This window comes from Molothrus aeneus, chromosome 8 (genome assembly GCF_037042795.1).
Source record: "Molothrus aeneus isolate 106 chromosome 8, BPBGC_Maene_1.0, whole genome shotgun sequence".
NCBI classification, from domain to species: domain Eukaryota; kingdom Metazoa; phylum Chordata; class Aves; order Passeriformes; family Icteridae; genus Molothrus; species Molothrus aeneus.
In genome coordinates this window covers 6950050-7022138 of record NC_089653.1, presented here as the reverse complement: position 1 = coordinate 7022138, position 72089 = coordinate 6950050, and the positions used below count along the sequence as shown (strand labels likewise).

Below are 72089 nucleotides of genomic sequence, written 5' to 3'. Positions count from 1 at the left end.
AAGTCTGTTTCACAAAAAGCAAAGTATTGCCTATTAAGCCTCCTCAAGTATTGTTATTCACAAGAGTCAGCAAAGCCATGGAAAATTTATTTTCACATCATCACCACTCTTTATTTGTTTTTATCTCTCACCTCCTCCTTCATGCTTTCCATTGATTACTGCATGCTCTTGTTTCTGATTCAGGCATATTGGAACCTGTATGAAAAGGTGGCACTGCAAAACTTTATTACCTGTCCATAAAACTGATGATGATCAAGAATTATGAAATTTTGCTTCTGATTTATTGCAGGAATTTCCCCATTTAAGTTCTCACCACAAAGAAAATCCTGTGCATTTATTATGATGCTTATGTTATTTTCTGTTTGTTCTAAGGCTTTCTCTAAACTTGTGTATAAAGATATATGTGGCATTTATGCTTTAGAGAGGCAGAGATTTTTGGTAGAGAGTATTAGATCTTCAACAGTATTTGAAATAAATATGTTAGTATTTAATTTAACCTATGAAACAGCACCTGGTTCCTGTTCCTGAAGTAATAGGAGCACTTAACTTGGATTACATTTAGACTTTTGTTTAAAAGGGTTGTAAACTAGGTAATGGAGATATTTTATGATTAGCTATCCTTACACAACATTTATGAAGTCAGACTTGTTTTCCAAGACAGTTTCAGTGTTAATCTTTAACAACTCTTGTAATTCGGATAATATAGTAATAGAAATTTAATGTTAGCCAATAGAATAAAAGCACAAAAGCACTGAGGATATTTTAAAGTACATAACTGATATTTATAAATGAATATTAGGAATTATCTAGTTTGAATTTATTTTCAGCTGAGATTTTTGTATATCACCTTATCTTATATCCAGAGATTTATGAAAAAAAAATTAAAAAAAAGAAATAAAAAAATTGCAAGTTCCAGAGTTGAAAAGTGTTTGTTTTGCTTGAATCCTATGAAATAAATGGACCTTACAGCCTTTAAGCAGGTATATCTCATTGATTTTATTGTGAGTGATATTTTCTATAATACTTTCCATTTGATTCTTCACAGAGATAAACAAATTTTAAAAAAAGATATTTGACTCTTTATCCAAACATTTATAGTTGAAGGACGGCTTTTGAAGGATTGTATATCCTCCAATTAATACAATGGAAATTATATAAAATTTATAAATTAGAGTGAACCTCATGGTTCCATTTCTGATGTTGTTTTCATCAGAAAAAAATAAATCAGAAATTGTAATCATATCAAAAGTCAGTTTTAACAAATGAAGCCTGCAGACTTTCAAGTAGCATTTTTCCAGTTGACTAGTCTGTCCATTCAAGAGTAAATAGAAACAAAGGTGTTATTTAAAAGAGAATAATTTAGAAAAATAATCAACAGCTTTGGATAGATATTTTTCACTTCATAAACTTCAAATTGCTGTATTTTAAGAGAAGATTTTTCTTTTATGCTTCTTACAATGAGTTTAAAGTAAATCTAACTAATAAAACAAAGACTGTCTCCTGAAAAAATCATTGCCTTTGTTCCTTGCTGATCTGATAGCTATTATTCAAATAACTAGTCTAAGTAGGGTCTGCCTGTTAGCACATGGCAGTTTTTGCATAGAAGTGATTACAGATCTTACAGTTTGTATTTTGTTCTAGGGATGAGTGGAGTTTTTTGTACATTTCCTGCTAATCTGAGTGAAGTGCAAGGCTGGATTTGCAGTATTTAGTAATGACCTGATTAGGAGGACAGCACATCTTAAAAATAGGACCTGTCATTGTTAACCTGCCATCCAGAAATTATCCCCTTTATTTGATCTAGACAAAATGTTTTCTACTTTTCCTGAGTGGACCTTGTGTTTATCAGTTTTAGATACCTTACAAAGTCTTCCTTAATAATAATACAAGAAGACCCATCAGATATAACTAACATTTAACCAGGTTTGTTCTATGGAGAAATATGGTACAGCTTCTATACAAAAGTGGCAGATGGTGGTAGGAGTGTGGGTCATTATTGAGTTCCAAGTGATCATCTTTTTAGAGCTGAAAACATTTATGTGTGGTGTTACTATTCAAGAATGGACAAGTCTTGTCAATCATATTATCAAGGGCTTTTAAAGGGTTTTTTTTGCTGGCTTTTTTGTTTGGTTGGTTTTGGTTGTTTTGTTTCAGTGATTGAAACATCGTTTGTAGCCAGAGATTCCTGGAAATGTCCCCAAGGATTTTGTGTGTGGACACTTCTCAGCTGAAAACAAGCTAGAGTGGTCTCTGTGGCCAAGGCATGGAACCAATCTGTTTGTTTCAAAGAACCTAAGTTTGTTCTTTCCACAACTTTTGATACAGGTCAGTGATTCCATTAATGTCACCTGATAAGCAAACCACGGTCTTTATAAATTAATGATCACATGCCCTTGGAAACCTAGCCCTTGTTTTAATTTAAAACAGAAGTTCTTTAATTCTGGGAGTTTTTTCCCTCCTATTTGGAAGCAGTCAACTGTGTATTATCTTTCTGCCATGGCAGTTCCTAAGTATGCCCTGAAATAAATCAAAGTCCTGTGTTAATTCCTACATATGATACACTTACTTTTGCTGTGATTTGTTGGATGGAAGTATATGGTTTATTATTCCAAGAACAAAAAAGCCAACACATAAGGAAGCAGAGAAATAGACTCTCTTACTTTTAGAATAGCAGTTCTGGTATTAAACAGTGAAATTGCCACTTCTTCCCTATTGTTCCCCATGTTTTATCCTGGATATTGATAGGATTCACAGACACAGCCACCTAAGAAAATGTAAATATGGAGTTTTTTATTATTACGGCATTATAGAAAAAAACCAGTACAAATAATAATAATTGAAAGTGGCTTGATCCTTTCAGGAGAACTAGCAACTTTTCTAACATCTCTCAAAGCGTTAGTCTACCAGTGTGCTTGAGGCACACACCCAGGCATGCAGCCCCTGTGACTTCTGCCTGTACTTAAAAACATGTCAGCCTCACTAGGCTTATCTATTGTTAAAGAAGGAACACTATAAATCTGCTTTAAAGCAGCTGAGTTGTAATGTGTGAATTCATTTAGCAAATCTACAACCTCAAATCCTCAGTGATTATGGGGAATTAATTTTCATGAGATCTGTCTTCTGCATAAAGAGAAAGTTAAGACATCCAATAGATTGGGGTGGGAAAGTGAGGTTAATGTTCCCAACAGGAAAACCTAGGCACAGGGATTGTTCCATTCCTATTATGTAGGAATTCAGACTATTTCACACATATGTGTAGTGTACAATGTACTATCCCAAACCTGAAATTTGGGCTGATTTGGATACAGCTTATGAATGGAGGGGTCAAATTCAGCTTTTTGATACAAACCATAAGACTGTTGAACTCAAAGAGAGTCAAAGGTATAATGGATGAATGCAACATAACATTGAGGCATATTGAGAACTCTGAGCTTACTCTGAAGTGAACTTACTCTAGGAGATTTCACCATCTCCCTGTGGGATTCCTAGTCCATTTCACATCAACAAAAATAAGTGTTAAGATAAGAACCAATTTTAGCTGAAAAATTGCCAGGGACACTAAAATCCGGTACATTCAGATTAATCCCAACCTCTTAAGGAGGTAAATGTGCTGTTTTAAATCTTCCCTGAGTGGGAGCTTTTGAGTTTGAAACTATTTTTCTTTCAGTTAGTGAGGGAGCTAGGAATATTTTTCTTGATTCTGACTTGGTACACAACTTTGAGAATATTGGAAAGTCTCTGTAAAGCCCAACCCCTCTGTCCCTTTCTCTTCCTCTCAGCTGGGGCTTTTTTCCCAGGGCCTGTGGCTATTTTTTTATATTCCTCATCTATATCTTAGGGATGTAAGAGATATGGTAGTGTGGCTTTTTGCTGGCTGTATGCTCTTCTGCTCAGCATGAATTTCCCAAAAAGGAAAAGCATTATGGAGTTATCATGAATCTGGTAGCTTTTTCTGGCTGTGACGTTTAATATCCTGAACAATTCTAAATGTGTATTCAGTCTCATTCATTTTGCTGATTGTTTGTGAAAAATGAGCATTGCAGGAGCTGAACTTCCCAGCTTGAAGTAATAAGTAATGTTCTATTATATGTTTACAGGCTCATTAAAAAAAAAAAAAAATTAACCCCTCGACTGCCCTGAGAATGGAACAAATCTGAGAATGAAATGGAGGAATTGAGCCTCGTGCTTTTCAGGGTAGCCCCATTTACTGAGCAGACTTTCCAATCCTTCATTATATCTATATTTATTTATGCTTGACAGCATTTTATTAAAAACTTGAAGGGTATTCAGGTCAGACTCATGACAGAAATCTGCCCTGTAGGCAAGGAAAACAGCTGTACTATGGAAGGCCAGACTTGTAGCCTGGGTTGAATGGGCAGGGTAAAAAAGATGCAGAACCAAGTGTGTACAAGTATCTCACAATTGCTGAACCTGACTGCAGAGTTTAAAATGGTCAAGTCTCATACCAAAGCCTTAAGATGCAAAATATTCCTTCTTACCAAGCAGGTGGATCCTTATTACAGCCATGCTACTCATCACTCCTAATCCTGTGGCGTCCAGAGCCTTCCTAGATCTCACTGAAACTGAGCTCTGCATATCTTGTGCACTGGGGTCTGTACACAGGTGCTTCCAGACTGTACAGGCAAGTTCAAAATAGAGCAATTTCCTGTGTAAAGCATTGATGAGACAATAGATCCCTTTATGAGGCTCTGTTTGACTACAGAAGTGAGCAATTGTTCACATTATATTTAATAAACCCCTTGGCACTCTGTTAAAAGGACCTATGTTTAGCTGAAGTCTTGGCATGAATGTACTTCCAGAGGTTTAATGACCTTTCACTTTTCGAGGTGTTCTTTATTTAAACTAATGAAAATGAGCTCCACTTAAAAGGCTTTTAAATGCTGATTAAAAATTAAATCAGCTGTTCATTATCCCCAGGTGGCCTTGTTCTAAGAACAGTAATTCAGAGTGAGTCAAAAAAGTAGCCTTTTTTTTATGTAGCTAGATCTTGATTTAGGAGAACTTTATTAGAGCTGTTTATGAATCACCACCAGCCTTTCACCTTTCAATGAAAATGGATTCTCCCCTCCATTTCTGTCCCATTTGTTAGAAATAAGGAAGAAAATCAGGCACATTTCTAAAGATTCCATGTGGCATGTCTAGCAGAAATGTAAATAGCTGCAGTATTTTCAAACAAGCCAAATATTGATGTAGTCAGTGCCACCACATTAATAACAATATAAACAATATTAGTAACAATCTAAATGGAAATATTAGCTATAGAATGTCTTACTTTACCGATTTGCTAAATTTTCTCCAGGGTTGGAAAAGTTTCAGAAACATTTACACACAAATGAACAATGATAAAACCTCAGTGGATTAGCTTTTTTTGGTTGGGTGGTGGTGGTGTTTGGTTTTTTGGCTTTAGTGGCTTTGGGGTTTTTTTCCATTATGGCTGCTGAGAGTACTGGTGTGGGATTTAAGTAGTTAAACATTATTTAAAATGCTGGGAGAACAAAGTTTTCAAGTTTAGAAAGGATAACTTATCTGAGAAGCATGACACTCACTGCCTGAGCACTAAGATAAGTTTACAGAACTTTTCCTGTGTTTTTCAGTTACAAAATTTCACTTTAGATAAAGAACTTCCTGATCTTGGAATGTAAGTTTAACTAGTAAGAGATACCCTTGGACAGTGCAAAATATTTGTGATCACTTTGAGAAAAGATAAGGCAGCACATTTTTGAGAACAATTAGAAACAATATGAAAGAAAGTACTGTTATTCCATGCAAACCTCTGTGTTCCACCACAGATAACACTGTCCTTGTTTTTTATAGCCCATATGACTCTTTGCTCGTTATTACTTATAGCAAAATGAATGCCCAAAGTTTGCTGGGTGAAATATGCTGCAGAGTAGTAGGAGAGCTATGCAGCATTGTTCCTTTGGTCCTGCTGCAGCAGGAAACATGGAAAAACAAGCCCTTGTTGGCTCAAGGGTTTGAAATTACTTTTCTTGAACAGATTATGGCCTTGAATCCTGTACCTGTCTACAGTTATCTGTTAGCTCCTGTTACAGTGGCTGCTCTGGGGATGCTCCAGGAGCACATCCTCATATTCACACATTGCTTGAAAAGCCTGGCAGAGCTGAACAGAGCTGTGTATCCCAAAGAGCTGCAAGGAAAACTGGCTCAGTGCTTGTAGCCAGCTGGTCCTTCTCTGACCCGCACTCGTGAGTGCTTTGTCTGGCAAAACTTGTACGTGGCCAGGACACTGCTGTCCCCAGGCTTATGAGCAGAGGCAGAAGAGACTGCTCAGGGATGTTATGAAGACAGGGCTGCAGAGACATGAAGGTGTCCTACCAGCTTGGGTGGGGGTTATGCAGTCACACTCACGCGCCTTTTACCTCGTGACTTTCTAATGGCTTCTGGAATTGGGCACATGACACCAGGGAATGCTGCGTGTGTGTCTGAGGTAATGAGCAAACATCCCTAAATAGGATGCCTGGCTGCAGAAGTATTCAGACTTTGGTCAGTGAAACACTAATGTCCCCTCCTGCCCCCCCAGGTTAAAAGAAGTTTATTTTTTTTTCTGTCCTTACTGGAGAAAGAATAATAATTTAATTGTAGAGTAAGATTCCACTTTAAATGTCAAATTCTAGGAATCCTTTCTACGCCAATGCTAATGCAGAGCAGATTGTAATGCAGTGGTAAGTGCATGCCTAAAACAATGAGAACACTGATGTTTTGAAGAATGTCCTTGGCTGATAGCTGTACTTAATTTTCCAAAGTAATTGGAAAAAAGTTATTTTCCAAGGTAATGAGATTTGTCCTAAAATCTCCTACTGTTCTACTGCTGATGAATCTTCACAATGACTATGGAGAAAATGTATTTATAGAAAGTATAGTGCTTTGAGTGGAAAAAGCAAAAAATTATACATTTGGAAAAGGATATTAAAAACTTCACGGACAACATAACCCTAGCTGTCTGCTGTATTGGTATATTAGTATTGCATGCAGTGTTGCACGCAGCAGAGCTGGGATTCCATTCTTCTGCCTGTCATGTACTATTATTTTTTAGCACAAGTGGAGGAGCCTATATGAAAAGCCATGCCTTTTGGGAAAAAGATAAAGAAATGGCAGCTATGCAAACACCAATAAATAAGGAGCATAGCATAGATGTTTCACCTTGAAATTCACTCCCTCCTTCCTGACTGTTTCTGGTTTCAGAAAACCCTATAGGTGTTTAGTCTTTTTTTTTTTAATATTTATTTTGAGTGATTGTAAGAAATTGTCATTTTCTGTGCAAAGAAATTATCACTTCCTGTTCTGTTTTATACTCTCTCTACCTCCCCTGCATACAAAATGATTACTTTCCAGGGGAAGGAATATTTCTATGGAGAGGTCAGATCTGTGTGAGCAGGGAAAGAGATATAACAGGCTCAAAACGACTGGGAATGAGAATATATTAGTGCCAAGATGTTTGTTTTGCACAGTACATCTCTAATCAGACATCAAAGATGTGATGTTCCTTTGCACCAGCATCTTTAGTGCTTTTACACAATTGGAGGGCACTGCGGTTCTCATTACTAGCAAAAGTTTATAAATTCTCCAGTATGGATGGATATATTACTCCTCCAAAAATGTCTTTCTCCGCCCCAGTCGTCAAGACTTTTGTAATTACTTCCTCTGCGTGTCCTTAACTTTCCTGCATGAGAACATTGCTACATGAAAACCAACCTTTCCTGGCCCCTGGGCTAGATCCAAAGGTCTTGTGTTTTCAAGTGTTCATTGTTGCTGTGTCCTGCTCTAATGTGCCTTGTTTACTTACAGGAATTAATCACTAGCCCATGTGAAGCATGTCAGCTCTCCAGATGATCTATCAGGGCAGTTAAGAGCTGCTCATATTTCACTTCACTGTACTCTTAACATAAATAGAGCATTCTCAGGCTCATGTAGATGTCAGAAACTACCTAGTAAAAATAGCACAAACTTTGTTAAGATTTATTCGTCCTCCTTTACAGAGTAAATTTACGTAGTTGGAATGTGGGACTGCCTTAAGGAAATTTTAAGTTGAGCTGGTGTGTTTACCTGGACAATTGCTCCAGACCAGGACGTATCAGGCCAGTTTCAGCAGCTCTGTTAACACATAGCAACATGTTTGGTGGCTGTGACTTTAGTGCTTGCAGGGAAACATCCCCTATGTATTTAGCCTAAAATGTGACACCACACCCTCCATAAACTTGAAATATTTTCTTGCTTCCTTCTGTTCTTTTGAGTGTATTCAGTGCTGATTTTGGAGTAGTTCTTAAATGGAAACAGTTTCATTTAAAAGCACATTCTTAATCTATGGGTTATGTCTTCTTTTAAACAATGTCAATTCTGTAACATGAAAAAATAATTACACTTGAAAAGCTGATGCAATAATTAGATCCTTGAATAATTACTTAGTTACAGCATCTAAAAGGAGACACAAGACTTAGATGTAATCCTAGTCAAGCCTTCTGTTTTTTACTCTTCATGCTATTGAAGTAAGCTTTACTGAACAAGAGGATTCTGAGGTGTCTGAAGATATTTGCATGTGTGCTATGAAATAAATGAAGCTATCATTCAAATAAAATGTAGTCATCATTCAAATACTCTCAAAGAATATTCTTTTTCCAAGAGGTTTATTACTACTGCATAAGGAGTAGTGAGTTGGGCATTGTTACTGGTACTGGGAAAAGTAATAAAGAATCATTGCCAGTGATTTTATAATAAAATCTTAAGGAGAATTATTATTATTTTGGGCAGACCTTAAGTTAAAATTTATTTAGCAGCAAGGAAAATGTATGTCAGGAGAGGCCATCACTATTCCTCTTTTTAATTCATCTAAAAGTCAGGAATCTTTTGAGGAATGGCACAAACACAATTGCTATTCCAAGGTGATAGAATCTACATTTACAGCTCTGATTTTACTGAAAGGTGTGTAAAACCTTACATATTGGAATTCTTTGTGCCTGAGTAGGCTTCAGCAGAAAAATTATTGTTTCCATTTTGACTTAATCTCAGATGATTGCCTTTGGATCAGTCTGTCTTACATGCTACAATAGGAAAAATAGGTTCACTTTGCCAGAACCACCTATTGTGCCAAATCAGTGACATTCTGTTTATTTTGCCATTCCCAGCATGGTGGATAAAGGCCTTATTATAGAAGCTGTTGTTGGTGTTTAAAAAAAGTTACCCTGAGAGCACAGAGAGGATGTTGTGATGAAACTCCCCAAGTGAAGGTGTGTGTACTTGTGCCTGGAAGAACTGAAAAATGGTATTTGAAATAGGTCAGACTATTTATATAACTGTAGGCAAACACACCCTCAAGTTTTCCTTTGGGAAACTCTCCTGAAAACTCTATCTTGTTGCTGTGGAATAAGTTTAGTCTCATGAAGTAATTATGAAGTCAAAGTCAGGGCACTGAAAGCAAAGAGGTTGTGGGAGGCAGGGCAGCTGCAAGCTTCATTCTGCAGGGCAGAAATAGGGATAAGACAGTGTTGATGGAACTGCTGGCAGCCCTCAGACCACAGAGCCAGACTAGAACTTGCCTGAAATAACTTTGCCATAACACATACTATGGTCATCAAGTCTTCAGCACTGCTTTGTTCTTGCCTTCTGTCCTGGTTTGAGATACTCCTGTCTGGATGCAAAGAGGCTGACAGAGATATCTCCTTAGCTAAACATTTTAAAACCAAGCTGGAGTGCTCCTGCAAGCTCCGGTGAGCAGCTTGGTGTCTCCTCTGGCTTCTTCTATCTATATGAGATCAATCAGAATTGAGGAAAGCCTTAGAAAATAATTCTATCTATCTATCTATCTATCTATCTATCTATCTATCTATCTATCTATCTATCTATCTATCTATATCTATCTATCTATCTATCTATCTATCTATCTATCTATCTATCTATCTATCTATCTATCTATCTATCTATCTATCTATCTATCTATCTATCTCTATTCCTGGTACTGCAGGAATGTTTCTCCAATGCTTGGAAGGGAATGCCCAGCCTAGGTCTTCCTTGAGAAGATTCCAGACATGTTAGAAAGACAGCTAATGGACAAGGTACAGTAAATATCCAGCACTCCAACAAATTCACTATTTGATTTCAGCTTATGCTACAAAACCTGTAATTGTTTCCACAAGCTCATGGACTTATGAGTCTCATTCAGAGACTGGCTTGTTCACTGTCTTTGTGTTTGCTACTCAGTCAGTGTCAAAATAAATTTCTAATACTGCTGTAGAAGCATCTATAAACTAACCTGCAAACGCAGAAGAATGAATCACTAAACAATATTCTTTCACTCATCAATCTAGTCATAGGGTCAGAAGATGTATTGTTGGTATCTTAGGGATTGTCAAGGTATTATTTTCATGAGAAGATAAAGAAGATAATAAACACATCAAATATAAGGATACAATGTGTCTGTACAAATGCAATATGGGGTATTGTTATAAGGGACTAACAAAAAAAATCATACAGACTTGAGTAATCACTTGAAGACTAATTCCTTTTGCTGCTTATTCAGAACAAGCCAAGCAAAGATACGAAGAGAGTGAGCTAGTCTTAAGGAATGCTCAGGGTTGTCTTAAACCTCATAAAAGGGGGTTGATTTACAGTAATGAAGCATTTTTTGAAGTTATTTTCCCTCCCTCTTTATAAACTTAGAGATGTATTGGCAGCTCAGATATGATCAACAAGTCTTTTCACACTTGACTTTCTCCATAACACTTTAAGCCAATATCCCATTTCATTTTTCTGTTACATAGTTTGCCTTCATGAATTAGGTGCATATCTTTGGGATTAAATCCCTGAGCTCATCTCCTCTTTTGAAAACACTACAGCAGCTGATGCTCTTCTTTTTTTTAGCCAGCTTGCATATACTCAGGCCAAGAAAACCAAAGGCATAAAGGAATGTGGATGTTTACTGGATCACAGGTAATCTGCAATTCAAAGCTTTGCTACTGAGGTTTCTCCAACAGTTCCGATGCAGGCAGAATTGATTCCATGGCAGAAGGCAGATGTTACAGATGTTAATTCATCTTGCATTATTTCCTAATATTGTTTTTAACATTTACCCTTGAATGTTCAAACCTTCTTGAGAATATTCTTTAGGCATGAAAAACCCACAATATGAAAGAAAGAATTTGATGTTCTCACAGTCTTATGGAAATATATGAGCCCTGCAAGTGTGGCATTTAAAAGTAGTTTCTAAGTAGTGCTGAACATACTTTGTGTTAAATGTTTTAGCTGAGATTTATTACACTAAATTTATGACCTCTTAAACATGATGTAAAAGTTTGTGCCTGCATAATTAGACAGGCAGAGTGTTAATGCTCACATATTTAAAGAAACATCAGTTCCTAAGTGTGGTAAAACAGCATTAGGGTAATGTCTTGGCTGCAGTCTTTCAAGGTACTTAATGTTCCCTGCACTCTCTCCCTAACAACAAAATGTAAGCCTGTTGTTCAACCAAAGGTTTGTCAAGATGGGGTTTCACAGTAATTTCTAACCTATCACAGGAAGTCAATGTAGTTTTACTAAATCTCTACAGAAAGTTCTTCGTTTTGGTCCTTAGTTGCCTGGCTGTCTCTTAAGCTAGATTACCTGAGAATGTCGTTCCTTCTTTGTTCTCTTGGTGGCAGACCTTCTGACCTCAAATATATTCACCCCTCCCCTTCCCCTGCTGCTGTCTACAGTGAACAGAAATCCACACTAGGGAGCCCAGCTGGAAAGGGGAGCCAAGAGCCAGCAGAACTCATTTGTGACTGTGGGAATGCTTCTGGATCCCTATGGCTAATGCTTCCCTATGTCTTCCATGCAATTGTGCTGATTTCTACCATCTTTCCTACTCACTCAAGGAGTTAACACATTAGATGTTTATAGAATCATAGAATTGTTTAGGTTGGAAAAGACCTTTGAGATCATTTGAGTCCAACCATTAACCCAGCACTACCAAGCCCACCACATGACCCTGTGCTCCATCTGCACATCTTTTAAAAACCTCCGGGGACGGTGGCTCCACCACTTCCCTGGGCAGCCTGTGCCACTGCTTGACAATCTTTTCCATTAAGAATTTTTCCCTACTATTTGATCTAGACCTCACCTGGTGTAACTTGAGTCTGCTTCTTCTTGTTCTACTGAGCAGGACCTGGCGCTTTGACTTGTTGAACTTCATGCAACTGGCCTTGGCCCATTGATCCAGCCTGCAGAAGAGTCTTTCCAAAACCTTCCTGCACTCCAGCAGATCAACACTCCCAGCCAAGTTGGTGTCCTCTGCAAATTCAGTGAGGGTGTAATTCACCAGATCATTCAAGCATGACCTGCCTTTTCTAATCCCATGCTGTCTGGGCCTGATTGCCTGGTTGTCCTGTAAATGCCTTGTAGTAGTACCAGAGATTATCATCCCCTACTCTGGCACTGAGGTCAGACTGACTGGCCTGTAGTTCCCCAGATCTTCCTTCCAGCTGTTCTTGTAGATGGACATCACACTTGCCAGATTCCACTCAGTCGTGACCCCCTCAGTTAATCACAGCTGCTGGTAAATGATGAAAAGTGCCTCAGTGAGCACTTTCACCAGCTCCCTCTGTATCCTCAGGTGGATTCTATCCAGTCCCATAGTGTTTTACCTGTCTAGGTGGTGTAACACGTTGCTGACTATTTCCCTTGGATTATGGAGGCTTCTTTCTGCTCCCCATCCCTCTCTTCTTGCTCAGGGGTCTGGGTACCTGGAGAACAACTGGTCCTACTATTACAGACTGAGGCAAAGATGGTAAATGTTTCCCCCCACATCCAATAAAGGAGGGAGATTCTCAGCCCTCCTTTTTTGCTACTGTATTCATAGAAATGTTTTTTGTTGTCTTTTACAGCAGTAGTCAGATTAGGTTCTAGCTGGATTTCATCCCTTCTAATTTTTGTCCTGCACAACTTCACAACATCCTTGTAGTCCTCCTGAGTGGCCCACCCCTTCTTCCAAATGTCATAAACTCTCCTTTTTTTTCCTGAGTTCCAGCCAGAAATCCCTGCTCAGCCAGGCCAGTCTTCTTCCCTGCCAGCTCATCTTTTGGAATGGCCTGCTTCCACATCTTTGAAATTTCCTTCCTGAAGCACATACAGCCTTCCTGGATTCCTTAACCACTCAGGACTGGCTATTAAGGGACTCTTTCAACTAGTCTCCTAAACTAGCCAAAATCTCCCTTTGGAAGGTGACAGTTCTGCTGACCCCCCCTCCTACTTCTCCAGGAAACAAGAGTTACCATTTTAGGATCACTGTGCCAAAGACAGCCTCTGACCATCAGCTCACCCCCCAGCCCTACTCTGTTACAAACACAGGTCCAGCAGGAGCCTTTCCTAGCTGAGTCCTTCATCAGCTGCATTGGGAAGTTCTCTTCCACACCCTCCAGGAACCTCCCAAACTGTTCCCTCTCTGTTGTGTTGAGCTTCCAGCAGACATCTGGTAAGTTGAAGCCCACCAGGAGAACAAGGGCCATGGATTGTGAGATTTCTCCCAGCTGCTCAGAGAATGTTTCATCTGGCTGTTCATCCTGGTTAGGTGGTCTGGAACAGACTCACACCATGATATCTGCCTTGCTGGCCTTCCCCTATTCTTAGCCATAAATGCTCAACCAAGTCATCACCACTGTTAAGCTCTCAACAGGTGCAACTCTCCCTGACATACAGGGATACCCCCTGCTTATCCATTCTGCAGAGTTATCCTCTATTCTCTCTAATTAATTATTTAAGTTACTGCTTGATGTGAAAGCATAGACCATTACTGTATTGGCATTGTTAATATTTAATGACCTAAGGCATAGGGAGGAAGAAGGAAATCAATATTTGTGCAGTGTTTTCCATCCCTTTAGAGACCTACAAAAGTTTTGCTCTCTTCTGTGTATCCATGGTACTAATGTTAATTGGAGCAAGCATATTTGTTGGGAACTGAAACTGGGCTTTCAGACTCATAGTTATTTTATTCTAGCTGTTCTTACTGGTAGCAGGAAGCCAGAGGCTGCCTGACTTCTGTAACATTAAAAATGTCAAAAATCCTCCTTCTCTGAAAAGAAGCTTTTCTCTCAAGAAAATTCCCAGTCTTGATAAACTCTCAAGACTTTCAGCATTAAAAATGAGGGTTTCATTTCTAGGATACACATATTTCAGGGAAATCTGCTTATAAAGTACAGAAATAAAAGGCTGTAAATCCAATAACATATGGGGAAAACTCTGAGGCTGAAATCAGATGTGTTTATTTTCAGCAACTCAGTAATCATTGGTCTATCTTGAGACTGGTCCACATAGACAAGGTGTTCACTTTTTCAGACGCTCAATTTTACAGTAATGTAGCTGTTGTACAAGAATTTTCTCTTTCTGTTCTTAAGAATTCAAAGTGTATAGCAAGATGGATATGGAGGAACTTTGTGTTTCCTTCAGTGCTGGGGAACTTTGGAGTTAATTTGGAATGAAATTCTGTGAAGGTAATGCATTCTAGCAAATAGAATTGGAAACAGATGTTACTGCCTGACAAAGTGAAAATTCAACAAACTTTTATCTTTCCAGCATGGTTTTGAATATTTTGGGGATAGGAACCATCTCCAAAGAAAAAATAGAATTATTTTTCAGGTTGTATCCTTGTAAATGATGAGCATAAACTTCAGAACAACTGAGAAAGGAGACAATCATTTATCTACTATGCCTTGTGAATTAGTTGTCTGTGTAAGCAAAAAATTGATTGTGTATGCCTTTCTTCCAGGATGCTACAAATATCCATGAGATTGCAACTGATGACAAGACAGAGCAAAGTCTACTTTTTAAAAGGGACTTACATGAAGATGTTCATAATCTAAAAGAAGTGACAATTAGGCAGCAGGCTCAAAATTTTCCAAGTTTATTCAAAATCCTGCAAACTGTCAAGTCAGCCATTCTGTTAAGTTGGTTTGGATGTGTGTTTGCTGCAATCCACGGCTGGGTGACTACATCTCACTGCCTATTTAGCATCTAGAAATTTAGCCAAACACCTCTGGGGATAGACATTTTCTGGGTTCTGGTTTGCTGCACTGTGGGTTTGGGGAATTCTGAATGAGTAGTGGCTTAACCAGGTCATTTGTGGAAAGTCAGTCAGGACCTATAGAAGAGCTGTCCAAGTACTTCTACTGGCCAGATTTATAGACAGCAGCTAGAGAATGTGTGTGTGTTGATTTTGTTTTGGTTCATGATGGAGTGGCAAAGAACTAGTTCATTGTACACCAATGGAAGATTTATGTCTGTATCAACTGCACTCAGAATGGCACTAATACACCTTCTAAAACTTGAGGTTTAATATTCCTAATAATTAAAACCAGAAGATGAATATTGCAAACAAAAAAATTGATTCAGGTCAGTATTAGAGAGAGTTATGCTTCACAGGAGCAAAAGAACTTTTCCTCTGATCAGAGCTGGTAAATTAATCTGAGTACTGCTCTGGTAGGCTGCTACAATGGAGATGTGGAACTGGATTATTCTTTTCCTTCTCTGTGGAAAAGTTAATTTGCCAAAAAGTTCAATTTTGGAATCATTAAATCTTGGGAATACTGGCAATGCTCAGTGAATGGTTCTGCATTTTCCTCTCAAAGCTAGAGTGAAAAGTCAGATATCAAAGCAAAATACTCAAGTGGTCAGCAAAAAAATTTTGCTTCCAAAAGTTTTTCACTTCTCTGTGTAGCTTGTCAAGGATCTGTGTCCACCAGCCTACCAGACTTTCTCTGTGGAGAAAGTGCCTTTATTTCTCTGTGGAGTAGCTTTGTAGGTCCCTGGTAACCTTTAGAACAATTGCTTTGCATCAGTCTCCTCTCAGAGATGTTGTCAGCATTCCTCAACTACATTGTTGCATGCTCAGGAATCACTTGCAGTTGCAAATGATTAGACCTGTGACATGGGTGTAACATCTTGCATGGTGCTTCAGAGAATTCTGAATAGCAGCATATGGGAAATGACTTATTTTCATTACTCTGAGACTTGATTAAATTCCAAAGGAACTTTTCACAGTCTCTTAAAATACATCTGGTTTCTTAATTTTTGGGTGTCTTATTTTGCTTCTGAGTATCATGGAATGATTAAAATATTACTTCCTGGGATTTTCAGTGTGTGATGAGACTGAGCTGAATAATATGGCTACACACCTAAGAAATATTTCTGCCTAAAGAATTGTCTTTATAGAGGTCAAACTCCCACATCAGATTTCCCCTAACCCCCAGAAAACCCACAATCTCCTTCACTCTGTGACCCTCATGTGAAATTTTTCAGTGACTGTCCTGCTGAACTGATTCAAGATGGGGAAGCAGTAATGCTCAAACTGTTAATCCTTAATCTTTCATCAGGAAACAGCTGGAGGAAGGAACTTGAGCACAGTGTGTATTAATGGAATTGAAGTTAGGCTGAAGGGAGATTCTGAGACATGAAACCCAGTTTTCTTTAGGGTAATCTTCATTGGTACAGAGGGCCCTTTGTCCTGTTGGCTCTGGGACAATGAGGGAAGAGAACTGTATCACAAATCCTTAGTAAAAAGATTTCTCTACACAGTGCATATCAGAATAAGGAATAGAAATATGTGTTTGGTGCTAGATGCATTGGCCTACTGGGACCAAGCAAGTCATCTGAACATTGAACAGGCAGCAAACACTGAAGTGCAGAAGTACCTGAGCTCTTTTTAACCTGTAAGTAAGTATTCCTTTCATGCAGAGACTGACTCTCCAATGGGGAAACAGCGCCATAAAGATCAAATATTTTTTCTTTTTTTTGAGCTTGGATGTTTTTGCCTATCTCTGCCTATCTCTGCTTGCAAGTTCTGTTCAGCACTCCCAGTGCATTCAAGGCAGAGAGGTTAGGCTGAGAGAGGATCCTTGGAGTCCCAGCTTGGCTAACTCAAGATACTATGCAGCATTAAAGCAACCACTCTCAGAGCTGTGCCCTGGTTCTGGGAGTGAATGAGTCCAGTTGGAATTAATGGATCTTCACCTGTATGGAACTGCAGAATTGCATGTTCATGTGAAGATTTTCTGCTTAGAGACAGCAATTGTGCCAGTTTCTCACACAGAGAGAAGGAGGGGGAGGATCTCTAACATATGCTCTACAAGTAGCATATGTTTTATATATTGGATTTAGGATGATAAATGCATTCTTTTGTGTGTGTTGGCAGGATTTTCTTTTGGACACGTGATGTATTGGATCTCAAATATTGCATGACTGGATGTAAAAATACCATGTACTGACAACTAGGATCACAAACTTGTTATATATGCCCTCTCAATTATATTAATTGCATATATGTAGGCAGTACATATATGTATGTATATATGTATGGGAGACACTTGTTCAAATGTATTTTCATGCAGTTTAACAGGAAGTTTTTTTGTCCTCTAGAAACTATACAGCCTTATGCAAAATACAGTTGCTCTCTGGTTTTGTCAGCCCTGTTAATGAGGTTAGGATACACTACTAACGCAGTGCTCCTCCCCATGCTGAGATTTGAAAGAACTGAAAACAATGTAGCTGATAATGTGAATATAACGTTAGTCCCTGATTATTTTATCATCCCTTTAATAGCATCTGGAACCATTACGCCAGACAGCTGATACAATTTCGAGTATGGTTTAAAGGACAGTCAGATATTGATCATTCAGTTTTATTCTGGTATGAAGAACTAATATTGCCATGCAAATGCAGTGTCCAAAGCAGGGCGGTGAGTTCAGCAGCAGCAGCGCTTGCTGCACTCCCGCTGCCCGCCCCTACAGGTAAGGCGGCAGCTCCATACAGGGTGGTGACAGCTCCCAGTGCCATCTAGTGGTGTTCTTCCTGAAAATAACTGGAGGAGAGACATGAAAACACTCTAATTTCCCTGTATAATTTCCCGCTAGCCTGGTGAATTCTTCCTAGGGAAAATGGTTAAGAAACTGTAATAGGTATTGGTCTAAGCTCAGGGACAACCTCTAAAAGCTTTCCTTTTTATATCCATGCATGCTCTTCTGCCCTTGCATGGGCCCTGGGATTAGGGAAAGGCTGAAGGAATGAGAAACAGGAGGAATCAGAAATACCTCATCTCATTTTCTGCACAGTGCTATGATGTCTCAATACACTACCCTTCTGTCCTCATCTCGATTTTTTTTTTTTAGGGATTAGAAGGAAGGCTAGCAGGAAAAAAAAAATCTGGATGTTGCCTGTTTTCCTTCAGAGGAAAATTTAAGTGCATTCATTTTACCTGATGTAGCAAACTGCAAGAAAAGCTCTATTCTTCTCCCCCTGTTCTTACCCCTCCTTCACACCCATTCTGCCAAGGCCTCTTGTAAAATCTCCCTTTTATATCTCACAGGCATATGTTTCAATTTTCACTTGCTGGGTGTGATATTTGGTAACATACGGATGAGTCATATTAATAACTTACTGAATCAAAACATAAACTGCTCTCAATCATTGTGAGATATGCTCTAGCCTTTGTTTTTGTGGTAGCACCTGTCCAGTCTTAATCCCATGGTGCTGTTTACTGCAGCTGGGCTTTTCTCTAATGTGTTAGACCAAAAAATCTCATCAGTTCTAACTCTAGCAGAAATATCTCTCCACTCTGATTTCCTGATGTGAATTTTCATTTTAGGCCAAGAAAGGGCTATGAAAATCCTTTAACACAAACCATCTGATGAATCTCTTTTTAGAGCAACAAGCAAATGAAAACTGTGGAAATCATTTAAGTAATATTTTTACTTTTAAAATAAAATATTGGCAAAATATAATCAAAATGTTAAGAAAACAAACCTGAGACTGTGTGTCAACATAACCACATCTGCTATAAGCAATATGGGAGTATTTCTTTGCTGTACATTGTTGTAATTTTCCGTGCAATAGAACATCACAAAATCTGCCTTGAGACTGGAGTAATCTTATTCTGTATGACCAAGTCAGAAATCCTATTCTACAGTAAAGTCTATAATTTTTCCTACATAAAAATTCTGCTGTTAGAATACAGTGATCACAGATCTTGCTGAGAATAAGATTTCTAAGGCTCCCCTCATTGTTTCATGGCCAAAATGGCACAGAACTTCTTGTCCAGTAGGAAAAATATTAGATTCAATTAGGAATTCCTGGAGATGTAGTAAGAGATAAGAGTTCATTTTCCACAGAACCACTTCACTTTTGCTGGATTTTGACTTCACTCACTGTCCAGACAAACAACCTTAGTCCATACCCCCATTGTGGTTACTTTCTTATGGGGCCAGATGATTCTCACAAGCAGCTGCACTGGAAACCCTGCAGCACTTGTCCTGCCAATGCTGAGAGACAGGCAGGAGCCAGGTGGTTTAGGCATTACAGGTGTATTGCATGTGACTTTCCACCACCAAGCAAATATTAAATCATCATGATAGGACACACTAAGGTTTGTAAGAGGATATATGAGCTGCTTGAGAACACAGAGGAGGCAAACATCTCTCTTGGGAATAGATTCCTAACCCCCTAAGTCAGCCTGGAGCCAGATTCACAGTTGGCAATTCAGAAAGGCCCAGGAGATACAATGGAGAGATCAAACATGACATTGTTTAGATGAAGGAAGCTGCTTTCCTGAGAGGAGCAGGATGACACTTCTGTTGGGTATCAAATAGCAGTCTGGGTTACTTCTGTCCTGATTTTTTGCAGGGTGAATTTGCCATGTTGATGATGACTTGTACAAAATCATCCTGCAAGTAAGAGGCAGAGCCAGCATCATTCAGTGCAGGTAATTTTACAGATCTTCACCAGCCATTCCTAACCAAACATGTAAGAGACTGTTCTAACCAGGATTAATATTTCCTTTGCTCCTGTTTCCATTTTTCAATATTTTATTTGAAATTACTGGATTTTTTTTTCTTTTGGGTATTCTAAAGCTTTTTCATCTGTGGAAAATAGTCACTACAGTATCTTGTTGAAACATTACTGGAAATATATTTTAAGAAAAAAAATCTTATTAATTTCTGCTGTACAGAAGTTTCTTTGTCTTTTGCACTACCAGAGCCATTTCCTGGTTTTATAATGATATCGTTACAGTTCGGGACATAGAGTCAATGGAGTTCAGTCTAGATTTCCATTTTTAGAGTTTTCTGTAAAGCTTTCATTTACATAAAGAGAAGAGGAGTGGTTTTTCATTGGGCAGCAAAGCCATTTCACCTTAGAATGGGCTGCTCCCAGCCTTAGTCTGTGAACCACAACCTTCCCTGACAAGCAATGCACTGCCTCCCTTTTGGGTAGAAGTGCACTCAGCCTGAGATTTGGATACATTTCTCTTCTCTTTCAGAAGAGTAGACATCTAAACTTTATGCTGATTTAACAGTACTAGACAGATGAGTCCCATCCTTATTCTGCAAGAGTCACTAGACATATTTATATTTCTTTTTAAAAGGTCTGGTTTAATGATAAAAATCCCACAACATTCCTCTTCTTCTCTCCTTTGAGCTGGTTCTTCCATGATAAAGTACTGAGCACAAAATATGCAAAAATATCAAGCCCAGGCAACTGGTGTGGCAGAATAAAAGTCCAAGAAATCAGTTCCCCTCTGTAGGTAGTGAGAAGGTACAGCCAGAACACTTGGAAAATGCTTTTCTCCCCGAGACAGCCTCCAATACAACAAGGTATGTGATTGCCATCAAGGGAACTGAAGGGATGCTTTGTACCATCTATCAGAGATCAATTGAGATGTCATTCTGAAAGGTGAAAGATGAAGTAGGCCTGGAAACTAGAGGATCATTCACAGGAACCACAGAACCAGTTTGTGAAAGAATTGCTGCTGTGGTCCTGCTGTGAACCACAGCTCCAGCTGGAAGGTAGTTAGCATAGGGTTAAAACCCAGTACATATCATCATTCTTGAATGCTGCCAAGCAGCATTACCCCCTGGAGCAGTATTAATCCAGCCCACAAAAAGGCATATCAATTGCAAAGGAATAACCAAACTAAATCTAGGAGATGCAGTGCTGTCATAGCGAAAGTTTAATGCTGAGGTCAGCCCAGAGTGACTACAGCAGGTACTGATGGGGTCTGAACCCCTCAGTCACAAGTAGGTTTCAAGAAATCATTTCAATTGGCTAAGTTCATCCAGATTTACTCCAGAAATTTCCCTTCAGAAGACTCAATCGTAAAGGCAAAATGCATCCCCTGAAAGCAAAGTTTCCAAATTACTTTAACATTATTTTTATCTAGCACATACTAGTTCATGAAGAAAGAAATTATGTGCTTTCCCTGGGCTGTCTTGATATAGAATTTTATTCTATAATAAAGATTATGGTTATCAGTGCCTGTTGCTGAGGATGCTCATTAGACAATACCAGCTTCAAATACAAGAAACAACCTTTGCTCCTACTTATTTTTCTGGGGGAAATGATAGCACACAATGATTTCTAGGCATCAGCCTGCTTCTCTGACTGTTTGGTCATGAAGCACACCAGAAAGAGATGTTTTTACCTAAAAGAAAATTGAAGTGTACATATCTAAGTGTGACCTATGGCATGGGAAAAAATGAACAAGAATTGAAACAAAGAGGTAGGAGTTTCTGATTTGTGTTATCCCTGGATGCTGTATGGATAATTAGGGCTTTTTCAGAAGTTGTGAACAGAGGTTGGTTTATATACAATGAAATTTTTTCAAATAATTTTTTTTAGTAATATAAGAGATTAACTGTCTAGAAGTTGAGAGGAAGATTCTGTCAACTGTAAATGTAGGTACTGAGTGATGCAATACTGCCAGACTACCTCTGTGCTTAAATCAGTCTTGATTTACACTTTCTAAGTGTTTGCATATTCTGAATTTTATGCTGCTAATTTGAAAAGAAGAAGGAAAAGAGAGTAAAAAATAGAACCTTTACTGTTCTTGTTTAATGTGCTAAGGAAACTAATATGTTTCATACTGTTATGAATGTTACACATACTGATACATAATGTTACACATGCTGATTTTGAATTTAGAAGATGACTGCATGCAGTTTCAAATCAACATCTCCAGTTAAAGTTGATTTCTTGTCAGTTTGTTTAATATGTACCATATAAACCAGCAGTAACAATCAACAGGGTGTGGTTTAGGACATGGTAAGTGTATTTCCCAAGGGCCTTGGAAAATACTGCCAAAGTCTGCAATTCAATGCACATCTTAGAGCCAGTAACTGTGCTAAGGCAATGAAGTTTTCAGTATTATTCGGGAAATCTGATACTTAATTTTGTGTGTTTGGTTTTTGGAATGTCAATTTTTTGTGGATAATTAGTAAGCTAACTCCTGTCTTTTCTAAATCCCAGTTATTTGTCCCGTTCAATTTAGATTATTTGCTTCAGAACCACTTTTAGTAGCTATTGAGCCGTGTTGGGAGTTAAACTGACGGCAACTTTCCTGAAACAACTTCCCTTCCAATCCTGTGGTAACACTGATGATTGCCCTAAATGGCATCTGGCTCCTTTGACCAGTCTGTCTTTTTTTGTAGATAGAACATCAGATGATAGAGAGACAAATCAGATAGATCTGTGTAATGTACACCAGAAATATTCCTACCTGGAGAGCATGGGGCTTCACCTGACCCTCAGAGTGAAGACATTGCTTCAGTTCTCCCAGATCCCTGCTCTCTACCTAAGCCTCCTGCTGTAATATTACCACAGCATTTTTATGGTCCATTCCCTCCTCCAAGGAGAGATGAATGGGAATCAATAGCAACCCCTTTCTTAGTTAAATAGATTTAATCAGACAGCATAAATTTACTCATGGATTAATGTTTCATGGAAACTGTTTGGGTTTCAGGAAACTTGGAGCAAAATGCCAGGTTTCTGGACAAAAAACTGCATACCAGTTGTTTTGCTTCTGCTTCTGGTGCTCTGATATTGTTGCTCCAAGAAGCCTTGCAACCAGGGCTTGTGATATTCCTGTCTTCATGCTGAATACTCTGAGAGGACTCTGAGGACTTCTAGGTCATTCTTACCACAGCATGGGAAAGGAACTAAAAAGTTCCTCCTGTCCCGAGTTGTTCCTAGTATAGTGCAGCATAAGGAGCCTCTGAAGAGAGACAAACATATCCTCTTTTTCACCTAAATTAAAACCCCTTTCTTGGAATTAGTGATTTTCCATTTTAAAAAGTTAGTTTTCAGCTTGTTTTGTATCCACACAAATCTTTAAAATGCTAAAATTTTCATACTTTACTGGAACTTAGACTTGGGAGAATTTAAGCTCTAGTGGTTTCTTGAAAAATAACACATTCTCAGCACGGAGGCATGATAATATCTGCTTTTCATGATTGGTCATCTGACCAGAACCTTCCTCTCCTTGATGCTTATTTCTAAGGATCCACACTAAATAACAGCCATCTTTTCAGCTTCCATGAACAAGATGTCTTTTTACAGCTGGGAAACTGAGGGCCAAGAGGAATGTCATTTGCAATGTCATGCAAAACTCAGTGGAAAGTTTGGCAAGAGAGAGCTTGATCTGATCTGACTCACAATGCCTTCTACTTGCTCTTCCATGCACACTGCAAAAAAGAAAGACTACTCCTTCTCTCTAAGGTATAATGCTGGTAAAAGCTGGAAACAAAACACACTGTCCTCTACTCTTTCCTTTCTTCAACTCTAATGCCTGGAGCCTTTTAGTGGCTCCATATTGCCACCATTCCTGGTCACATGGAAAACCTCTCATTGTTCTAAGGTGGTGAGAAATGGGAGGAAGTTGCAACCATAATCTTCCTATTAGAATGAAGGAACTCTGCCTTTTTCCCATTCAGAATTTTTTTTTTTCTGGGAAATTCCCTTTTGGGTGCAAGTGGCAGCAGTTTTTTGACTTTCGGTTCCTTTTCAAGCGGTGAGTCTCTGTGTACAGCCAGGCCCTAAGTCCTCAGTGTCTAATGAGCCTGTCTTAAGCTCAGGCCTTGTGCCCTCATGCATCCAGCTCTGCAGCACTGATATGCAGGCAGGTTAAGAAAGGTGAGAGTATAGTTCTGTAACACAAGTAGAGTGCTTAAATATAGGGCTCTTTTGTCTTTTATTGTCTTGATAAAAATGTTCAAGTGAAGGTATGATAAAAAAGAAGAGTGGCTCTATTAAAAGAGAAAAAATAAATTTTTAAAGTGTTCCAAAATCTCCCTGAGATTCATCAAATTACCTGAAGGCAGGTGATTGAAATAAATGTGAAAGTACCTGAAATTCAGAAGTACTTATAAGATACAGAGAGAAAAGTACTTCTGTGCATTAAAAGAATAAAATGCCTGCTTTCTTTGCTGGAAAATGTACTGCAGTTGGTGTTCAGTTAGTATCTGATCAGGACCAGCTGTTGGGTGATGCGATGGCTTGAGCAAAGAGTAACACATGAGCATGAGCTGGACATTCTGTGTCAGTAAGACACCTCTGAGTCAGATTTCTTCTTTGGCTGATCCTGAATGGGGGCGGAATTACAATTTTCCTTCTGAGTTAAGTTAGAGTGATGACTAAAATGCCTTTCCTTCATCATCCACTACTGACTACATCAGGCAGCAAGGGGCTGGGATTCTTTCCATCCTTCTCCACATGAGGTGGTGAAGCTGTTGGAAGAACTGGCCTTCTTTTTCTTTGTGTTGATTTCCATCTTGAGAGTGGCAGAACTCACAGGACTCATTGCTCTGAGTTTTGCTGTTAAATACTGTGAGTTGTGATAGAAGCAGTGCAACTGCTCTTGCTGATGTGCAGCTGTTGGTGCCCACCAGTGGAGCCCATGTCAGAGGTTTCCCCTTAGTGAGGGCACTAATAGGATCTCCTTCCTTCAGCTTGCTGGTTGTTTTCATGGAGCTGGTAGGAATTTTTCTGTTCAGTTGCTGTTGCTGTGCCAGCTTTAACTAACATTGGCTACTGGGTGTCCAAGCTATTAGGGCAAGAAAATGGTGGCAGAAAGGGATGAAAACATTGGCATAGTATGATCACACAAGGCTTGTTCTTGTGTGTGTTTTTTTCCTTTTTCTAAAGGGAATGTTTCTGAATTTGGCATGAATTTTTGGAGAGTTGGCCTGAGACTTCAATTTATTTGTCAAATCAACTATTAAAATATTTTCTTGAAGTTCCATCCAGTAGCCTTGGTTACTCTTCAGTGTAGGCTGGTAAACAGTTTGGAGAAGAGTGGATCTTTTTTTATTGCACCACTTAGACACACAGGTCATATTATAGTGCAATTCAAAGAGTCTTTCATATCGCAGGATGGAGAAAATGGTACCAAGGCAGCAGGTACCTTAAAAGAAGACTCGGTGTCAGCTTCTGCTGCCTCCTGCAATACTAATATTGTTATTATTATTATTATGTTTATATTTATGTTTAAACTGAAGAGGCATACCATAGAGCAGCATGACAAAGAAACAGGACAAAGAATTTGTTTAATTAAAAATCTGCATCAGGATCACAAATATATAGTGAAAACAAATCCTCCTTTTTTCTTACTTAGAATATGTGAACTTAATAATATTAAAGAGAATAGATATGAGTCCAATAAACAGAAATACTGCCTTTACTCAGTGTCTGGTAAATCTGTTAAATTCATTGTCAAGGAAGGTTACCTAGACTAATATTTCAGCAGGACACTTTGAAGGTGCTGAATCATTTTATGACCACTAACACTTCTAACTCCTTAAGCTATGTGAAATCTCATGCTTCAAATTGTACAGATAGATAGCAAACCACTTTTCACTGCTCTTCTCTTCCTTTATATCAGCGTCTACAGTTTGGCATCAAGGTGCTTTCTGCAGAAAAGTACTAAGTAGTGGCAGGATTTTCAAGATGAAGATCTTACTGCAACTTGGTAGTTCCATAGTTCCTGCATATTTTGCATGCACAAAAATTCAGCCATACTGTGAATTTTGCTATAGCAACAGAGAGATAAGAAGTTTTTTTTTTTAAATTCAGACATTTTAACATTGTTCGTTTGAGCTTCAGTGTTGTATCAAACTCTGTAAAGGGTTGGTCCAAGTAAGCTTCTCACTGGTACACAGTCTTCTTCTGGACTACAATGGCACTTTCATCTTGCTCCAAGAACTTTGGCCCTTCAAAATACAATTTTCAGCAGTGTTTGATATGAAGTAAAAAACTAAGTTTTTGTACTACTTCTCACACAACCACTTCCAGATAAAGTCACGGCTTCTCACTTCTATCAACTTCTAAAAATTTTAAGTTCATCTGAGACCTTCTCCTCACTCAATCTTAAGTCACTTCTTCTCCTGCAGACTTTTAAATTCTTCATTTCTTTCTAAATAGTCTTTTAAATGCATATTTCCTATAGAAATATTGTCGTGTTCTCATGTCCAGCCATGAAGGCATGTAGTCATATTTCCTGTAGTAGAAGTTCTGAAAAATTGCATTCCAAGATTGTATTTTGTATTAGGAATATGAATTTTCTTTTTTTTTTGGAGGGGACCATTACTATGGGGGGAACAGCATATAACTGTATTCTTATATATGTATAACTCTACAATTAGGTCACTTCACAACTGTCACTTGCATTTGCCTCTTCCTCTCCTTTCTCCATAAACCAATCTACAATAGAGACAAAAGTAAAATTAGATGCATCTCAGAAGACGTAGAATTCTTTAAAGAATGGGGTAAAGGGAGGGTCCTGTCACTGTGTTATTTGTTGTCACAGGCATGGGAATCCCAGGATGAGATTCATGGCAAATGAAGATGAGGAAGACAACTGTTAAGGAGAGCAAAGCTTTTGACAGTAGAATAGCTCAATAGCTATTCTGGACACATTGTAATCATCTGTAATTGTGGCTTTCAAAGAAGGGTTCCTGTGCCTTCATCTGTCTTTCACTTTTCTTTGCTATCCAGAGTGCTTGAAAGAGAAGTAATTTGGCTGTTGTTTTGTGTGGCCTATTGATTATACCCTTCAAGACTGGTCCATGCAATAGTGTTACATCAGATATGTCCAGAAAAGGCTGCAATCAACTGCAGTCAGCAGACATGTAAAATTAGCCGTGATTTTCAATAAGTAATGTCAATTTCTGAAGGATTTTAGGATCTTATTTTTCATTAAAGTCCTATAATTTTATATTTTTTAGTGCTGTGTCTCTAGGACTTTGCAAGTAGCATTTGCAGGCTTTGGATAGACATCTAGAATTACATAAATTGGTTTGTTGCAATCAATTACTCTCTGATTTAAAAGTGCAGACAAAGTTGGGGACAAAACAACATATGACTTTGTCAGGGTTAGCTTTCAACACAAATAGGAACAGTAACTGACTTTGTTGTAATTCATAATACTCAGAAATGTTTGTCCTCTGCTTGTTCATTTTAAGAGAGTGATTTGTGGCCATGGTGTTAACTGAGAAAAGGGAACTTTGCAATGGATTTGGCTCAGCTGCCCTGGTTTCCCTGAGGTGAATGAAGTGTTGTGCTGAGGTATCTAGTTTTCTCTAGGGTAGGCCAAGAATTTTTTAGATGGGGAACAGAATTTCGCTTTGTTACCATTTCATAGGAAATTCAGTCAGCATTGCTTTTTCCAGACTAATTTAAATATAATGTCCAGGATTTTTATTGTATTTGTACAAATTCAATATGAAATAAAGTTTAAAAACCCCACAAGTGTGTACAGCAGCACACAGGACTTTCTTTGCAATTTATCACTGCTCTCCCCTGATGATCTGGACTGTTCAGTGGTCAGAACACCCACACAACCTCATGGTCCATTGATCTAATTCATCTGATCCCATCTCTTTCCCACCCTGCTTGGCAAGGAGCAGTTCCATGTCACGTAGTGCACACATGAGCTGACACTGCAGCAGCACTCCTGGGAGAAGCTGCCACTTTGGTTCCAAAGTATGGGTGCAGTAATATCCTTTGTTGCTCCCTTAAAGAGATGACTGTTTTAAATAATAAAACGACAATGCAAAGACTAGAGGGAAGAGCTGTCACAGCCTAATTGAAAGTTCGTTATGCTGCTTATACCATTATCGTAAAACTCTTTATCATGTGTCTGTAAATGTGCAAATTAAAAACCCAGAGGTAATTTTGTATTTTATCTGCATTAAAAAAGATTGTGAAATTATCATCTCTTTCATAGTTAAATAACTTTAACCTGTATGGTGACCTTTGAATATGCAAATAACATAGCTTTGTTGGATGGAATACATTTTGTTAATTGTAACAGGATAAGTGGAGAAAATCTGAAGAAAACAGGAATTCATTTTGAAGTAATCATAGTGGAAGGTTTATGAGATAAGGAAAAAGGAAACATTTTATATTTATGTGCAGGCTCAGAAGAATGATTGTCTACTGGTGTTCAAATCTGTGACTCTGCAGCTGTAATCAAAACCAGCAGGAGAATTTCTAACTTACATCACCAGCAGCAAACTTGGTGAATACATAATGCATGCCCAGAGACTTGAAGAATTCCAATAGGTTCTTAGATAACAGGGTGCTTTTTTTTTCCCCTCAGCTTGTAAGACATCTTTGAAAAAACTTGATGCTGTGACCATGAAACTGAGTAATAATTAAACATTTTTCTGCAGGTCAAAATGATTATTTTCACATAAAGAGGAGAGAGAATGTAATGAACACAAGGAGAGAATAAGTTGCTCTTAGGCATAGTACAAGTTGGTTTTGAACAAATCTGTCTTGTCTCTTGGGCACACAAGCATGCTGCCATGCTATCCTGCTGTCTCCAGGTCTGCTGCCTTTCCTGTGCTTGTGTGCCCAGGGACATTTTGAGTGACCATATCTTGATTTGGTGATCTCTGGAATGAAGTGGGCTTGCATTTCCCTTTATACCTGTGACCTGGACTAGAGATGTCAGTTTACCTCTCCAGAGGTCTCCAGTGGGAGTCATGAGCTACCACATGGCTGCAGCCATTCTGGAGTGCACCCATATCCCACATACCATTACACACCCAGAAGCAGCAAAGTTTAAGCAAATTTCACCACTGATCTCAACAGGAACGGTTGCAAACTCTCCATGTTATTTATGGCTGACTTGCAAGCACAGGTTTGGAAAGAGCTGGTAATAAGGTTTGCAGTATACAAGGCTTTACTCAGGAGATCCTGGCTTGAAGGTATGATGGTAGTTAAGGCAGAGGAGGCCTGTGCTCCTAGGTCACTTACTGCTGGACCCCCTTTCACTGGCAGAGTGGCAATTCATGACTAGGCAGAGGAGACACCAGTGTTACTGTAATAATGATGCTTTTTTAGGCAGCTTGAGCTCTGTTGGATTATGTATAAAAAAGAATGACAGAATCAAATTCCAACTGTAAATGTGATTGAATTCAATTAATGTATTTTTTAAAGCATTTACTTATTTTCATAACTTCCATATTAACAAATGTAAATTACAGTCAAGTCTTTCTTTCATCTCTCATTTACTTTTTTGAGTGTATTTATTCTCCATTGAGCTATACCATGACCAATTCAGATTCATTACTTTGAGGCTGAACTGTTTGTTTTGCAATTTTACTGTGTAAAATCAGAAGATAACCTCCTTTTGTCTCACTGGATTCTGCAAAACAGGCTCTTTCTCACAGTAGATCTTTCTGATTACTGCTTACTCTTTAAGTTTTGACAGGAAGTTAGACAGACTTGGAATTAAGGTTCCAAGGGGCTGCAAGCACGCTATGTTTTGACTGCTGCATATGGATATTTTTAAAGACTGAAAACTATGCTGTCAGTCAAAAATACATCATATTAGCAAAATGTGGATTCTCTGGCTAAAGTGTGAATGGTTTTATCAAGGGGCATGGACATTTTTAATAAGGAAAAGCCCAAAAGACAGGGTTAGTCAAAGTGTCTCAAAAGAGCTGGCAATAATGTAAATAATTCTTGATGATATTTTGCTGTAAATATATTAAATTCTTGACGATATTTTTTATAACACTCATATGCTAAACATCATAGAGAGAAACCTCTTAGGTTGTAATGTTCCAAGAAGTGCAAGAAAGTATATGAAAGTAGAGAAAATTGAATTTTAACATGTAGGTAAGTTATGGACCACTGGTTGAAACAGTCTAATATTTGCACTGTAATGTTTCATGAAGAAACTTCAGTGCTGCCATCATGCAAGTCACAGCAGTTGAATTTTCTGTCATTTTCTCACAAACTCCTCCCTATGGGTTTTCATTCCAGAGTTCAGTACTTCTGTTGTTATCTGGTTTTTGTAGGCACCCAAATCATAAAAATATCATGAAGAACTGGGGGCAAATTCAAATGTGGGCCAGACTTATTTCCTTTCAATCATGGAGTGCAACTCATTCTTGACATCAGCTCAAAGCTGAAATCAATGGGAGTTGCATAGTTTACACATTTCCTACTAAATTAAATCTCTTAGGAACTATGAAAATATCAAGGCCTTGAGCACTCTGGGCACAATACAGCAAATGATCACCCTTGGAAACTCTCTGGGCCTCCTCCCAGCCTCCTCCTGCTGGCTGGGGACAGCTCCTGGGACATCACAGCTTGAACACCCACCCTGGGGCTGGGGAGAATACTGTTTTACATGGGTCAGAAACATGCCAGAAACTATTCTGTCTGCCTAACTCCATAGATGTTCACATTCAACTGCTGCAAGTATTTGGGGCATTATTTAATTAATTCCTGTGCTTCAGTGCAGCCATACAGGGCCAAAGAACTGCCGTGAAGAGGCATAATCCAGCTACCCATCCACTGCTTTATGCACTCCTGGGAGTACAAGCAGAGTTGTCTGGGCAACAGCAAGCTGCAGGGGTTTCATGTGGTCTGAACTAGGATCCTGCAGGCATCTGCCTCAGGAACCCTTAATGGAAATTTATTTGCTGTGCTGGAAAAAACTTTGTTAGATAAGTACCTCTGTGTCTTATCTTGTATTTCAGCTTCCTTGGCAAAAAAGGTGATTGCAAAAGTGATTGTGGTGGTGTTTGGATTACTGGTAATGGAAAAGAAATTCTGTGTACTTTTATTTATTTTTGTGTTGCAAAGATAGAAGACTGCAAAAGTTAGAAACATGAGCAGAATAGTAAAAAACATGTTTGCTACTGGATTCTGGGGAGTATTCATATGCCAAAAATTTATTTGTGCCCTCATACTGATAAGAGGCTTATCCCAACAGGAAAGTCAAAGTGCAGACATACAAAGCTAAAAAATTTGAATTCACTAATGTTTCTACCTGCTGATTTCTAGGCATTTTGAGGGAGAAAGTCAGCTGGGCCAGAGCAGGAACCCGTCCTAAGAATGTATGAAAGATTCAGTTGCCTATAGCATTCACTTGCTCTGACTTTATACTAGCAATAGGAAATCTATTTATTGTTGCTGTTCCTAAAATGGAGCTGAGCTGCTGAGGACAGAAATGCAAGTGACAACTTCCCACACATCTTCCTGTTTCCTCTGTTACCAAAGAAAGCCAGACCTCATTTAATCATACCTACTTGAGTATGTATTCTCATCCATTAGAGTTAAAAAAAAAAAAGGAGTTCCATCCTGTGGGAAACCAGGGTTATCTCTTCCCAGAAGCTCCATTCCATCAGTGGGCTCATTTACCTTTTCACAACAGAAGAGCTAATCATACCTCTGAAAATGCAATGTTTTAATATTTGCCATTATTAGGTATAAAAGTGTAGCCGTACATTAACAACTCCTGTGACAGAACTGAGAAGCAAACATACTTGCCTTATGCAGAAAGGCTGCATTAAAAATAGGAACAGATTATTACAGAAACTTAATAGAAAAAAATCTTTCCCACCACCATATGGTTGTGATATAACACAAAGTGTTTTCCTGCCAAGATATCACATTACAATGGCAGGCTGCCAGTAGCTTCTCTCTTCCTCATTTAAACAACAAAAATATCCAAAAAGAATTCTTTGGCTGAATGAGGCTGTTGCTTTTAAACATATACTATTGGCTGGTACTCGGTCTACATCTCAATTTCTCTAGAGGCAGTCCATTTCACTGTGTTTTATTCAGAAGAGCACTGGAAAATGGTTTATCCAACTCAGATGTTCTAGGACATTTCTTTCTGTTCCTGGTCTTAGAAAGAAGAGGTCTTACATGGCTGTCATCTGTTCTGATTTCTAGTGCCTCCTTGAACTAATTTCGATGATGTAAATTTCAAGCCATCCTGGTTATCTCTCCTTGTCTCTACATTAATACCTGTGCAGCTTGAAGAGGTGTGAGGCCATTATTTTTCAGACAGTTTGGTAAGGTTCATTTGTTCTGTAGAGTTCAGACTCAGAAAAGCCTGCTGAACTAAACCTTGTCTCTGGCAAAACATGCATTTATCATGGGATCTGTAGCTGCTTCTTAAGGCTACTTTATGTGGTTAATATATGTGGCATCAAATTGTACTTTCTGTGTGTTAAAATGAGGAAGCTGGGAACCTTCTTTCTTTCTTAATAACTACAAGTAGAAAAAGCATAATGTTTTAATCACACATCCTAAGGTAGTCACTAATATGCCCAGCACCACAATGCATGAACAGCATTACTCCTTCCTGATACCCCTCCTGATACTCCTTCCTTACACAGCAATTGCCCACAGTGGTGCTGATGTGTATTCAGGAAGCACCAGATCTTTGAAACCACTGGTACCTGTTCCTTTACTTGAAATACTCACCTCTGGATGAGCACCTGAAGTCTTTAATGAGGACATGGTTGTATGTTCAGCCACATCTTCAGATGGTATAAATTGCTTTTATAAAAAAAGAAAAAGCTTTTTATGGCTTTTTCACAGACATATCCAATTTTCTACTTCTGAACTGTGTCTATCTCTACTAAGTAAAATGCTGTTAGAACTAGTTACTTTTTGACCTGAAAGCATATCATCAGGACCACAGGACATCTGACTTCATTATTGTTTTCTCTGTCTTTATTTGCACCTTTGTTCTGTGTAGTTCTCTGGAGATCATGATTATGTATGAAGCCAAATAACTGTCCTTCTTGGGGGGCAAAATAATATTTTCAAAATATTGAACAATTTGTCTTTGGGCAAAATAATTTCTTAGTGTGTGTGTTTGCTGAGCTTTCAGCCTTGTTGAGCATAAGGGTCCTATTTTTCATGCTGTCCTCACCTCCAAACCAGTGAGAAACTGAGTGCAGCCCAAAGAGATGCTCATGTTGCATTACAAATAATTTTCCTCAGTTTCATCTGTTTTAGTATTAGTCACAGGTAATTTCATTTTGTGTGGACAGACTAATGTGATTAGCCACATTTAGATTTATGTGGATGCTGACTTGAGCTGCATTACATAGCTGGTTTTTAGGTGTAAATGGTATGGTGGATGATGTCATCTCATGTTCTAAATAAGTGTCTTATCGTGACACTTCGCTGCTTTTACTAATAACTACATTGCTTTTTAGTTCAGTTCCTTTAGATGAAGGTTGTTCACACGTTCTTTTTCTCAGACAACTAATGCTGGAAACCTTTGGAAAGCAATTAATGAGTCATCTTGGATACTGCATAAATCTTTGACAATCAGCTTGAACAAATCAAGAATGATACATGGAATGATAAAGATCCCCATGGCTGTCAGCTAACTTGAGGGGTTGCCATTTTCTTGCTGCAAAGGATTTAAAGAAGGTGTGAGTTGTAACAGGTCTGATCCTGTCATGCTCTGAAAACCTCTGAAGTAGTTTCTATTTAGCATTGCTCTGCTGTGCTTCACACTGGATCTTGTAGCCTTCTAACACATGAACAAGGGTGCAGAGACTGACATGTCTGCCTGCCAGGCTCTGCCCCAGGCTCCCTCCCTTTGATCACCTGGCTATGCAGGTGAAGTTCTGTGCTCTGGAAGGCAGAAGATGCAGTGACCATTGTGTACAGAGCTTCAACAAGCATTTATGCTGGCATGCTTGTAACAGATTGGAAGACTGCGTGCTGATAGAGGCTCAGGAGAAAGAATAACAAGACTTTTTTATTTGCACTTGTAGTTTACAGAACACTGGGGGCCCAGGCCTAGACTTGGTCTTCTATGATAACAGCGCCAGCTGTCACAGTGAGACTGAGGGTGTTAGACCAAGTGCTAAATCTTGGTTCAGTAAAGTGCAAGACAAAGAAATTTTGTTAGATTAAGCACAGTAAGTGACACATCCATTTCTTGAAACTCAAGGGCATGAAGAAATTAGCAAAAAATCTGTAGCCTCCAAAGGAAGAGTGGTCTATTTCCAGAGATGAATAAAGATAATTATAATATCAAAGTCTGTCAGAACCAGAGAAGTTGGTGGCTGACACACACAACACCCTGTTCTTTATATAATTAATGACTGTCAGAAATTATCATTGATTTTTAGCAAAACTCATGTTTACCCAAACATGAGGGTCCACTTGATATGCTCTTGTAGTCATAGGGCAGCATGAATAGCTAACTGTCCACTACTGACTATTCTGCACCTATGGCCCGACAGACTGGGATGGTTTTAGAAGACCCTCACTACACATCTGTGTTTGTGCTCTTCATTTCTAGCCTCTATTATCTTCATTTCACTGTGGCTGAAAATATGAATATAGAGAAATAGAAAACTAGATGAATCATTTGATATTCAAGCAAGCTGTGGAGCCCTTAAGAACTTTATATCTTGTAATAATTTCCAAAGTGGGGACTGTATGTCACTGTAGAAAAAACCTCTTAAGTCTCAGACCTGTCTCTAAAATGGTGATTTAATGCAATTTTTTTCTTCTGTTCACAAGCCTACTACAGCAGTACTAGTTATTCTTTGTTAATCCTTTTTCCAGACACATTTGAATTCAGTCAGAGTCCAAAGTGGATGAGGCCGAAGAGGTTTTCACCGTCATTTCCATGCGGGATCCCAATTCTCTTTGCTATTAAGGAAATAGAGAGATGAGGGAAAACAATGGAAAACTGGCAGAGGTGCCGTTTTCTACTTGGGGAAAGGGTTCATCTCTCTTTGGTCAGTTCTCGACTCCATTTTCTCATCAATGTCTCACAGTCTCTTGTTCCAGTTGTGAGCACTTATTTTGAATAGATTTGTTTCTGTTAAACCAGGAAAGAATCCAGCCACTGCTGCTTGTCCTTCCTGGGATCCTTTCCAAGTGCAGGCAAATCTGAAGAGTTTCTGCTGTTCTGTTCTGTTATGCACTGGACAGAGATAGCCTTGGATAATCTTCCTGTCATATTGTGGGAGTCAGCAACAGAGAAAAGAGAGTTTCAAGTCAGTAACAATCCACTAAATGCAAGCCTTCTTGTTCAACAGTTAAGTATAGAAATAGTTTCCTGATCTGGCTCTTTCCAGTTAGGTTATGTGACTTGCCATTCATCAAAGGCAGTAAGGCAACACAGCTGAGTTTATGCAGCAACGCACAGCGCCTCCTTTCCCTTTCCTCTGCTGCTTGGTTTTCTGCTGAATTCAATCCAGGAGCTGCCAATTGCCACCAGGTGAGCCCCGGGAGCTGCAGGAGGAAGGGAGGGACTTGGTGAACTGGCAGCTCAGAGGGTACAAACTTCCTGTTGCAGGGGGTGAATTTGATTAGGTCAAGTGTTTATGTGTCTGTATGTGTTCTTGCGTTCTTCAATAGGAAGTGGACCACCCTGATATGGTAAGAACGTTTTCTGTTCTCCTGTGGTGATAATGAAATTGTGAATACAGAAGCTGGTTATTTTGTGAAGTTTTCCTATGCTCTTGGTCAAGGTAGACTCAGAAAGATGTTAATCATAGCATGTATAGTCCCATAGTAAGGAGAAGGGAAGACCAAGCACAATTTTCTAAATTGGATGATTTAGGAGGATTAATTTATATCTTGAATGCAGTAGAGGGGAAGGGAACCCCTTCTAATGGGACTTTGTCCTTTTTGAGTCTGTCCTGAAGGTTTCCCATTTACAGGACAATTGAAAGCAAAGGTATCATAGGTACAATTGATGATTCCTACTTGTTGTTTCATTATGGAAGATGTGTGGTGTGAAGAGGTGTATGTTGTTCCGTAGCTGTGTAAAATTGTGCCAAAATTGTTAAGGAAGGATTTGAGTATGGTAACACTGGGGTTAACCAGGATCTCTGCCTGCTCCAGAGTAAGGTGTAAATGCATGTCCTGTTTCTGAGTATCCTTCTGCCCTCCCTGCTTCCCCCCAGTACCTATGGCCTCGTTGCAATAGTTTTGTGTATAAGCAAAGCACTTGCAAATTACGTTTAATTTTATCTGAAATGTTACTAAGTTTTTGAAGAAGTCATGGTCTCTCATTCTTTCCTTGAAATACAAAGGCAGAGGGTTTAGCTGCATGTTTTTGTAGGAGCTGAGAACCTCCCTGTGGTGATATCCCCTTTTCCATGTTCATGTGACTATTTGCTTCTCCTAACAAAGCAGTATCTCCAGTTACAGTAACAGTGCATTCCACCAGGACAAGGGTGCCTATACAGCTTCTGTTCCCTTTAACTAGTGTTCCCAACTACAGGGAGATGAAGTGGGATTTACTAACTTTAATTTTCAGGTTTTTTGTAGTTTGAGACGTATCTTTCAGAAAAGTAGTAACAAGAGATCCTTGTCCATGCAGCTCCTTGGAACCAAACCTGTGTAGGAGCAAGGGGATGAAAGGAATCTTGCAGGACAAAGAAAAAATGTAGAACAAGGAGAATTAACTACTCTTGCAGCCATTATGACTCAGTGAAGGACTTTTTCCTTCTTTTTTTTTATAATATGGTTTCTTTTTTTAAGCACTTGTACAGTTCAAGGTCTTACTTTCCATTAAACTGTTAAGAGTGACTCAGTCTAGGATAAATTCCTTCATGCTCTAATTTGAGTGTAATGTTTAATATTATCTTTGTTTCTGCTTAGGCCTCTGATCTTGCAATGTGCTTATGACAGCTGTGTTGCTAACTTCTCACCACACTGTGAAGCTGTCTTGAGGGATTGGGTTGTCAACTGAACAATGGGTCTGTTTTGTTTTTCTAGACACTGAGGGCAGTATAAATCTGAGGTAAGGAAGAAGTGCAAGCAGAAGCGATTGTTTCTGATGACAATAAAGTAACCAGAAAAGAGCCTGAAGCCTATAAATAGGACATTACAGTATAGAAATTAGATAATGGGAGGGTAGGGAGTATAAAATACTAAAAGTGGAGAGCACATAGTGTTTTATAACCACAGGACATATTTTATGCTCTGTCATGGCTATATTGTACTTGAGATCCAAGAGCTTCAGACCTTTTAAGCCCCAACCATTCTGTGGGGGAAATACTGCTTTTTCTAGTTCCTAGTAGGCACCACTTTTCTCAGTGAAGTACAATGAAGCTGCTTTTCTAAAAAGGTTTGGTTTTCATGTGATGTGAACACTTGGTGTTATGGCACATCTGTTGAAACCACAGTGCCAGGCCCTTTAAATAGCAAAATGGAAATTTGCTGAAGTTCGTTATTGGAAACACTTCCATGGAAAAGCCACTTCTCAAGAAGTAGCTTAGATGTGTAGTCAGTTCCTGTTGTGTTTCCTTACAGGCCACATGTTTTTCCATTTTCACTGCTTTAAAGAGAACCTTTGCTGCAGGGCTGGCTAAAAGGACAACTTGCTCTAACAAAGTTCTGTCTAGGATGAGCAGTATGGAGGTAGACACAAAAACATTTGGTCCAAATTAAAATGTCATCAGCTGGAGATTTTTTTAAAAGGAGGTATTAAATTAAGAGGCTTCATGTATGGTTTTCCATCTACCTTTAATACATAAGCCTTGAAGTTTTTCTGGAAGAAAGAAATCTTCCCTTCTATGTCCTTAATTTCAGAAGGACACATTTCCTGTACCCAGCTAATGAACTGTAGGGAAACACTGTAACTTCTGAACTATGATATTGGCAGCTATGTTACGTGATATTTTCTGGGGAATTGCTCTGTAGTTTTAAGGACCTCAGTAAACTTCCAAGAGGTGAGAATAAAAACTTTTCCAAGTCTAGTTTTATGATGTTGACTGTCTCTAGGCCAGTCTACCTCTTGTGTTTCATGCCCTCTCTGCAGTGGAAAAAGTGATGTAGCTGGTCCTTTTTAGTAAGGAAATGGGCTTGAAATCATCTGTTGAGTGTGCTGTTGAGGTAACACATTCAAGAGAAAACAAAGAGCCCTTTTAAACCTCTTAATTGTCCAATTGTGAATCCTTTCCAGAGTCCTAGAAAACTGTATCCAAACGTAGTCTTAATTTCAAGTGGCTAAATGTTGGCTACTGTGATGCATAAGGCAGGCAGAGTGTGAAGGTTCAGTGTCTTCTCCGGAAGCAGCCCAGCCTCTTAGTATGCTCCTTCATAACGACCTGTGTAGGGCAAGCTCACTAGGCAGCCCCTCTCATTTAACAGCTTTTGCTTTGTGCAGTGCTAGAGACTGGGATTTCTGTCTGCATGTTTATCCCTTACCTCAGTGTTTGTTGCCCTGTGATATACAACTACCATTGAATTTTCCAGCCTTCACAAGCTTTGCCTAAGCTTATCTTTTGACGTAAGGTCTCTCTTTATTCGATTCTTCTCGTATTTCAAAGGCATTGTGCCATTTCAAATATCTCTTTTGAACTTGCATGCTATTGTGGGTTATACTTACTGCTTCTTTTAATTATAATCTACCTGTGAGGTTTTGGGGTATGTCTTTGTTACTACAGTGAAGCTTAGGACCTTCTAAAATAGGAATTAGTGTTTCTTTATAATGTAACTTTAGAGTCAGCAATATTATATGAGTGAAAATACAGTTGCATCTGATCCTTGGAAAAGAACTCCCATACCTTTAGTCATGTAAGCTTTCAGTTCTTAGCGTTGTTCATTTAGAAAAAGGGTATCAAAATCTAAACATCTCTTGGGTGCATCTATTTGTCAAATACCCACTTGTAACTTCACAGTGTATATGTATGGATTGTAGGAAAAGTCAGTGAGGGCTTCAAAGTATCCTTAGACCTCTGCATTCGTATGTGGTTGCTTCTCCCATCTGAAGCTGTCCCCATGCTAATTTTGACTTCTCTCCCAACCATGTGTTTTGACAGGTTCATGCTACAATCATTGCCCCATCTTCAGGTGTGGTCAGTTTTAATTTGTCTCCCTATGTAGCCATGGCATCTCTTCCTGTCTGAGCTCTTGCAGGGAGCCACCTGCCTATGTAGGGTTTAGGTTTCTCCTCAGCATTTGTTCTATTACCTAAAAAAGGGTAATATATTGAAGATGTGTAGGGGAAAAATTAAAAATGCAAAAAATAAGGTGATGGAATTGTGATAAATATTTTATGGAAGGCATATGTATTTTCTCTGTGTATTTCATAAAGATTATTTGGGTCAGTTATTTTCAAACCTTTAGAAGAACCCTGTGCTCCTATAACAGTATTCTATATTTTAGAGTGAGTTTTTATGCTTGTTCTCTGTGTCAGCAGTCCCTACAAGGTTATTGAGTATTGTGCTTGAAGGGAATACATTCATTGTAATTGGGCTACTGCAGTGTATTGCTATTCTCTGAAAGCAATATTAGTATGAATTGATGGTGGTATAAGGGAGATTACTCTCTAGCCCCATTAGTTTAAACTTGGAGGAAGGTAATCAAAAGGAAATGCAGTAGTGAAATCTAGGTTTCATTATACATGATTTCAAATAAAATTCTGCAAAATCGTTGGTTGATTCGTTTTATTGTTTGTGGATTGCTCTAAACTGGCATCTATTATTATCAGTTAAGAATTCCCAAGCTATCCTTTACAACCACCCTATATTTTAACTCATTTTATTCTTCTCACCTTCTCCTTCTCACTGTTCCCTAGCTTACACACTGTACTGCAACACTGAAAAGGTGCAAAAATTTACATAACAGAGTGGCAAGTGTATTTGTCCTTCTAGAACATACTCTATTGCAGCACAAGTACCTTGTAGTGTAGAAATTGCCATAGTAACTACTCATTTCTTATTGATTAGATGGATAAAAATTCTCATAATATACAAGCAGAGTAACTTGCTGGCACATGGCTTCAGGCTACCCCTGTGGCAAATCTTCCTTATGCATTCTCTCATTTTTCTGCATGTAAGAGTTTTTTCAAGTGAATTAGTATTCCTTGGATTAGACCACAAATAATTCTTTGTTTTCTGCCACAATGGAACCTAAATTTTAAGTTAGACTTGATATGCAGCTCCTAAGGCAGAATGTTAACTTGCATTGGTTTGTTACTGGATTAAGACAACTAGATTTCACCTCAATGTGAAATCTGGATGGAGAAGGGAGACGAAAAAGCCACTTCCCAGAGTGACAGAACTCTTAACTGCTTCAGAGCTGACCTCTGAAAAGTGAAATACAGTGTTTTAGTTTGGCAGTTGTGATAAATCTTTTTGGAAAGTGCTTTTTGAATGTTCTAATTGGTTGCCTGAGAAAATGAGCCCTGTCTTTTGTTTCTGTAGTAATACTACAGCCATAGTAGTGCTCTTCAGCTGTGGCACTGTGAATGTTTACTGAAGGCAGGGTGAGGCCTGCAGTGAGTTATGATGTCTGACAGCTGTCTTGGTTCATGTGCTGCGCTTGCTGAGCATCCCATTGTCTCCTGCAATCCCGAAAGATGCTCCAACAAGGCTTCTACCAAGTTTGTTGTGAAAGACAAGCTTTTTGTGAATTCTATCAGGGGAATGAAATTGTGAAGCACTTAGGCAGGATGTCAGATAAAATTAAGCCAAGCACATTCTTCAAACGTGAAGCATCAGTTTATCCAGAATAATATAAAATGAAACAACAGCAACACTCAACCAGTTTTTTACACTGTAAATCTATTCTAATGTTCTTCCGGAGTCTTCTGTGAGGCCTAGGTATTAGTTGTGATTATACTTGTTCTGTCTGATTATTTTAGGATAATATTAGTTAGATGTATGGGAGATGGAAGATTTATAGAGCAATTTTTAATTCAGCTCTTCCAAACTGCCATTACAGATGCTACTCATGCAGACCTGTTTTACTTGGCTTGGAGGCCTTTCTCATCTCCCAAAATTAAAAATGCTGGGTGAGGTCATCACTTTTATATTGTATCACCTTTCAACTCTATTATCTTTACCTACAGCCTGACAGTCTCATTTCAAACTTTGTGTGACCTTACAGTTTGAAAGAGATAATCCATAGGGCAACAGGAAATGATGCTGCTCTTCCTATAAGTTAGTCCTTCACAGAGACACTGCTCAGGAAAAGATTCTTCTCCCTGTAGCAGGCTAAAAACAAATGGAGGAAATGCTTTGACAGCTGAAGATAGCTTTCATCTTTAACAGGAAGAAATAGGCTATTCTTAATCTTTGACCTGAATTCCTGTGTGCTTTTTAAAAGACTTTCACAGGCAGCAGTGGGAGGTGCAGTGTTTAGCATGTTTTGTCTGTGTGCTGAGATCTGGAAGGTAGGCCCAGAAAACAGGCAGAAATGTGGATGAGCAAAGAGCAGTATGTAGAGGGTGAGGTAAGGGTTTAGGTTGATAAATGAAGGCTTTTTTAGTAGTTACATTGCTTTCACTCCCATACCTTTTGCCCAATCTGAAGGGAAAAGACACAAACCAATGGAGACCAAATTAGGAAAAAATTGCACAGAAGATTTCAGTGATACCTTCATGAGAGACTTGGGATCACTGGAATTCCTGTCATAGCACCTTAGTGGGGATATTGGAGTGGAGCTGGCTGTTGAGAATCCTTCCTGTGCTGGCTCTGAAGGGCCAGACAATGTTTCCAGAACACAGCTCGTGTATGGTTATCTCAGTCATTAATATCTGTTCCATTAGGGGTCTGTAATGCTGTATTTCCCTGCTGGTGCAGTGACCAGTCCTGGGAAAACATCTCTGCTTCTTCTGCCTCTGTGAGCCACTTTTGTTGCCTCACCACTACAGACTAGGGATGATCTGGTTTTTTTCCTCTTGTAAGGAGGGAGAGACTTCCTTTCTCATATAACAGTGTGAAAAAAGTGGAAAATTGAATTCAAAGACAGAGGGGCCAGGGACTCTTCAGCCTCCTGATTTCAAAGCTTGCCTATTTTCTATTGACACAGCATCAGTGAAATGGCATTGTGCAGTTTTAATACCTTGTGCTGGTGTTATGTTCTAATGCTCACCTAAAAACTTGCTTTCATTCAACTGGGGAAATCTGCATGGAAAGAACATATTCCAGGGAACTTTTTTTTTTTTTTTAGAGCTGTGTTTTGTTCAGAGTATGGTATGCTTAGTATCCAAGTTTCAAGATACTCATAATGCTTAGGTATCTTCTGTTTTGAAGGCATCTGCAGAGTGGCAGTTCACAGATTGGTACAGAAATAAAAGCTGTATATTGGGCATTGCCAGGTGTGTGTGAGGGTATCTAAATGCATGTATGTATTTGTGTGTGTATTTAAAATGCCTCCTGTGTGCAGATATTAAACACATCCTCTTGGGGATTGCAGTGTGACTTGCATACTTGGAGGCAAAGGCTCTGAATAAAGAACCTACCCAGAACAGAGTGAAATTAGCTGCAGTTGCTCGTGGGTTTTCAAAGCAACAGCAGCAGTCAGAATCTGGCCTAAGTAATTAAGTTATGAAGCATGGAAAGGAAAAGCAGCATGTGGAAGAAATAATTAATAGGAACATATAACAGTCAGCTCTCACATAATAAATTGGCAGCTATGCCTGAGGTAACTGCCTTTTATTTGCAAAATGCTGTTGGAATTTTTTTTAAGTAATTGCACATTTTCTTCCATTTCCACATGGTCACAGAGAACAGAGTACAGTACAAATACCAACAGGAATGCAATAAAATCATCGCTGTTGTTTGTTGGTTTTCCTGCTTAGGGCTATGATCTTATTTAAGCCAATGTCCAAAAGAAAGGAGGAATACATTTTAGCTCAGGAAAAGACAAGTGGCAAAACATTTTAGTGAGGTTTAATATGGAATAATTTAGAAGGACAAGGCAGGAACAACCAGAATAAATAACAGTAAATGGTCAGATATCTATTTGCAGAACAGATTTATTAATGTGTTCTCCTAACTTGAGTAAATAACAGTTAAGATAAATGTTCTGAAGTTCTTCCATTTTGGAGGCTTGAATTTTCCCCATCTGAAGGTTTACTGCAGCTTTTCCTGTAGAAAAATCTTTGACATCTTTGGGTACACCACAGATTCTGGCAGATCTTAGGTGAATCCAGTCTACCCCTTGCCTTGTGCAGAGCTCTGGAAGGCTGTGGGATGGCACCAGGGCTCCCCACAACCAGCTGCTGCTTCAGCTGCCTCCAACAGCCTGCTGCAAAACACAAAGCTGCAGTCCTGCTCCAAACATTTGCAACAGGAAACTGAGGAGGGTTTGCAACTGGGGTTTGCTGCTCTGCCCAAAACGTACAAATTACTAGACTTTTTAATTGCCATTTCCAGGCTTCTCAGTGAAGAAGAGGGAGCTGCATGTCACTCCTGCTGCTACCTGGTCTATGTGATTCCTCTCTGCACCCAAGTGGGAATTTATAATACTGCTTTGTTAGTCTGGATTTTCTTTTGGTTTTAAGCAATCTGATTGCCATCACTGCAATAGTGGGGAGGAAAAAAGGGAAGTCCAAATCTACCTTATTGTAAACGTGAAGAGGATCTGGCCTATATTGTCTGTGAGTGAATGAGGATGGGATCTTGTAGACTCCTAACACTGGAGTGAGTTCTTAGCACCATAAATGTGATTAGAAGCTTTACTGCTGTTTAAAATTGAACAGCCTGAAGACCAGGAAATAGAGTTTGCTGTGAAATATTCCTGCTGTAACCAGTCTCAGTACTGCTGACCCCAGGGGATCTTGCATTTGCTGCAGGCTGAGTTAGTAGGCAGTTTGTTGCTGAACGAAGGTTTGAAATAGCAAGTTTTTAAAAAGTACATCCTAGCAATTTTTGTGCTGATGAATTTAGAATGATGTTCTAGCAAGCTCAGTACACTCCAAATTAATTAGCAGTGATCCTTTTAACAGGATAATTACTATATCAGCAAGTGGTAAACTCAAAATGAATATGAGTAGTTCCGGCTTGCATCCACAAGGAAGAGCTGTCTTATGGTTCTACCAAGTGATTCTAAATTCATCCCAGTGTGAAAGGTTTTAGGCAGCACAGATCATCATCAGAACTGTCACTTTTTTACCTCTAGACTTGAATTAAAATCCAAAATGAAACTGCATTCCATTTTCCATATGTCTACCTCACAACACCATGGCAAGTAGGAATTGGCTTTTTAAAACTGCTGCTGGAAAAAGGCTGAAAATAAGCAGAGAAGGAGGTGTTGCACATTACTACTATATAAATGGTAGACAGGGCTATGAAGCATGTGATACTTCTTATGGCTGTGCATTTTCTTCCTTCATAATGGAAGGGTCTTATCCTGCACAGAACAGTAAGAACTCACAAGTATAAACACATGTGCACATCTTTGGTGTTTGGGCCTTTTAAACAGGTTCATCTTTCAAAGAATAAATGTATCACTGTTTATCAGGCTGTGGATAAATAAATTCATGATGCTGCAATGATGGCAGAAACACTTCCATTCATTCCTGAAACCAGACCCTGGTTTTCAGATAGCTGAGGCTTTAGAAAATAAGGCTTAATTTGGTGCTTTAATATGGGAAATTACCTTAATTAAGTCACTCTATATGCTTTTCTGCTCTCTTTCAGAATGGATGCAGGAATCTGTAAAAGCCCCTGCCATTTTCTGTGAAAATATAATTTTTAGGCAGACTTTCAAAAATCACTTATCTTACTTTCAGCTTCTCTAAGCTACGTCGAGCAAATGATCTTACACTGATCTCAAGTGTGCTCTTGGGAGAAATTGGGACCCATGTTGTTCACTCCAAATGTGAAAGTAGTCAAGTATTAATTATTAGCCATTGCTTAAAAATGGATCTTGACACTCACCAGACCAGACAATCTCTCAGGTTATTTCATGGGACCTTATGGTGCTTTACGAAACATGAAGTGCATGCCTGAATCCTTTGGCTTAGATGCCCTCAGCAGCAATGCCATCTTCTTTCTAGAGAGAGTCTGTGTCAGGCCACTTTTAAAAATCATACAAAATAGAGACATTTAAAAAACTGTCACAACTGTAAAATCAAGAAGAAAAAACTATTTACAAATATTTTGGTGAGGTTTTGTCCATGTGTGTTGTGTATATGTTCTAACTGGCAGAAATAGAAAGGCAAGCAACTCTGTAGAAAATGCCTGTAGCAAATGCAGTTGGCTTCTAGTGATTCAGGGGCTGATTTTTCTTTTTGATAAGGTTTAGGTTATTCACACCAGGCAGGTCATAAGAGTCTTTTGTATGTAGTTTCATGGTGTTGCATAGTTCTTAACTGAATCCAGCCAAAGATGAGGTAACATCTGAAGGTTTCCTTAAATTTCTGGAATGAACAATGTTCTCATGTCACAGTAACAGCACTAACATGCCTGCACAGTTGTTGCTGCTGAAGTTCCTTCTGTACATGGCAAATATATTGTTCATCACACTTTAGTCATAGCCCTACCATTCTAGTAGAGCTCAATGCTTTTGTGCTTCCTATAAAAGACAGGCTTGTCCTTCCACTTGAATTCATGCAAGTACATAGGTCAGCACAGTGTCACCAATGGTAACAACCAATCAACCAGTCTTGTTAGTGCTCCCAACCTTTCTTGTTACTACAAACTATGGCTACAAAATCCCTGTGAGTAATATAATATGGAACTAGTCAAAACCCACCATACAAATGGATTTTACAAATGTCCCATTGCTAAGAATTTGCTTGAGAAAAGTTCCCCTACAATTTAGAAGAAATGAATGTTCTCTTGATGCAAAAGATGACTTAGGCGCTCAAGATCTATTTGATCACAGAAACTGACAAAGCCCTTCTGAAGAAGCTGTGGGAAATGCAACCTCTTACAAGTCAGTAACTGCTCAGTGATCTTCTGAAGGAGCTTGGGATTCCTCTTTTGGAGGAACAGCAACAAACTCTTTCATTTCATTCTCTTGGCGACCAGTAGCATGAGCACGAGCTTCATAAGGCTCACATGGGCAGCAACAGACTTCTCCTTTCCTGCTCTTCTGCAGAACGGTGGTACGGAAGTCTAAGGTTATCACTGCCAGCCGGTACAGCTGCAGAGTCACAACTAAGATATTCTTAGCTGTAAAAAACACCAGCATCTGATTGAATATTCTGAAGTGGCCCATGAGAATTGAACGCACAATGAAGAAGGGGCCATCCTGTATGAAAAGGCTGACGCCAATGTTCCAGAGTTCTGCACTGTACCTGCACAGCAGCAGGCTGGGGATCCGCCTGGCCGACGTGCTTGGTTTGCAGCCAATATGCTGTACTGCAAGGAAAACAGTCACGTTAAAACAATTTTGTGTATTGGCCTAAAGGGCACTCACAATACAGAGTACTCTGGATTATAAATGCATTCACCTGTAAACTGTGCAACCTATAGCATATCCAGTTTCTGGGATGTTTTTCAGCAAAAGACACTGAACTCACCTGAGGCACTTATGTGGTCTGACAAACAGGATTAAACACTTCCCCTTTTGTATGCCTCAAACATACCATTATTTATACACTTCTACAACAAAAAGCAGAAATAGATCACCTAGTGATTCTTTACAACTTCCCCAGATCTTTTATTTGGTAAATCAACATGCCAGACCAGTATGCATCCTTAAGAAAAAAACTGTGCTGAAAAGGAATAGCCAGTGCTGTAGCACTTTACTTTCTTCCACGCTAAGACAGTGCTTTAAAAATATTCACTAGATAACCATTGCCTTTTTCATGTGTCATAGTAAGAATAAGGCCTGTCAGTGCTAGGCAATATTGAGCACTATGTGGTTTCTGTCTGCCCTGTAAGACTTGAGGCACAGATTCTTATTCTTAGCCTTGTGGACACCAATGTCATACAATGCTGGAACTTGCATGCATGGGTTCCCCTTGGCAGTAGAGGTGGTGGTGGGCTCAAATGCCCCCTATGGTGTAGTGTCCAGAGAAGGAGCATCAGAAGGGTTTGTGGGGGGAAATTTGGCTGTATCTCACAGAAATACACAAAGCTTAATTAACCTGTCTCTTCGACAGGGAGATTTCATCGGTTTAAAAAACATCACACTTGTGATGCAGTAACAAGTGCCAAACATTGCAGCTTGCCAAAAGAATGCTATTGTTTGAGTCAATGCTGGGGTGGGGGGAGAAAGAGATGAGACTCAAATGGAAAATGAGTTGTAAAATATAGAAATTTGCTGAATCCATTAGGCCAAACTTCAGCAGCAGGTAATTTTTTAATGTGCTTCTGTGCCATTGCTGTTTAATAGTCCTAACTGTAGTCTAATAATAACTGCCTAAAAATGTTTTACCTCATGTTTGATGTGTGAATAAACATTCTGATGCTTGAACAAAAAGTACTATCTGTGCAACTGTATAGAACTACCTAAAATGAACTGTACCCATAGTAATTTCAGGGAAATAGGTGTTCAGTAATTTAATTTTTAACTGGTAGATGTAATTAAATAAATGGAAAAGCAACAGCTAGAGGAAAAAAAAATAAACAGATTGTTTAAGTGCTATTTGAATTTATTTGTGTGGTGGTGATGTATATAGGATGTTTTTTATTTGGTTGGTTGAGGTTTTTTAAACCTGACTGCTGTGCATCTTTAATAGAATATATTTTAGCAGTAGCAGGAATTTTAGCTATGATAAAGCTGAAATGTGATTGCATCTGATTTTTTAGGAGGTGAGCTGCTGAGCTGAAATGCTGAAATATTTTCATAACTTCCCTGTTGGAAACAAAGCCTAGCAGCATCCATGTAGAAAAGACTAATGAACAAAATAATCTTTCAGGAATTTTAAATTTATTGTTCTAGTCAGTGTGTTAGCCTAGAAATCTATTTTGTATAGATGGTACTGAGGATAATGCATTTTTGGACTGCTATAGTTGTTGCAAACTTGTTGTGATTGGAGGCCAAAATGGTTGGAACAGATGATGCTCCAGACAACTTTCATTGTTCTTTTTGGACAGGGAGAAGCCTTTTCTGCCCAGGAACAAACACAGCCCTGAGCTGGCTGAATAGCTGGCCCTTTTAGATGAAGATAACATCATACAGTCTCAACATAATATGGTCCTTTAGGTCTCTAGCGAATAGGTAATTTCTCCTGTGCTTTTGGCTGTGCTATTCTGTGGTTCACAAGTGCCTGCCTCTCTGTAGGGTCTAGGACCTATCCAGATTTGAGGCATAATAGACCAGCTCTAACATGAGAGCTCACATAGTGAAGTTTAAGGCAGTAACAGGCAACTGGAACAACACAATAGTGCAATCATTTCTTCCTTTTCCTGAAAGTAGACAGCTCAATGAGAGAGATCAGAGGTTAGCCAGAAACAAGTATTTCCTCAAAAGAAACCACAATGAGCTTTCTTCAAAAGCTGTTGTATATGAATTCCTCTCCACCAGAAGTCCTTAGTACAGCCTGTATGTAGTGTGTGCACAACCACAAGATGTACCAACGAAAACTTAAGGGCATTTTTTCTCTTTTCTTGTTTGTGTGCAAGTACTAACCTGCAAGATCAAGTGGAAACTGTAACATACTCCAGGTCCATACAGCAAGAATTGCATTTATGAGAGCGTAATTCTTCCTATGGGAGGGGGAAAAGTGGTAACAATGAAGATGCAGTTTCCTTATGAGATCACAAAAAAGCTTCCTGTAGTGTTTTTAATCATTTAAAGGGTAGCTGAGTGAAACAGTGATTGGTTTATTTATGTGCTTTTACAATGCAACACTAAGGAAAACAGAAGCACCTTTTTGTATGGTATTTTTGCTGTTAAGGCTTACATGTTCCAGCTGTGTAATTACACTAAATATCTGAAGCTAATGTTACAATAATAAGCATATGAGGATAGACTCTGTGGCTCAGAGGGGATATCTTTACCCTTGTAGTGATTACACATTCCTTGCAAGCCTGAAGCTTCTTTGCCAAGTGGGAAGGACTCTTTTTCTGCTCTAAAAGCCTTGCTGTGATATTTACAAAAAAATAAAATAGTATTTGTTAGAGAGGATGAACCTTTTCTGTGACTCTTTCCTTATGATGGATGTTCACAGCTCATCTCTCAGCAGTGTGAGGGGGAGGTGAGCTTACTTTCTCTGGGAGAGATCAGTGTTGAAAATTCACACCAGACTGTGCCATTCCCTTTCTTCTTATCTTTGAACACTTTGTCACTCTACCATGAAGTACACATGAGATAACCAAAGAAGCAACTTGGATAATGAATCACTTAAGCCAGCTCTAGTTGCTTCCTTGCCCATCTGAAACAATTCATTAACCTGAAGGAGGCTTATTGCGTATCCAGTGCTTCAGGTTCTGTAGCTGTAAGAGCTCCTGGCAGTCAGGCTGCTCATTTGGCTCCCTGAACCCTTTCATTGTGATGATGTGACATGCTTCTCTGCTGGCAACACATGAGTAGTCCCCAACAAAGCTCACAGGACTTTCACAGGGGGAAAGGCAAGAGCAGGCACACAGAGGCCTTGAATGCAGCCTTCTGCTTTCTATGGGAAACAGTTTTACCAGTCTGAACACTGCACATTACACAAATATCATCAGCAAAACATCCTTACCGAACATCCTCAATGTCCAAGGTCTCACTAGCAAATTCAAGTATATCTGCTGCTGTTCCTACAAACATGAGAAGCAGCTGAGACAATTGATCCCGGGTGATTTCAACTCCAATGGGGAGAAGCCATCTCCCAACTACTAGTAGCAGTAGAAAAGTCTGGTGGAGGGCCAGGGTCCATACAGTCTCACAGATTGTGGAGAGCTGATTGACAAAGACTTTAGCCTGTTTAAAAGACAACAATAATGTACTGTAACTTCAGGAGACTGATGTTAGACATACTGTCAGAGACTGTATTTGTCTTTGAGCCTGCTTTTGTTCTCTTTCACATTGTATGAGAACAATTTCCATCTCGCAGGCCTGGTTTATAAAGGCACTCTAATACAAACTTTGGATAATGAATATCAAATCTTTCTCTGTGTACTACTCCTCCTATCCTCATTTTTCAATTGAGCGTTGTGCTTTGCAGACTTGTTACCCAGGCACTTTCTAAATCCAGTTACTGAGATTTGCAAGAGAATGGTAGGGCCGCCTCTTCTTTACACAGAGACTGGTTTTAGCAACAATAGTTAGTATGCAGCATGCTGTATTTTCAAAATGTGTTTTTCTAAATTACAAATATAGATAATATACATGCTCTGGGTTTTTACCTTTTTTTGTTTGGTTTTTTGTTTTGTTATTTTGTTTTACTCACAAGGTGCTTATCTCTAATTGTCATAAGATCTCTACCAGAAACAGGAAAAGGTGCCCTACCGTCTGAATGATGTGGTGATCTGTTCCCTCACTTCCATGACTGCTCTCTCTGGATTGATTGAAGTCTTGATTGCTGACATTGACCTGAACAGCCCCAGGCTCATTGCCACAGTACTGTTGTGAACAAAAACATGACACATGTGTAAACATCCCACCCAGGAGCAGATGTGCTCTATGGCTGTATCCTGTTTTGCTGAACTGCAGAGGGTATCTGATGTTTGCAAAGGTCCTCACTCTTAATGCAATTAAGAGTGAGGACCTTTGCAAACATCAGATCTTCTTCAGAAGGGAGGAATTCCTCTCATGAGGACAAGAGTGATATGTTGGTATGTTCCTAAGAAAATACAGGGTTGTACTGCAGAAGAGAATGCAAATTCAAAGGCCAATGGAGTGGCCTTCAACAAAAACTTGTTCTCAAAATATCTGCTTCTGTTTTCTACTATCCAGAAAAAGTTCTCTGAAAATGTCACTTTCATTTTTCTGTATGACTTCCCTCAAGGCTGAAAATGAGGTAGGATATTTGGGTTGCATCCTCCACCTCTCCTGCCCCTGGTGTGCCTTATTTTGTATGGAAATTCATAGGGTGAGAGGTGAAATAAAGGAGTATTTAAAAGAACTAGACCTGTATTGTTGCCTATCCCTTTGAAATAGAATAAAGGCTATTTTTACTTCCTGCAAGTACATGATGATCTGGGAAATTGAGTGTTGGCTGAAACATACTATTACTCCAACTACAGTAATCCAGTGGTGGGACTATGTTCTCTCTGCAGCACTGTCCTGCCTTTCTACCTTCACACCCAAAGTTGGCCCAGGAGCAGCTGGGCGGCACGGCTCCAAAATCTGTCTTCATAACAATCCATAACATCTCTCTCCATTGTAATAAAAAGAGGATAATTAGAAAATCAAACCATGCTGTTACTAAAGACTTTTATCCTGTCCTATTTTTGCCAGAGAATTGCAGATGATTTGCATTTCTCCATTGGGCCCCCCACCATTTTATTGCATGGGGATTGATTTTCTGTAACAATTGGAATGTGTTTGAGAGCATACTGAGTAGTTGTGTTCAGCATAAAGCCTGCCAATATCAGAGCAATGTTTTTCAGGAAATTTCAGATTCTACTTTGATACTTTGCTTGGTCTCTGATGTTGTTCAGTAGCTGGGTAAATGCTGCCTCTTGTCTGACCTTATGGCAGATAAATTTCCTGTGCCTGGAAAAAACTGGAAAAAATGTCAGTGCTTGTTGCTTTTAGAGTTGGCGGTAAAGAGTCTTAAGCTGAATGCTTGTTTTATTTGAACAGTGGGTGTGAGAGTCTTGAAAGATTGACACACAGATGTGGGGAAGATGATGTTTCCATTTAGTCTAAAGTTCTGGGCATGGAAACAGTGAGATGGAGGGGCTGGTACTCTCTGCCTGGCTACAGCCTTGTAGGGCTAATCTCCCTGGGTTTGGCCTTCAACTAGAGGAGAGAGAGGGAATGGCTTGTTCAGAGGATACTTTGGAAATGTAACTTAATTGGTGCTCTGGAGAGGCATCTGTATCTGCTGCCTACAGAAAAACCCTTAAGTCTAGGGAGACCCATCCCAAGGTCAAAGTCAGGCTGAAATACTTCCACTGGCTGTGTGACACACCTGAGGTGACCACAACTTAAAAATACTGCATAACTGTCCTAACCACCCCAGAATACTAAGTGAAGATCAACAAGTAGCCTGGGTAGAGCAAAGGGATGACTAACCTGTGCAGGAGGAGGAAGGCTGACTCTGGCAGCCTTTGATTTGTCATTAAGTCTGCATTTAAGCTCACCCCTCTGGCCCCTTGCCTGCTCTGGCATGGTAATAGGAAAGCAGCCATGAACCTGCACAGAACTTCACATCCAAGGCTGAGGAGCTGCAGGACTCAGCAGCTTGACCACTAGAAGGAGGCAGAAGAAACCATGCCATGGCTTGCAGGGGAGCTCTTTTTCTCTTGTTCTAGTGGCACAAAGGTGCAGGAAGTACCTCTAAGAAAATTAATTCACATTATTGCTGTCTTTGGTAGGTGTCTTTCCTTGTATGTCATTTTTGTGAGTACTTTCAGCTGAGAGGTGGGTTACTATTTCAGAGCAAGACTTAGTGATCTTGGACTGATTGGCAAGCTCAGAGCCAGTCCACAGCTCTTCTCAGTTGCTTCTAGGAAGGAAATGGAAATCTCCTGGTTTTGTTTTTTTTAAAGTAGGCTTCTGGTTTTTTTCATTTAAGTATGTTCATATCTTGTTTGGGTTTGCTCTTCTCTGAATATTTAATAAGTGGTGATTGTGAAATGATCTTTGAAAATCTGGAGAAGAGCCTTTATTTACATCATGTATATGCATGTAAATAGGACTGTTGGTGCCAGGCATATTTACTTATTGAGTTATGGATGTGCAGTGACTAAATGGGAATGTGACAAGAAGCAAGTGAATACTGTTTTACTGTTTCATGGGCATTTAATAAGCATGATTTGCCTTTTTATTATTAGACCCCAGTAAGTCCTAAATGTTGACTTTTTACCAAGCAAAATAAAAATGTTTTTGTTTTCAGGTTTTTTCTATGCAAAGATAAAAGGAAGAGGCTGTACACATTTTGTATCAACTCTGACTTTGTTTACTTTCTTTCGTTTCTTCTGAGATGAAACTTACTGATTCATAAGCCATCTAATCAAAATGGAAATGCTGTTGCATGACATGGTGATGTCCCAGAGCATGGCCTGCAGAGAAACTGACTGCCAGTGCATGGGGGACACCTAAAACACCAATCTAATTCAGCCAATTTCTATTTGCACCTTTTTCACAATCTATTATTTTCATATAAAACTGAGGTTAGGTAAAACTTTTCATAATGGAGCCAGCATTGGGGTGTAAAATTGACACTTGAATATTAGGGTGGAGTACCCTCAACCTATTAATGTGCACAGAGGCTGTCAATCTGAGGACATTTTGAAAGAGTCCAGCCCTTTCCTGGAGCAGGCCCTCTGCCAAGCAACAGGTACCTGGCTTGCTGTCTGTGCTTTGCTGCAAACAGTGTGGCTGTCACTATGGAAACACATGTGATGTCAGAAATTCAAAGCACTCCTGACTGCTTCATTTTGCTCATACAGCGAAGCTGAAATGTAAAACATGAAAAAAGATCATCGAAGTTGTTTTCCAAATTGATGAATATAAAGGGTATGGGAAGGAAGGAATGGTGAAAGATATAAGATCACTTTGAGGAGCTCATTATGGTATAGTTTTAGCTGGTAAGAGAATCCCACCTCAGAATGAGGCTGAGGGAATGGACAGTGATATTCAATACATCCCCAAAGTGTTCAAGCTAAGGTGGTTAAAAATAATTACAAGGTTTACCCAGTGTCTGTCTTATTCCTGACTGGAAGCCTGCATCAGCTAGAGCCCTGGTAGTTGGGTAAGCCCTGCAAAAGATGCTCAGTTACTGCTTTCTGTGGCAGTGGCACACCAGGAATTTGCAAAGGTAACAGAGCCCTGAGATCCTGAATATTATTATGGAAGAATGTTTGGGTTTTTTAATGGATTAAATGGTTTCAATTTCCTTGAGAGCAGACAGCAATTTTTTTCACTCTGTACAGTTCAATTGACTTTATCATCTTTCCTAAACATATATTTCATCCCCAAATACATTACCACAAAGCAGTAGTTTCTATGCAGTCAGTATTTCACCTTTGATATATGAATGGCATTATATGTCCAGTTCTGCAGTACACAGAGGCAGAATTGCCTCTGTCTTCAGGAAGAGAGACTGCCTATTAGCACCTGCTTTAAATAACAGCAGTGACACGAGCAGCTGATGCTTCCTGGTAAAGATTCAACACAAGATCAAAGTTCTACTGCCTTAAAGACCACACACTGTTTTCATAGTGTACATATTAAAAGTGTGGATCTAGTGACCACATAATTACCCATTCTGTTTGCATTTAAATAATGAAATCCCAGGAATACATCAGTATGGAGAGTAGTGCTAGTCTGAGTTCTGTGTTTGAGATTAATTGTTAGGAAAGCTGCTCCCCTTCTGGAGCTATTGTTTTTGAATCTGTTAGATTGTGTGTTTCCAGAACTCTCTATCCTATCTCTCCAGGTAGAAACTAAGCTGTTAACTTGATATACTCCCTCTTTAATTCACCATAGCAGTATATCAATAAGAACAAAGTATGCCATGTTCTAACATCATTTTGGGAAATAAACTGCTGCCTTTGACTACAGAATTAGCCTGTTTCTTGGACCAGATTTAACTATGACAAATGTTCTCAATATCCACATTACCTGTCTATGACTGTTTAAGGAGATTTGGGAAAACAAGAAGACAATAAATTCCTGCTGCTGTATTTAGAAAAAGCCTGAGGCATTTTTAGTGTAAACACAATTTTGAATATTTGATTATGCTTCTGTGGACTCTAACAATGTTTCAAAGGAGAAAATGAGGCACTAGGTCTTCTTAGTCTAATTTATGTATTTTCTTCTGTTACTTTTTGTTCTTGTTCCAATCAGAACCTTTACTGCTATGGATGTAGGACACTGCATATGTGCAAATATGGGCACTGACAAAATTTCCTTTTCACTGCATGGAAGTGCTATAGGGACTTGAAACTAACCTGCATGAGCTTGACTCAGGGAGACCTGTTGGATCAAGTGGCTCTGTTCTGGCCCTAACTGACCCCAGAACACTTGCCCTTAAAAATTTTACCATGTGCTTTAGTCCTGAATTGGAATCCAGCTCCCCCCCTCCTAGATTATTATGTGGCACAAAGAAAGGAAGGATATAAACCTTTTCAGACATATTTCCAGCTGTGGTAACAATCTGTGTGTTCTCCTATGTTGCAGCAAACATGAGGTAACCCGAGTTTAAGACCCCTTTCACTGATACCTGTCTCAATTTTAACTTGCTTGAAGTTGTGGCATTTGCTTTTAAACACTGTGAAACTCACTTTATTTTGCAAAGGCCTCTAAAGCAACGTAGTTCTTTTACCCTACTGAGCAAGATTCATGCTGGTAACCTGGGGGTGAAAGGCTGTGTTTTTCAAACTTGTAGTCCTCAGTTCCTCAGATAAATACAAATAAATGGTCTCATTTTTAGCTAGGAAAGAGGCTCATTATCTGATAATTAGGAAGTGCACAATAGTCATAATATAGCTGTAGCTAGACTGGGACACCCACCAATATGAAAGAGAGAACTGGAACAAGACTTAGCAGACTTCTGTCTGCATGCTTGAAGCCAACCCATCAAATAATGCATCCATTTCAAACAAGTCTATCTTGTCTCATATTAAATACCTGAGTCCCATGATGAATTTCTAGTAGCCATAGTGATGGTACTATGCAAATCAGATATAAAAATATTGCTGGTGAAAACCTGTGAAGGAAAAGAAAAGATATCTTGGTATTATGATACATCATAAATACTTTCCAATGCAGATAATGTTTGGATATGTGGTATCTTGTGCCTTTACTATATGGGATATTAAGAAATAGGGTAATTGTCAATAAGAATTGCTATTCTTGCTGGATTGCTTGTGCTGTGTGAGTATTATAAATAATAGGTTTATCTGTACATCCATTTAAGGTCATATATGGAAATTTATTAAAAATTTCTTTTTTAAGAACTGACCAAAGGCACTTTGCTGTTGGTATTTCTATCACAGCATTTTCTGTATTTAAAAAGCTTGTAGCTAACATGCTCTTTCTGATTTCATGAAGAGTGAATTAATACATTGAGTCACTTCACTGAGTGATGCTGAGATAAAGGTTACTCACAATCCTGTGCATTGACACAGGAAAGGTAGAAATAGCATCAGTTTGCCTAAAACAAGCACTGCTTCAGTAGATCTTTTAGTTGCAGGCTGTGCATTTAAAATGGGTTTATGGAAATGGATCTTGGCCTTGTTTCCCCACTTGTGCTAGCAGTGGTAGAATTCTCTAGTTCTTTTCTCTTTGCTAGTCTTCTATATAACTGTGATGGGTTGGTGCTGGCCAAATGCCAGCGCACCCACAAAAATCATTTATTCAACTAAAACCAGCACAATAACGGATGTTGATGAAGCTTTGTTATCTTCAGCTTCTTTAGCTGGGTTTATTCAGAAGTAATGGAGAGATTTCATGACTCCTACAAGTAGTGATGCTTGTGAGAGTGAGTTGCTGCTGTTTTCTTGTTAAACACATGACATTTGATTGAGGTGGGTTTTTTTGGTAATTCTGTACTTCTGCATACAGTAGGAATGAGGTGCAATGCCACAAATTTTGTATCTAGCTCTGCATGCTACAGTATGGACTGGGCATTGATGCAATGCCCTGAGGCTTGGCAGTGGGGTCCAGCTCGGGACATTTGCTTGCTTCCTTCTATTCTGTCACTGGCACATTCTGCAATGAATTTAAACTGCTTATAAGTATGCAACTGCAGCAACATTTTGGCCAAATGTCGTTGCATTTACTGTTTGTCTCTATGTTGAACGTACCTTTATTTTGGTAATCATGACTTTTCCAGTGAAGATTAAGTACTGAGGAAAACAAAATATCCTGGTGCTTAGGGAAATTACTGGGTTGCTGAGCTGCTCTGGAATGTTTCAAACTATCCCTTCTAAGATAGTTTGGGTTTTAATTGTGTTTTTTTGTTTTTCAGGTTGAGGGGGTGTTGTTTGTTTTGACAGTGAGTTTTGTTGTTGTTGTTAGCTTTTTTTTCCCCTAAAAAAAAAAAAGGCTAGTGATTGTGTGGGTTTTTAGCCTGGTTATTTTGGGAGAGAACACACCTCTCATTTGAATGGAAGAACTAACATTTTACAGTATTTCCTGTAGGACTTCAGCACACAAAAAATCCATCCAGCTGGCAGGTAGCAATACTGAGCTAATGATACCACATCAGGCCAAGAGACTTCAGGGGCTTTAACCCTGCCTTTCTTTCAGAAGGAGCAATCTAGAGGAAGTATTACATGGCCAGGCTCACAAGAAGACTTTTTCTCCACATGTGCCATTAAATGTTTTATGCTGGTGTAATCAGTAACAGTCCTCTGTCAATAATGAACAGAGAATATGAGGGTGTTGGAGGCAGGAGTCCTGCTGCATAGTCTGCCCCTTGCCTGGATTGGTGATTGTCTGTGGAATTGTTTCTACAAATGCTGATGATGTTTGTTCTGTGACTGTTTTCCACTGGAGCAGAAAATTACCCTGATGGAAATAGATGCTGACCATTTGTCTACAGGTCTCACCTATATATGTACTTTTATTTTGCTGCTTGAAGTGTTGGACCACATCCATTTTCAAAATTTTCTTATAGATAAATTTAGCCCACTCTTCTACGTATGCATCTAACATGGATGTGCTTTTGGTTCCTATTTTTGTTTGGATTTTTTAAAAGCTCCATTGCAAGTGTTGCTTCATGAAGATTCTGCTGCTGCCTCCTCTCCCAAAATAATTGGTGCTGTTCAATCTGCCTGTCTCATAACTGCATTTGAGGCTCTGGTGTTGTTCAATTTTCCAGTGTCCCAGACTTTATCACCGCTTTTATTGCATTTAAATTTAGAGCATGGAACTCTTGCGTGAATTGTCACACAACACTCCTTCTGTTATAATGACTTTCACAGGTTGCAATGGGCAGGATTTTAAGAACATGGAAATACTCCAGGGCTCTCTAGTACTGGATATGTCTGAAGGCCTGCCTGCAGTTTGAGTTTTTAACAATAAAAGGTCCTAGTGAAATCTTGAGAATTAGTTACGTGACCGCCTCCTTTTCACAGAGCATTTTGTTTTGGCTGCCTGAGCGCTGATGAGCTGTAGATGACAGCAGTAATTCTTTAGATGCATGTAAAACCCCATGTGCTTGGCCAAGCTCTGCTATGACTAACTTTTTTGTTCATTTCTCGGGCAGCCTTTCACGCATGAAAGTTCTTCTCTGGAATAGCCTCTCACATCCAAATAGTTAAGCCACTCTTGCTGTATCAAAAGAGTTGCTACTCATCTTTTATTTTTTTACAAAGTTTAGGTTCATGCAGTAGCGTGGTGTTAGCACTGTTGCACGGAGGAGAGCAGGGGCATACAGTCCTAGGGCAGGAGGTGCAATGCAGGGCACGGCAGGATGGGTGTAAATGCAGGGCATTTGCAGGGTCCCTCCGCACCCTGTGCCCCTGCCGGGCTCAGGAGGTGCGCCGGTGCCCCCAGCCCGCTGCAGCCCCACAGCATCCACCTCCTGACTCTAGCAAGAGACACACACAGCCGCACAGAGTGCCTCCCGCGTAGTCTGCTGTACCATTGCCCCTCCTGCAAGCCCTCTGTCTGGCAGTGGACTAGCCAAACTCTACCAGCTTTCCACCCCTGGCTGCTGGGAGCAGCCGGAGAGCAAACGCGATCCCTGAGCGCCTGGCAGCGCCGGGACAGGGCAGCCCCTGCTCTCGGGGGGCAGCTTCGCATCTGCAGCAAGGAACATGCAAAGAAGCAAGAGGGGCTCCGGCGGAATATGCTCACCATTTGTAGCCTCTGCCTTGCTTAAACTTGAGGGTGAGCCCTGTCTCCAGGCACAGGAGAAGATTGAGCAGTGCCAGCAGCCAGTACTTGGGCTCCTTCTTCACGGCGGTCACTCTCCAAACCCCGATGAGCGAGTGCAGCACGAAGAGCAGGCGAGTGACCAGGGCATTGAGCAGCACCATCAGCTCCATGCCGCAGCCCGCCCTCCCTTCCCCGCACCGCGGGGCCCCGCCGCTTTTAGGAGCCCTGGCGAGTTACCTTGGCAGGCAGCGGGGAGCCTGCGCCTCGCCGGCACACAGATCGCTTCTCCTCCTCCATCTCCACAAAGGGGCCCATTATAACAAAAAAGAAACAGCATCGCCCCTCCCCCAGACTTCCTGAAAACTTTTTGAAGGAAAAAAAAAAAAAAAAAAAAAAAAGACACGCTTCCATGCTGCAGTGGTTTGCAGGCTCGGAACAGCCCTGGCCGGCCCAAGGCAGGGGTGGGGACCGTTGTTTCTGTCTCCTCTATCATCGCTCAAGGACCAAGCACGGCGAGGTTTCCCCTCTCGCCCAGTTACCATCGCTGTGCAGCCCCACTTGCTGCTCTCGCCTCGTGCATCTCCAGCAAAGACACAATGAAAGGCACTTTGCTGAAAGCTCCACTGCATTTCTGAGAGTGCAAACCAAACCCCTCTTTCTGCTCTCCCTGAAAGAGAATTCATGTTTGGGAGCTTTTAAAATCGTTGAATATTGCAATAGAGAAAGCAGAACTTGTATGCTTAGTTCACTGGAATCCCTTGTGCAGCAGAAGTCAGAATCTGAAATCTAGTCAAACCACTCTATTGTATGATCTACGCCCTGCTTCAGGACTAAGAAGCAGGCCAGGTGCAGAACTCCAGAAACAGGGATGAAATCTGGGCTAACACTAATTTTACTGAATTGGTCAACAGAGGCATATACAAAAAATGCACTAAAGTTTGACTGTTAGGTCAGTTACCTCTAGACAGACTTTTTGTATCCCGTGGGATACAAAGTGTATGAAGTACAGAATTTGTTTTAAAATTTCCTTAGTGTTTCTCATAGAGATTATAAATTGTATCAGAATTTACACTTTTCTCTACCAAAGAGAAATATCTTCTTGATCGAAATTGCCACTGTGTTGTTCCAGTTTTGTGTTAATTTACTGCCAAAGCCCTTAAATTGAGATAGCCAACTGTAAAATGCAAGTGAAGAATCAAGTCCATGTTATACTGTGGTGTTGCAGAGTTCCTAATTTCCTAAATTAATTTTAAACAATCCTCTTCTATTCAAACACAAGATGATATTCTTCTCAGAGTTTTGACCTTTCTAAGAAGGTATTTTTCCTCAATTGCTAAGATCCAAATTTTCTTTACTGCAAAGCCAAGCGTCTTCCTTTATGAAGTGCTGGTGCTGGCCAGCTGATATCCTTGGGGGTGGGGGATAAGGGAAGACTACTTTACTTGAACCCTGCCCAGAAAAAAAAAGGAAAACAAAAGTCCATTCCACAGCAGAGATGGCTCGCTTGGGAAATGCCTGAATAAATAAATGGACTGTGTGGCATGCCTTTTTGAAAGAACAAATTCAAGCTCCTCACGCTCAGAGGAAAATGAATTTAAGTCAAGGACCTACTATAGATAATCTCTGCCAGTAGTCACTGCCATATCGTGCCTTGGGTGCTGCTGGTTCACAGCCCTTCCGCTGGCGTTAAGGTCAAATGTAGTTAAAGAGGAAACTTGGAGCAGACAGATTGAAGAGATTGTTTAAACAAGATATTCCTTTGTGGGAGTGCTTAATGTCAAATGACTTGGAGAGCTGGTATGTCCTATTGTTCATGGAGGTCCTTCCAGGGCAGACAGATGTCAGAAAACTTGGAAAGATGATCAGTGCAACATTCTCATGATACTGTGCTCAGGAAGGATGCAGAGAGCTTTGCTGAGAGCTAAGTAATTCTGCATATTGAAGACATGTGGGAGCTGAACTGTTTAACAAGGTAATTTCATCAATGAACAGCCCAAACTTCAATCAGTGAAAGTCCCAAACTTAAGCAGGAAGAAGATACAATATTGACTCTGCCTACTCAGTGGTGGACCATGATGGCAGCACAACAGCCTGAGTAGAGGGGGAAGTACTCATGGACAGCTTCATTTCTTTGGCCTAGAAGAGGCAAATATTGCATCCAGACTTGACAGAGTACATTTTTAGATGTTTCAGGGGCTGTTTTGTGGAGCAGCTGGTTCAAGAACCCATGAAGTCAGTGCTTGACTTGAATCCTGAGTGGTTTATGGGATATGATGTAGGGAGTAATAGCTGAAGACGTCCTCTGAAAGGGGGATCTTAATGTGCTTAGATTTGGCATCCTTGCAGGAGTAAGGCAAGCCAGAGCTCTCTACCATTGCTCTGCTCAGCTTCAAAAAGGAAAACTAGACACAGATCAGCAGGCATGTTGAAAATAAGACAGATGGAACACCTAACTCTTTGCAGGGAGTGTGGATATTACTTCTGTAAATCACATGGGAAGTGCAGAGATAATAACTGTGCATCAAGGGAAACTTGAGAAAGAGTGAGAAGAAGCCAGCATTTGCAGGGTAAGTGAGATTGCAGGAGCAAGAAGGCATCCTTCAAAAAGTTGAAATGCTGTCCAGCTGAAGAAAACTTAAAAAATTATGAACTCTAGCATGGACAAACATGATAAGGCTGGCTGAAGGAGTGTGAGGGACAATTAGCAATAAAACATGGTAATTAAAATGTCTGTTATCTGTTCAAACATATTGTGACTAGGAAATCTTCCAGGGAGTTGTTTGGTCAGTGGACAGCCAGGTGGCACAGAACCCCTCAGGGGTGCTATTGCTGGGGGGAGTGGGGTCGCAGCATGAGTACAGATGTACACTGTAGTGTGGGAAAGAACTGGCTCCTGCACAGAACCTTATAGAAGGGGTTTTTTTAGGATTTTTTTTCCCTCTATGGCTCTGTATGTGCTAGTGTTCTGTCATTTAAATTCTTTCATGGTTTCTACTGCATATGCATAGTTCCATCTGCATCTTAGACTTGTCTGGCTAGTTGATCATGGGCTAGAGAATTCTTGAGGGAGAAACTTTGTTTACCTTGGATTTGTACTCTTTCCCTGAGGATGGAGTTAGGTCTAAGGCTGGATGCAGACACTGGAATTAGAAGGACCTTTGCTCTGACCTGAAATGGCTGCATTAGTAGAGACTTTCTGACATCTGAAGAAATTGATCCAGAGTGGGTTGTAGTGTTGGTTGGATCCAAGATGAAAGCAAGACTTGTGTCTGTCTGTACAGAGTGCTCTACTAATGATATATCCTTTTCCCTACCTTTTTTCCTTCTTTCTGTCTCTTTTTTTTTCTGGAAACTCTGTTCTGTGTCTGGGAACGCTTGAGAGTTAATGTTTGCAGGAGCTGCTGTGCTCTGGCAAAGCCTGGACACAGTGGTGTGAACATGCATCACACTGTGTGGGATTTTCATCCAAGACACCTTGGCAAGATCTGCCACACATCTCTGCCACACAACAGCCAATTGCAGCATGTTTGATGCATTTGGGAAATGTTAAACCTTACTGTGCCCCCAGCACCAGTGACCTTCTTTTTGCAGGAATAGGGAATCTGGCACTTTAAACACTGTGCCACAGGATCTCTGTGCTTACATTGAATAATTCCTGCCTTTAGGCCAAGTCACTTAATTTCACTAAGCAGACTCCATAGCTGTCAGAAATGTGGAATTGCACCAGTTCCCAAAAACAAACTAGGGTTGGAGGTGGTTCTCTAGCTGAATACGAGTCAGCAGTGATGGAGGGTCACACTGGCAGGTAGATGCAGAGCTGAAACCTGCCAATGTCCGTCTTGTGTGCTTAGGAGGGCCTTAGCTGAAGTGCTGCCCTACCTTGGCTCAGTGAGGGAGGAACCAGTGGAGAAGGGTAGGAGTATTTCTATAGTAGGAAATTACTTACTTAAACAAATGATTCCATTTCAGACAGTCAAAGTGACATCCTTGTCAGGTTGAAGTGCTTATAGAATCACAAGACCCCCGTTCAAGCACCTGGAGGGACTCCAGTTTGAACTGGAGTGCAGGGCATAGGAAATCCTGTGAGGAGGAATTCCAGAACAAAAGTTCTGTGAGATTTTGTGGTAATACGCAGTGGTTTTTTTGTTCTTGTTTAGGGTGGGTTTTTTTTCTCTTTGTGGGAGCTCTGAACAAAGAGTCTCAGAATTTACTCCTTTGCTTACAGAATGGGATGTTTTAGGCAGTGAAATTTGGTGGTAATGGCTAGTTGCCTTCAGTTCAAGAGACTTTGAAGATATTCATAAAGAAATAATTATAGGGTATTAGCTGGAAGACACCAGGGATGAGAATGGGTCATAAATTCAATGTGAGTCAGCAGTGTTGTTCTGCTGTGAAGGAGGCACGCTGGGATGTATAAACAGACCTGTAACGTGCCAAATTTCAGTTATTTCTTCTGCCTTCCTTGGTGCTGGAAAAAACCTCACTAAACTACCCTAAATCTAGTATTGCTTTTTCAAGGGAGAGCTGAAAGGATAGAATGTCCAGAGATGGACAAGACTGCTGAGGAAAGAATAAGGTACCATCATTTAGTGTAGAGAAAAGAAAACTTAGGGGAGATGGAAGTCCCATGTGTTTAGGAATAGCCTATCGACCAGTCCTAAAGCAGAGAGAAGGAAGTAAAAGGCTTAAAGAGGAAAAAAAGGAAAAAAATATGCAATTAGATGTCTGGAGACATATCCTGCTAGGAAGGACAGTGAAGCACTGAAATAGATTGTGTAAGGAGATGTCCAAGTTGCAGGCTTTTAAGCACAGATTAGGGAAACATCTGTCAGGGATGACAGCAGTTTAGTTGATCACTTGGGATAGAGGGCTGACTAGATGATCTCTGGAGGTTTTTTCAAGTCTTTTACCTCCTAGGGCTCTAAGGTTTGTTTCTTTATTATCTAGTCATTGTCTTGAGTCTCTAAGGAAGTTTCTTGCTTAAATTAAATCTGTTTAGTTTTACTTGCATAGGGTTCTTAAAGAAGAGGAAATTGTTCTGCTTTCTCAATGCTTGACTGCAAACTGTGAGTAATTATGACAGCCTTATAAAGAGATCACCACAAGTGGCAATTAACATACATGTTGAAACAAATGGGAATGATTTAGTCGTAATGTGAAACAAAAAAACTTTTCCAATTCTGTCTTAAGTGAAAGCCTAACTATTGCTGATCAAATGCAAGAGGGGAAAGCCAAATCTTTCAAAATATGATATGTGATAGAAGGTACTAGCTATAGCTCAGTAAGGGTGTGAAGGAAATGGATAAAGGAGTGAAAAAACCAGAGTATAAAAAGATTAGCTCTCTAGTAAAGAGCCAATATGATTGCAGAAGCATTAAAATCCCTGCAGGAGATTTACTGAAGACTCTGCCCTGGATTAGAATTTGATATAAAATAATTTAACTGAAGTCATACAATTTCTATGCCATTTGTAGCTGAGTTAATAGCATATGTTCCTGGAGGATTACAGTCAATGATTAAGGAAATTAGGTTTTGTTTGAATTTAATTTAGTTGTATAAAGCTGCTACAATAATTTACAGCTTTGATATTTAATATTTAATAACCCACATCTTAAAAGAATCCGAGGTATAGCAATGTCATCATATATTGAAATATTATCCCCATAAGTCATTTATATTTGCTAGTTGAGAAGAATGTTCATCAACTAGATGGGCTAAAACAGAGCTACTTGATAAAAAACCAATGTAGTTTTATAGGTAGTGGTAGTGAAATTTTTCTGTATCTGTTATCCAGTAAATCATAATTCACTTAGAGAACTTCTCAATCTCAGTTTCAGTCTTCATAAGAATATAACCCTGATAGTTTTCTTTTATCTAATTTCCTAGCTTTTGGCTTTATGAACATCACAAATCCTGTCTGTTCTTTCTTATAAGCATGCTTCTGCTGCCCACTCCTTTCATTTAAAAGAAGTAAAATGCTCAGTCTCCAATTTAGCAGGGTACTCTGTTTCTGTTCAGAGAAAAGGAGGCACATAAAAACATCCTCATCTGAAAATTAAGCCCCCAGTATTTTCAGGTACCTTTCTATTTGCCCCTACATTTATAAGAGCTTACAAGGCATCATATAAGAGTTTACAAGGCATGGTCCAAGTTCCCCCCCATACTGAGGCCACCAACTGCAGAATCCAGTCTCAAAATATTCTTGTGTAAGCTTATCACACAAAGCAAACATGCACCTATGAAGCAACAAAGCAAAAGGCTTCCAATTGCCAGCCTGCTCTCTTGCATCTCTCTATGCTTCCCTTCTTGTGCTTGTAGCCCTTTCTCTCCTCCTCTATTCCCTTTCCCAGGAGGAGAGGACCCATCAAATGGTTGGCTGTTTTGGATAGCTACCACCTGTTGTGGGCCACTGCCTTCCAAGCCTCAGATCTGATAAAGGAGGGGGAGCTTAGCACAGACTTCAGCTCATTTTTAGTGCACTGTGAGTCCAAGCTTTCAGAAAGGAAGGTGGAAGCTCTGTCTGCTTGGCAAGACAGGTATGAGTGGCCGTGGGTCTGCCACAAACACCAGGCCCTGGCTGGAGTGTGAGGTGCTGTGAGCTGGCAGAGCTCCAGACATCCAAACTTCTGCAGCCCCAAAATATGGCAAAGAGGGGTGTGTTTTCCCCTCTGAATAAAGCTGGGGGAAAGCATGTCAGCAGTTAATAGCTCCCTACAGTTATACATCTTTTCTGTTGGTTTTATAGTTCAGAAGAAAAAAGCCCTCTGGAGGGACCATCTTTTTCTTGAAGAACAGAATGAAAAAAAAAGAAAAGGTTTCAGGTATTTTATTAGGATTTGTAATTCCTCCTTCAGCCTGGGTTCTATTTCTGGGAACACACAGTAGTTCTGCAGCACTGTATATTTCAAAGAAGAATAGAAGCAACCTTGTTCTGCAGGCACTGTTTCAACCATGACTGAAGTGGAAGACCTAAAGTTACAGTGAAAAACGGTAGCATTTGTCCTCAGCAAAGAGAAAAACTTTCCATTTTTGGCTCGGAATCCTTGAATTGTCTTCCAAGTAATTCTCTCCTGTTTTCCAGTGTAAGGATAATGTGATGAACTGACTGGAATAATATTGTTATTGTGTTTGGGGCACAAATAAATGGAGGCTGGGCACAGGTTCCTGGTACAGCAATTGCCAGTGAAAAGGCCAAGCTCCTCTCACAGATGGAACAGAGGTTTATGGTTGTCAAGATAAGCTGTAAGCTAAAAATTGGTGGCATTGTTTTTGTTTTTGTTTACCCTCTGCATAGTCTTAACAATTAAGTTTTTCCTCCATGGTCTGATTTACTGGAATTCCTATAAAAGTGTTTATTATGGCACCCAGCCTAAGCTAATGAGTCTGAAGTCAAGCCAATACAACCTGTGTCTCACTGCAACTTGATTTCTTGGGTGTGGTGTCTGGCTAAATACAATCATATGCCTCTGATAAACTCAAGTCATAAGTAAGAGGTATGAAAAGATGTATAAAAAAAGAAAATTCCCAAACCTGTAATATTTGGGCTGAGTACCTGGGGACCTGTATTGGGTCAGCTCTCACAAAGACAGGCTTTATCTCATCAGGAGACTCATAAAAGGACACTGGTTTCTGTTCTTATCTGTGCCTGATAAAATGTCCTTTTTTTAATTGTATTTTTTTATTTTCAATGATGTACAGGTTGTGTCTAGGCCTTTGCTGTGATCTGTGCTCAGAACAGTTGAACAATGGTACTTGGCTATGGTCCTAGCAAGCAACTTTCTTCCCTGGTGATATTGGGATCCAGTGATGATCATCTGCATGAATTTTTTATGTATACTTTTATATACCTATATAGATTTTGTCAGTCCTCTGACACATGTTCAGAATTTAATGAAGAAAATAGTCATGAATCTGTGTGCAAAACCCCATAACATTTTTACAAGCTGATTAGTTAAGCTGACTTTTTAATCTCTGTGCTGGAAGGGGCTGAAAGGCAGAACTGTACCACAAAATACCGGTTGGCAGATTGGGAAATTGCTTCACAAATGCAGCCAAGGGTAGGGGTAGCATATAAAGAAAACAACTCTCCCATCTGCAAAAAACCCTGCTAATCATATTCATCATCACTGCAGTAGGAATATGATGACATCGGTTTTTGTCTGAGAGCAAGGCTTCTATAAACCTGTCAAGAAGCTTAATTATGGTCTGTTGCACTGGACTGCCACAACTTGCTAAGAGGAAAAAAAAAAAAAAAGAAAGTTGGAGTAGATACTTCTTTTGAACCAGAATAGTGTGCTGACTTTCCTGTCCTCTTGTTATCAGTGAAAACTTCCTAAGGACAAAAATTTCCACATCTTTGTTGGTTGCAAAACATATTCAGTTTTACAAACAAGCTTCTTCCTAAAGGCTGCAGTTTCTGAACAAACCATCTGCTCAATCATTTTCTATCCTGGCAAAAAGAGAGGCTGAGTGCCAGAATTTTTTTTCCTGTGATGTTTACCCATAAGTTATTAATACCTATCTGACACCCACAGAGATCTTCAAACTTTTTTGTTGAGTAAAACAATATTGCTGACTTGTCTGACAAAATCAAAAAATGAGTGAGCATTGTTTCTGATCACCCCCACTGTACAGCTCACAATGTCAGTTTGTTTATAAATAATGTCATCTGTTGTCTTCTCTTGAGTTTTATCCCACTGACTATACTTCTCTCATCCTTTATTTGAGACATCTGTTTCTGCTGGTCCTGGTTTGCATAATGACTTGAGAGATGGGAAGAAAGAGAGCTTATATGGTGTAATAGGCACATCCAAATACGTTCTGGAATTTAGACTCAGCAATGTCACAGTGTGGTCCTAATGGTCTTTAAACTGCTTTGAAGTCAGATGTCAATTCTGAGTACTGCTGATGGGAAAAGCCACTTAAGAAAATCCAAAAACCTACCACCCAAAAAAACCAACTAATGATCCCAGAGAATGGCTACTTATTCTTGTGGATTTGCTAAGTCTGATAAAACAGTGTTTGAAATAGCAAAATTTTACTTGACAAGAGAATCTTCAGCATCTGGCAAGAAATAATGAGATGTTTTAGACTGAGTTTTGTAACTAGTTGGTGACTTTTCCCTGTTAACTATATACTAGTAACAACATTACAGGGTTCAAATGAGATGGTAAAAGAAAGGGTCTGTAGTGATAGGTCTGGCATGTGTTTATGGCAGCTTTATCCTCAGACTCCTTCACAGAAAAGTTTAGCACTATATCCAAGTATTTACCCTGCTAAATAACAGTCATGGGGCTTCAAGCTCAGCTTTTTTGGAGGTTTTTTTATGGTACTGGTGGTGGTTCAGTTTTGGGTTGGTTTTTTTTCCAAGACTAAAAATTAACTATTTTTATCCCACTGCAGTATTTTAGTTATACCATCTTCTGTGAAGTTTCTCAGTGGGGCAAGATAGTCCTGTTGCTCTTTGAAAAACCTTGGCCGATTAATATTCTCCAGTAGCTCTGTGTTCTGGGGGTCTGATTGGGATCTACTCATCTAGTGTTCTTACTTCAACTTTGTAGCAATCAAAGTTTATCCAAATGCAATATATTTTTAGAAATCGTACTAGTGGGTTATTTTTGTCAGAAACTGAATTGGAAAATAGAGACTCTTCTAAAACAGGATTCATAAGATGCTTTCAGTTCTTTACTTGAAGATCCCTTTCAGGGTCTCAAGGACAGACAACAGGGTTTTTAATGCGCTTGTTGGAAGATTTGAGGACGGTATCTTCTTCACAGAAGGAACTTTCTTTTATTATTTTTGACTGCACTAAGTAAAACCAAAGTCTTTTAAAAGAAGCCCATTACATTGTAGATCTCAGTGTGTCAGCCCAAAGACAGAGCTGCTACATTCACAAATGCTACAAAAATGGACCACAATTAGAGTTACATCAAAAAACCCCTTGTGTTAGTAATGGCAGCTAGTCTGAGTGGTTTGAGTTTCAGGGTTTGTTTTAGGTGTATGAAAGGGAGGTTTTGGGATGTGTGTTTATTTGGTGAGAGTAGGAACCAGGGAAAGAGAGGTGAGCAAGGATGGTGGGGGCCTGATCAAGCTGTCCCAAACTACTTTCATTACACAGAGGTAGTATAAATCATGGTAAGGTATGTTAGTGTGAACTGCAGCCCAAAATGCCCAGAACCTCAGGATACTGATTTACAGCACTCTGGGCTAAAGACATTTTGCCAATTCTTTCATTTCCATGGTGAGTCAGGAAATATTTAGTACTTTTCTTGACCACATTTTGAAATCTTGGGCTTTTCTAAAAGTTTGTCTAATACTAACAGGAGAAGCCTTTGCAAGTCAGATATTCAGAAATCTTTATTCTTTGAATTCACAGAACATGAGGCTCCCAATTGTTGCAGCAAGGAATGTTGCTTTGTGTGACTCTGGATTGCCATGGCTGTTCTGGGAGTCACATAACTCTGACTCAGCAGTGGTGGATACAGAGAAGTACTGACCAAAGTGACCCAGTGGTGCTCCACAACTGGAAACTGCCCTCAGTGTGCCAAACCTGAAGCACCAGTGTAACAGAATGGCACATGAGCATAAAAATCATAAATTTTAAATAATACTTTGAGGAAATCATACTTTAAGGAAATGTAATACATGTGAATCCTGTCCATATTGTGAGATACTGATGTTGCAATATAGTAGTTCTGGAATGGGTCCAGTTTCTGCATAAACTTTATAAATATGTTTAACTCATTAACTAATCTTTGCCTTGACAATTCTTTTTCTCTTTTTCTCTTAACTGTCTTATACATGTTTGATGGCAACAATGAGCTGCAAGTCTGTGAGCTGTCATGCACAAAGGAAACAGATTCTTTCCAAATATGCATTTCTGGAACAGGAAAAGTTCCACCAGAAAGAGGTAGTTTTTGGGTTTTTTTTTATTTCTTGTTGTAATTATTTATGAGCATGTTTATTACATGGATAGGATAGTACTATGAGGAGTATCCAGGTATATATATTTATGATTCTCTTTTTTTATCATTGGATGTTAAGAGCTTTCCTGTGGCACCATTTATTTCTGCACAGTATGTTTTATGAAACTTAATCCAAACTGATCATCCATTCAAAGGATTGAAAGATAGTGGGACTGGGATTTCACAGGAAAATAAGATGCAAATTTGAGTATGTGTGTTGCTGTGGACTCCAAGAAGCCAGGGAGAAAGTTGATTAAAAAAATGAAGAAATTAGGTGGTGTTACTGTGTAATGAGAGGTCACCTAGAGGTAAATTAGAATAATCAAAATAGGTAGAAGTTGAAACAGGCATCTGTAAATGAAGAAGTGAGCCTGGACAATGAGAACTAGACTTTGAAATCATAGAATGATTTGAGTTGGAAGGGACCTTAAGGATCATCTGGTCACCAGCTCACCACCACAGGCTGGACACCTTCCACTAGACCAGGCTGCTCAATGCCCTGTCCAGCCTGGCCTTGAATCCTGCCGTGGATGGGATGGGCATCTGCAGTTTCTCTGAGGAACCTGTGCCAGTGCCTTACCACCCTCTCAGGGAAAAATTTCTTCTTAATGCCTGGTCTAAATCTACCTTGCTTCAGTTCAAGCTGTTCCCCCTTGTCCTATTACAGCATGCTCTTGTTAAAAAGTCCCTCTCCAGACTTCCTCATAAAATGACTCATCTGCTGGTGCTCCAAGTTCAAGAATCTTCCAGTGTGCTGACTGGACATGCATTCCTGAACTTGTAATAACAGTCAGTTCCTGAGCCTGATGAGGAACCAGAAAGGCAAGATGCAGCTGAGATTTCAGATAAGGCAGTGCTGAAGCTGTGTTGGAGATGTTGAAGGGCAGATTTACAAATGCAGCAGGGACTGAGAGAGGGCAGCATTGTATGGTATGATGTCAGTAGTGAGGCATGAGTTAATATAGCTGGTAATAAATGTAGCACATTGTGCAGTGTCCTAAAGGGACATACAGCATACTCTGGAGGATGTGGATGAACTGTCCACCCATTCTTGGCAAGCTCTTTAGTTTTGATGTCCTACACACCACGGTTACAAAACTGAACATTTAAAAAATGAGGCATTTGGGAACTGAAACCAGAGCTGCATTATGCTGTACATAAATATGATTACAATCAGAGTTGAGTAAAATAGAGTAGAAAGAGTTTGTTTCTTATAATCTGGAGTCACTGGCTCTTCCATTTTTATTTTGAGAAAGCTGTGGCTTTCAGTGGCAGCAGAGATGTTTTACAAACTCAGCTGGAGTGGCAGGATTGGTATTTGATGGTGGTTTAGTGTTTTGTTGGTAGGTTATTGTTTGCTAGCAGCTGTGCTCTAGGTTTGTGCAGGCTCTCAAACTCATCCTTTTCCAGCTTTCTTCTCAGAAATATAAATAGCTTTTTTAGTGTCAGCTTTTTAAAAAGAATAGTTACTTTCCGTAGTGCACCTGGCTTCATCAGTCTGTCACTACCAAAACTTTGTGAGGGGGGAGGAGGTTATGTCCACACTCACCATTGTTGCTTTTTAGCTCTTAATTTGCAGGATTATTGCATTCCAAGAACAGGATTTTCTTTGTTTTAAGAATAAGATATTTATGCTTTGTTATCCATATATTGTACGCCAATAAAATTTGGCAGAGGAAAAATATCACAGTAAAGCATATTAAATAAGGGACATTTCATGGAATTTGGAAAATATCATAAGTCAAAGTAACTGGTCTTGAAAAACTGGCAACTGCTATTGCTATAAATACAGTTGTACCAAAGAGGTGGAAAAAGATGTCTCCATGGAGGTATTTAAAGGTATTTTAGTACTTCTGTCACTACAGCAACTATATACCATCCACAGGTGCAACTGTAAAATGTTCATGTGTGATAAAATAGCTAAGTAAAAAATACCAAATAATAGCACACAAAAAGTATGCATTTTTCTTTTGCAATGTATTTATTATATAAAACATGCTTTAAAATAGTCTATGTGACAAACTTGCAGGCACTTAAATTAGGATTTTGAATGGGTTCATTCCATTTCTTGCATTAACCTCCAAGAGCAAGCTTTTAATGGAATTTTGACCTCTCTTGTACTTGCACATCAGCAGGTTTGAGCCCTTGCAGCAGGGTGGGCTGAGCTGACCCTTGGGTATTCTCAGGGACCTCTTCTAGACATGATATCTAGGTGAGCAAAGATATCAGCACAGGCAAATCAGCTGTGTGCTAAAGCTTGGGCAGATAAGCCACTGCTGTGTTCTGAGGCTGGCTACTGGGTTAAAAGTGGCCTGATGCATTGCTGTGTTCCTGTCTGAAGCCAATGCTGAAGGAAGCTAAAGGTCAGACTAAAAATATGTTGATGAATCAAAACCCTCTTCTTGCTCTTGAGGAGATGTCAGCCAGGAAATCCCTGAGTGTCTG

At 39.6% G+C, this 72089-nt stretch overlaps 1 protein-coding gene across 1 annotated transcript; it reads right to left on the bottom strand.

Annotated features, from left to right (window-relative positions):
* Nucleotides 1-45738: 45738 nt before the first annotated feature.
* On the bottom strand, nucleotides 45739-58850 carry TMEM26 (transmembrane protein 26). Its single transcript, XM_066555065.1, has 6 exons — nucleotides 58660-58850; nucleotides 55483-55561; nucleotides 50188-50301; nucleotides 49439-49659; nucleotides 48385-48461; nucleotides 45739-46166 (listed from the first exon to the last, which is right to left on the bottom strand). Exons 1-6 carry the CDS (start codon nucleotides 58848-58850, stop codon nucleotides 45751-45753), a joined length of 1098 nt encoding a protein of 365 aa, XP_066411162.1. The 3' UTR covers nucleotides 45739-45750.
* Nucleotides 58851-72089: the final 13239 nt, after the last annotated feature.

Bases quoted from the DNA above. Each gene is read 5' to 3' on its own strand.
- TMEM26 (XM_066555065.1), bottom strand. From the start codon at position 58,850: ATGGAGCTGATGGTGCTGCTCAATGCCCTGGTCACTCGCCTGCTCTTC. The intron at 50,302-55,482 runs GTATTTAATATG...TGTTCACAACAG, and splicing joins AAATTCATCATGGGACTCAG to TACTGTGGCAATGAGCCTGG. The intron at 49,660-50,187 runs GTAGGGCACCTT...TCTTTTAAACAG, and splicing joins ATCACCACATCATTCAGACG to GCTAAAGTCTTTGTCAATCA.